General features: G+C 31.2%; 1 protein-coding gene across 1 annotated transcript; it reads right to left on the bottom strand.

Moving 5' to 3' along the window:
* Positions 1 to 29,835: 29,835 nt before the first annotated feature.
* Positions 29,836 to 56,269, bottom strand: Smp_162440 (SPFH domain / Band 7 family protein,putative; the record flags this gene model as incomplete). The annotated part of the gene is made up of 3 exons (XM_018799609.1): positions 29,836 to 30,330; positions 36,835 to 36,930; positions 55,229 to 56,269. 3 exons carry the CDS (start codon positions 56,267 to 56,269, stop codon positions 29,836 to 29,838), a joined length of 1,632 nt encoding a protein of 543 aa, XP_018646588.1.
* Between the last annotated feature and the right edge of the window lie 2,573 nt (positions 56,270 to 58,842).

Raw genomic sequence — 58,842 nt, forward strand, 5'->3', positions numbered from 1 at the left:
ATTATAAAAATAGGTCAACAACTATTACGTTTTGCAAAAAACAATACAATTTTTCCGGTTTGGTTTATAGTGATGGAACTTTACAATCTGTCAAACATCATTTATCTAGTTATTATATGAGTAAAACAACCAAACCATATTTAAATGATCAGTTCATCAAAAAAATTTAAAAGACCATTGAATATTTAATAAATCTCAAGTTTTCCTAGTAGATCTTATTTAAACTGGAATATTTCTGAACAATCTAACGTTTTGGTTAACATGATGCACATACTTTAAACAACTATTCAATTTAAAATCTAGGACAAGGGTTTCGTTCTATTTAAGACTTGTCAGCTGAGTGTACCTACATCTCAGAGTTGATGTTCATTCTGGGTCTCGAACCCAGTACCTTTCGCTTCAAACACCATCACGTTATCCACTTAGCTACTGCGTCCTGATAGCCCCATTGTACAAGCAAGTTTGAAGCGAAAGTTACTGAGTTCGAGTGGCAGAGTGAACATCAACTCTGAGATGTAGGTACATTCAGCTGACGAGTCACAAATAAAACGAAACGCGTGTCCTGGATTCCACTGCTAGCCACTATCCATCTCTGCTTACCATGTTTGTGACTTCAAGCAATATCGAGGCAATACGCACAGTATGCAAATATGCCAATTAGAGACTGACCAGTTGCAGTCCTAACACATCGATGGAAAGATTCAAACAAACAATACTAAATGAATTTAAAGAATTAAATCTTTTGCTAATTATCGACATTGTACATTTTATGATTAATTTTCTAGTAATATAGATCTTCAGATGGTCTCCATAAGCATGGCTTATAATTTTGTTCAGTAATTAAGACTATATAGTGAAACCATTTACATCTTACTCATTTTTGAAAATGTCGTATATTAGCCTTCCGATTTCGTATGAAAAAATAATTCGAAAAATAATGCTTGGTCACAATGTTCATTAGTAAGATAAACTGTATATAATAAATCACTGCCAATGTTTATCTCTTTCGTGTTTTTTGTTGTGAATAGATTATTAATTTAGACTTCATATTGTAACTATCCTAGAACGTGTCTTTTAATGTATAATACTGATTTTGTTTAAAATGAGTTCACTATTAGTTTTCAAATATTCATTCATAATGGAATCAATGTCAGATCAAATCTATCTTATTACAATTTCTAACTTACCAATTCAATCACTGAATTAATTGAATACACTTTAGAAAGATTATTGTTTTATCACATTAATTCTAGTTCAGATAGCAAAAACTAAACTTTCAAAATTTGAAAGTAATATGAGAAAAGAAAGTGTAGTGAACAACAGGTTGTTAAAATATATTTGAAAAGGAAGAAACTAATCCCTTAACTGTATGAATATAAAATATAAACTCATAATTTTCACAACTAAACTTACTCATTTTTCGTAAAATTTTTGTTTAATTTCATGGGATAATGAGTTATTAATAATCATATGTAGTTTTGACTATGGAATTTGTAAGAGAAATTTCCTTCATGGATGTATATGAAGCTATTTTGTAAGTAGTATAATTGAACTGTAACAGTTTATAAAGGAAAGCATAGTGTTATATTTTATTTTTAACACAGTAAATATTTTGAGTCCTTTACATTCTGTCCTATCTACCAAATTTTTTTCTGATTTTCAATGATACTTCAATTGATGTCAATTTAAGAAAATCTTTAACAAATTAAATTCAATAAAATCTGTTAACTGAAAATAAAAATTTTGTTTATTCACTAAAAACGATGGTAATGTCATGAAGATAAGATGAAATAATTCAAATATGCATCAAAACGCTTTCATTAATCAATTCATTTCTGATTGAAAATGACTGTCCAGAGTTTTTATATTACTACATTACCTAGGCAACAAATAATTGTCATTACTAAGTAGGTGTTTTAATTAACTTTCCGGGCGATAAATTTAAATATTTTGACATAACTGGTATTTTTTAATTTTTGCCTTTTAACAAAATCAAGAAGCATGAAAGGAATGATTCCTAAGTATTTGGAAATATTTATGTCCATGTTTGCAAACTCCCTTCTAATTTTACCTAAAGAAAAGTAACTGTCATGTACAGATTTCAATCAGACATTAAATGAAATGTCCCTTACAATGTAAAGCTGTTCTGAAATGAAATCACATGGTAGAGTTTACTTTCAAATACCTATTTTATGCTAATAAAATAATACAGTTAGTCAATATATTTGATCTTTTGAATGCTAACTACGGTTCACATTGTAGTCAGCTGAATTCAACATTCATAAGCGTTGAAGTGTTTAACAATCACTTGAAGTAAAACTCATAGTGCAATGATGAGTGTTTTGTTGTTCTCGCATGTTTTACTTTTTCCAGCAAACGGTTTGGACTCGATACAATCTCCACTATTTATTAAAACTCCCAATTAATTCATATGTGTCTATGGTGTTATAATTTCCATGCAGCATTATTTCACTTCAGTGAATTTGACAAATAATGTGTGTCATATTAATTTGTGACATTTTTTTAAAAAAAAGATCTAGTTTATACATTTAGGAACATCGACCGGAAAGATAAGAAAACAACTCAGTCGTAATATTAAACATTGAATCACCCGATGACCCGGTAAGGAAATGAATTAGGAAAGAATATTATCATGATGATGAAAAAGAAAAAAATGTTAATCTACTCTTTGTAAAATGTAGAGAGGAAAAAATATTAACATTGGTAAAAATGTTTCTTAAATGCTGAATAGAATTTATCACTGCCTTACAGGAAATATAGTTTGAACATTATACAATAGCTCAGTGGTGTATAACATAACATGAATAGATATTATGATTATTCTAAAAGTTCTAAGTAATTTGTTCATTCTTCAAGTTAATTAACTTGCTAGTCAAATAAATCATAGAAAAAGTTTAACGATGTGTAGTTCACAAAGTTACATTATTTATGACTTTAAATTTATGGATTTCTGGCAAAAATTGGATGAGAGAAGATTATAGAGTAAAAAATTCTCTCAATTAGTTAGGTAATATCATGATAGAAATTTCAGGTATAATGATGACACACATAGAGTAGAGTAGGAGATTATGTCATTTTAGATTGCTTGCAAATTCTACTAATGACAATCAGTACCAATTATCCATTCATTCAAGCAACGTATATCGTATTTTTGACTAACGTCAAGAGTTTCTGATATAAAATATCTGATATTCTAAGAAAACCTTAATATCATGTCATCATATTTGAATAATGAAACAAGATTTAAAGCAGATTCCTAACATAACAAAAAAAACAAATTTTTCGTGAACTTAAAATTTATCTTTAATTACTGTAACTTGTATAAAATTGTCTTGAATTAAAATTTTTTAATTAAACGTACACAATAATTGGAATATATTTCGATGAACTATTTCCTTGATAGAAGATCCCTTCGTATCAACTTCTAAAAATAGCCGAGCTCTTTACCATCCATGAGCTCAACCCAGAACTATGCGTACAAAAGAAGTACGTCTTATCATTATCGTTACCATGACCTTATTATTTTATTTTTGTTATTATTTTTAAAAAAATACAATTATATGAACGAAGAATATTTATTTTCAATAATTTCTCACCAGGTTCTACAATTATAAATCCACATTAATAATCCATAAAAAATTGGCCAAGTTTAAGGCAGAGTATACCATTTAAGAAACTGTAACATGTGAATCAAGGAGTGTTTGTGATATAAAATAAAATCGAATCGTTAATTTTGGGATGACTAATATGAAGTGTTAACTTGAATCAGTTTATAAAAGAAATGAAATTATAAGAGGTTTTTGTGGAGATTTAGTATTTGCATAGTCGAAAGCGTGAGTCGATCGAAGCTAGACCACCAAGGAAAACCTGGAAGCACTGGACGGTCGTTTCGTTCTATTGTGGGACTCTTCAGCAGTGCACATTCACGACCTCACCTCGCGAGATTCGAACACAGGACCTACCAGTCTCGAGCCGAAGCCCTTAACCGATAGACCACTGAGCTGGCATCCAACGGTGTTAATGTCTAACTTCAACTGATCCACGAAGTTGAGCAACCATTCACCAATTTTCTTCAGTGAGTTCCTATCTCACAACAGACGTGGTTTTGAACTCCACTGGTCACTGCTTCTCACTAGAGCTCCTAGATATATTTCTCGAAATCACTAGTGAGCATATGATTATATTAATTATCAGAAGGGGTTTTGTGGAGATTTAGTATTTTTCATAGTTGACAAAAATCTATCTAGTTTTTCATTATGTATAAGTTATGAAAAGTATCATGATCAAAGTATCCAACTTAAAAAGAAGATTAGCATGTCACTATACATGAAGATAACAAAACTCAAAATATTGATTCTATTTGAAAAAATAATGACACTTATACATATTTTTTTATCTCATTGTTGTGTTTACTACTAATAATAGTCATCAGCTTAATGTAAACAAAAAGTGAAATATTTATATTCGAAGATTTTATTTCTTATATACATATATATATATATATATCTTTAATACATTAAATCATTCTTCATGACATTATGATTCCATTTAATGCCAGTTGACATTCTTCTGTAATTCCATTTTTTAGATTCACTATATAGATAATTTGAATATCTAACTAATTTATTCATATAATAAATTTGAAAATTCATCTGGGCAACGTTTATTATTACAATAACAGATTAAAATTTTATAAAACATTATTGAAATTTGAAATGATTTAATGGGTATGTTAAATTAGAGTTTTGAAGTGAATACATAGATGTATACTTAAAATATCTCAGATACATGTTGTAATGCAATGTTTTGCGAATCTATCACCTCGATAACCGTTATAATACAAATCTTAACGGTGCATGAAATCAGAAGGCAAAGAGAAGCTGCAACTACATTTTATTATCAAATAACGCAAGCCACTAAACTACAAGCACATGAGAGCAAGCGCGAGCAGTTACATAAACAAATTTATAGTTAAATTATATAGGTGCGCAGCAAGACAAAGCAAAAACTAATAATAGGATGTGAATACAACATATATGGGAAGGGGGATGAGTCATCGAACGATATTTAAGCAATCACGTTTTGGCTAGATTCTGTCATGTGCTCTAGCGATCATAACAGCACAAAGATATATGCAAATTGTTACTAACCAAATGACAATGCCTGTCAAGTAAGTTAACAAAAGGGCTTAACCAAAGTTAACCATAATCGAAATTGGGTGTAGGATAGTTGCTATAATGTGTCCTTAAGTTAAATGAATATCAATTTTTTTGGAAAAGAAGTATTCCAACTTATTCTGTCTGTGAAAGAGAACTATACAGAAATTGTACTGGTGGGTTTCACAAGATAAAAAGTTTACGTTAGCAGATGAAATATCGACTATTGGGCCTCACATTGAAGTAGCATTTATTTATCAGATGCTTCTGACTGATCAATTATTGTCAAAGTCATATCTCACCAACGGATTATCTGATTTTGCACTATCTGAAAAATACGAAAATAAGCAAATACACAGTATAAATAAAACTCATAACAGGACTTACGTTGGGTAATCATGATGGATGGAGTTCAATCAAATTTCTAAAAAAATAAAGATAAGATAAATAATTCAGTAAAAAAGATATGAAAATATCGAATTCAGATTGATTGACATATGAAAATAAGAAAGGGAATTTCTATTTAACCACTTAAATTGAAAAGTGTTTTCATCATAACAAATATACAAATCATTTTATAATGAATCCAAAACACTATAGACCTTCGAAACACTGTATCTACTATATATTTTCTACAGATAAGTATATTGATAATTCTCCAACCATTAATACTTACTAGAGTATACTTTGGGGTCACATATTATATTATTGAAAGTGTTAAGTACCACTAAAAAATGAATCTCAAAACTATCATTCAAATGAATATTAATCTTACTTTTTACATAAGCGTGAATCAATGCGACGTTTTATACTCGCTTTAAGTTTCTTTTTTTTAAGGTAAAATTAAGATGATTTATGGGAAGTTACCAAACCAAAGTGTTGAATATAAAAGATTTATCATCTATTGCACATTCAGCAAAAATTTTCAACTCAGTGGAATGGTTAGAATGTTTTCTGACCATCAATTATAATAAGAATAAATTTCTTTTATGTGGGTAGGTCACATGTGCTATCAAACCAAATGTTTAAAGTAAAGTAATCTGAAGTTTTTAAACTAAGAAATTAGAAAGAACTTTATGATAAGTCAAGATACTACTTAACACTCCTTTCACTAATACATCGCAACAAATATTTACTCAAATATACGTAGAGAAGGCAGACGACCAGATATTCATGAAGCTTCGTAGGAAAAATTAATAACTGTCACAATTGACATAACTTCACCTCGAGCGCTTCTAGGCTTAATGCCGTGAAAACCCACACAAATGAGTAGGTGCCTACCAATGAACAGATGGTCTGGAAAACATCTTACCGTCCTAACTAGGAACCTGAACTTCAAGGTTGGGATGGACTACATTTTGTATAAAGACAACATGGACTGGTAGAAATGAAGGAAAATTGTGCGAGACCTACAAATACATGCGCCTTCAACAACATGGTTATGGGTGTGACGATTTTTTCCATAAATGTACAAGCAAAAGTATATAAGTTTCACCAGACCAAGCTACAGAGAACCAGATCAATAAAACCTGAATCAATAAAGAGTTCGTAAGATCCATGGAAGACGAGAGAAAAAAGAGAGGAGCTGACATAGCTTCAGATAATTCCTCGGGTGCGGCCAAGATAAAACCAAGGCTGATGAGGCACTGGATGAAGGGAGAAACAACATTACAAGGATTTAATATAACCCCCCTTTAATATACTGACGAATTCGATAGGTTCAATATACATCTCAGCAACTGCTCCCAAGCATTACAAGATCTACTCAAAGAAGAGGAAACTACCTTGGAGAACAGCTGGTAGAAAATTAAAGAAGCATCAACCTAGACGTTTTAGGACGTTCTTGGCTACGAGAAGTATCATCATAAAGAATGGAGCTCTAATGATAACCTGGGCCCCTTCTTTTTCTTCTGGTGGTTAAATGGATCATAAATACCACCAGATCTCAAAAGAAGCACAGAATACAATGGACATCTTGCATGAAACTAGATTATTCTGACTTCACAGACGACCTAGTCCTTCCATATCATACACATAAAGAAATTCAGGTCGAAACAAGCAGTGTAGCAGCAGCCTCTGCATCAGTAGGCCTCAACATATACATGGGATAAAGCGAGATCCTCAAATAAAACACGGTAATGAATTTCTATCAACATTAGAAGAAAATTCCATTTCGATCCATAATCTGTTTTTATCTAATCATCACAAGTTTTACTATTTTATAGATTCCTAATGAATAATTCTTAGAAACTATTTTGATTTCATGCTTTTAAATAGCGTACACACTTTATTAACTTTCGACTTATTTAAATTCAAAAAACCCTGCCTGCAAAATACTATGTTGTCATAGTTCTGTAAATGTCGATTAATGCTTTTTCTAGAAAACTTTTCTTTCTCATAAACATGAAACTACTATTTGTGAAAATTTATAAGTCTATGAAAGTGAATTGAAATGCCTCTATAAGTAGTTTCATTTTAACGTCACTTAATTTATATATTCTGATTACCTACTGAATCAGAATTATTAAATAGTTAGAAACAAAGTGATTTACAAATAAGACTTCAAAATATATATATCGCATACAACATTCAATTTAACTAAACAACGAAATAATCAATTTCTCTTTAACGAGATATGGATTTGTTTCTATTGCATATCATTTGTGACGATACCCAGTACAATGTGAAGAAGTCTTGCATTTTTAGACGGATACATTTATTTGAAATAATGTCATTAAGCCTTGGAAATTACCTAAGTAAATATCGTCACATGCTATTGTAATGACAGTTTAAATATTTCAAAACATTTATGTTATCAAACATAGCACAAAATGACAAAACGTCTATAGAAGGTCTTCACAGCTCTATTAAGTCACTTTTGTTTAAAATCATAAATTTTAAGGTAAACTTATACAATATGGGGTAATCACTAATGGTACATCAGATGAATCGTAAACAAATGCCATCTATTTAAAACAATAGATTTTTATATACCATTTAATAGTAACAATTTTATTATACTAAATAAGAACGTAAAGTTTTCTAAATCTAATTATTGATTCCATTGGAAAAAAATTAATTTTTTTTTCTGATTGGTGATTGAATATATTTCAAAAATTCAATTAAATAGGATAGCGTCATTTCCTAAAAAAGAAAAAAAACAGAAATTCATTTCATTTTAATTATTAGAAAAAAATAAATTGTTTAAACTTCCTTGTATGTCGAATTTATTAAAACAAAACTAAAATTCAGTGAATAAAATTAATTTATTATGTAACTTTATTGAAAAATATAAAATCTGATTTTTTTTAAAAAAAAATAAGAAAGAAAAACATCTGATCTAACAAACAACATTCTGTTTCCTCACAGAGACTTTTTGAGAATCCAACAAATTAAAATACAATAGATATTCAATATGAAAAGTTCTTGTGTTTTAAGTGATGACTAAAATTCAATTATAACGAAATGTAACTCTTTTATTTTTTTTCCTTTAAATTCCATTTATCCGTTGCTAAACTCATTATTTATTTTTACTAACCGTTAGATTTTACTTCGATATGATTCAGTTGATGCTAGACCACCATGGAAAACCTGGAAGCACTGGAGGTCCGTTTCGTCTTATAGTGGAATTCCTCAGCAGTGCGCATCCACGATCCCACCTCACGAGATTCGAACCCAGGACCTATCAGTCTCGCACACGAGAGCTGAACCATTAGACCACTGAGCTGGCATCCAACGGTATTAATGTCTAATCTCAACCAATCCACGAAATTGAGTAACCAATCACCAATGTCTTCAGTGAGTTGAAATCTCCCAACAGAACTGGTTGAATGAAACGGCCGTCTAGTGCTTAGAGGTTGTCCATGGTGGTCTAGCTTCAATCGACTCATGATTTCAACTATATAAAATTCTTAGTGTTTCCTATTTCAAATCTTTATTTAAGAATAATCTCATAAAAGTGTTGTTGAATTTTAAATTTTTTGGTTGTTGAAGAAGAAATTGTGGGATATCGTATAGTATAGTAGCAAACTGTCCATTATTTATTCAACATTTACCAAGTAAATAGTTATTTAAAAAATATCATTGTAAAAAAATGAACAGCATGAAACTCAATACTTGTGAACAAAAAGGTATTGGTAAAATATGAAGACAAATGTTACTCTAAAGCACGTTAAACCAAATTATTACATGAGTAGTTGTCCATATGTGGTTTTAAGTATTCGTCACTATTATATTAATCTATCTAAGTAATATGTTAAATTCCTTTAACATGGTTCAGTTGAGCTCCACAAACATTTCATGCAGCTTTATAATTGACAATGATCTATAGGTTAAACGTTCCTGCGCGAGACCGAAAGTCCTGGGTTCAAATTCCTTTTGCTGGATCGTGGATGTGCACTGCTGAGAGGCTCATACTAGAGCGAAACGGCCGTCCAGTTCACCCAGGTTTTCAATGGTGATCTAGTTTAGATAGTATCATGAATTTAACAGTTAAAATATCACAATCTCCACAAATCTCCATACTGAAAATATTTTATTAATAGAAACCACCTACATGTATACACGAGATATTAAAAAATAATTATTTTATTTTATTTTTTGGTTTACTGTCAATAAAATTTCTCATGAACAATGATTGAATAGTAAAGACGGAATCTATCAGCTTAGTTTCAAACCCAAAGAACATTATTACGAAAATGAAAAAAAACTAGTTTAGTTTGTAGAGAAAGTATGATACTGTCATTACATGATTCAAAAATAAATATCTCAAGGATAGTTTATTCTCCATATAAAGTGTTTTTGAATTATGCACGAATACATGACTATAATAATACGTTTGTCTTCAACTACTTATGTTTTAAATAATTAACAAAAATAATGATTTTTATGAAAATATTTACTGAAATTTCAGTGGTATTCTCTTATGTAATTGGAGTTTGTTAACATGGTATGCTTAAATGAGTATAACGGTTTAATATTTAGATAATAAGTTTGCAAAGTTATTTCACATATCAAAATTCGTTATTTTACGTAGATTAACATATACGTACTCCTCTAACAAATACTTTTTCATTAAAGCCGAAGGAAAAGTAAGTTCAAAATCAATGCACATCTATATATTATTGCATGCTCTAGAATAATTTTGATATGATGGGATGAAAAGGTAAAATGATGATCTTTTACTCATTGTCATTTTAATTTAACATCACTGTCATTCTTTAATTCAGTGTAATATTTGTTTTATTTTCTAATATGATATTTTATTTAGTATAGCATTAATTTATTTAGGTGTGATGTTTTCACAATTGATTGATCACTGGATGGTGATCAATGTCATATGTGTCAAGTCCTTTTAAATGCATATCGAGTGCTATCGACTAAGTTGCAATGTGGCCACTAGTCTAGGTGACTCGTTACTACGTGCACTATGTTGAGATAAGATGGTGGTTGGAGGTGGTCAACATGAAACCCTGGACTCGGGTTTCGTTTGATTTTTATTGAAGATACTATATCCCTTGTATTGAGTTGACATAAACTATGTTCTGCATAACAAGCAGCATGTGATTTGTTTTAACTCTAGGTATTCATCATGTGTGTGATATCATAAACTGAATGAAATTGCGACATCAGTAGATGATAATAAAGTACTAATAAAGTATATAAAGTTAACAGCATAAATCATTCTTAAAAGTCAACCACTGAAAACAGTTCACAATTAGAGGAAGGTTTTATTTGTTAACATTGCACCATCCAGAAATATTTATGACATTCAATCAGGCTTGTAGAATTTTTATTGGAATCATGAGCTAGCCAATGTTGGGACACCACTGAAGTCTGTAAGCAACGGACGCCCATTTCTTCCTAGTGTATGATTTCACATCAGTGCGCATTCACGATCCTGCATGTAGGAATCGAGCTCAGGACATTCGGTCTCCCTCGCAAACGCTTAACCTCTAGACCATTGAGTTGGCATCTAACGGTACGAATGTCTAAACTCAATCAATACACGATACCACACGACCATCTCCCATTGTCTTTGGTGGGCGATTTTCTCACACTTGACACCGTTAAATTCCACTAGTCACAGCTTTTTTCAACTAAAGTTTATTTAATAATCAGCTATGAGTCAATTACATTTTCTAATGAAAGTACTGAATCAGAAAGGTACTCAATAAGCTTTACAAAATAGGTTTAACTTTAGATTAGGTTACACAGAGATTTTTTTGAATAATATAAGAATTGACTGGACAAATTCAAATTAACATATGATTCGAAGAATTTAGTTTTCATTATGTGTGAGGTCAGTTTGAGAAGATTTTAGAAAGTATCAAATACAACAACTAACTCTTTCTGATCATATAAAAGATTTATTAGCTTATTCTATCTCCTTTTTGTTATACAGTAAAGAACTACTGACTACTTATGATTTAGAGTTTTTTTATATCGATAAAGGTTTTGAAATTCAAACACAAAATTCCATCATTTCATTATATTTTTCTATTGAACTTGGTTTGACAACATTGGCAAATTCTTATATCATAAATCATTTCAGTTTCATTGTTGTAAACTAGGAAAATAATAAGCAAAGATGGATAGTGGCTAGCAGTGGAATCCAGGACGCACGTTTCGTCCCCGTACCTTTCGCTTCAGGACTCAGTAGATGAGTGGATAACGCGATGGAGTTTGAAGCAAACGGTACTGTGTTCGAGTCCCAGAATGAACATCAACTCTGAGATGCAGGTACATCCAGCTGACGAGTCCCAAACAGGACGAAACGTGCGTCCTGGATTCCACTGCTACCCGCTATCCATCTTTGCTTACAATGCTTGTGAATTATGGCTATATGGAGGCAGTTCGCATAGGATGCACATATGCCAACAAGAGACTGATCAATTACTGTCCTAAAAATCAATGGGAAGTTTCAAACAAATAATACCAAGTGAACTTAGAAGAATAATAGTTTACTCATCAGTTGAGAAATAGTAATCGAGTTTATCAATTCATATAAATACTGATAATATCTATCTGAATTTCAAAACAGACGATGTTTAATAAATACAAAACTGATTTTTTGGTTAGAAGTCACTCATATAAGATTGCCCAAAACTAATCAATAACTCACGTGTATTCCGAAAAATTAATTAAAATTGATTGATTATTATTGACTTTAGCTAGAGATAAACAAAAAAAAGACGTTGAAATAGAATTTATGGAATATATTATTTATCAAATTAATTGTTCCAACATTGTTTTTTTGAGGGGAATAATAGTATTTTCATTATGGTCACTTTAGCCTAGGAAAAATCGTAGACAATGAGAAAAATCTTATTATATAATACAAAAGTACTTAACATTATTCAGTTTGAAAATAAAATAACATAATCGGTTATTATTTTTCTGAAAAAGGCATAAATATAAATGCCCTGTAATATATATATATATATATAATTTATAAGATGCACATTTCAAAAGTATGTTTACTAGTATAAGGCGTTTGATGAGATTGTTGAATTTCCCCTAGTTTACATTACGGACTGATCATTGAAAAACAGAAAGGACTGGAAAACGGTTTTCTTCCTTATATGAGACTCTTTAGGATAGTTTCGCTACGAACCCAAAACCTTTAGTTTAGGGTCGAGTACTTAACATCCTATACTAAGACGAATTAGTTGTATAACGCCTGTTAGTTTTCAAAAGTTACATAACTATGAACAGATCGCGATGTAAATACTAAAAGTTGTATAAGGTAGCTTTACTCGGAAACAGTTGACTGGAAACGCTTGTATCTCATGCAAATAAAAACGTTTGACCAGCTTAAAGTATGATTAAACTTCATGTGTGAAGTGATATCTCCTAACTTGAGACGCTAGTTTCAACAGTGAATACAAATAGTATTAACGTAATAATATAGAATATTGTTGTTACTTAGTAATTTAAGACAAATCGAATATCTTTTTACAAACTTATAACTCAAAATATTTTATGTAAACATATAATCCCTTTCTTTTTTTTTCCCGTAAATCGACATTTTTATTTTGATTTGAAGTAAACCAAACAGCTAGTATTGTTCAGTGACTTTTCATTTGCTCATATTTATAAAGCTTCTACAATATCCACAATGTTCATTAACGTCGTTTTTTATTCGTAAAACACTTAGGATTTTGAACATTTTCGTTTAGATTAGTTGCACACTTTAAGCTATACTGAAAAATTTTCTGTTATATCCTTATGGCCTGTTAATTATCACGTGATACGATCGCCAATTAGAACACCGACTTATTGATCAGACCAATGACTAATAAATCAGTACGAACAGCCTACAGTCAACTCTGAGATTTTGATTGATCCACTGAAATTGCAGCTTCTTGCTTAACGCAGATAGTTCAGTCCAAAACACCAATATCACCTTCCGTTACATGAATCATGTATTTCAGATCGCATCGTACCGTAAAATAGAAAATCAGGCTAAAAGGTGGCTGGGATTGTGAGATACCGTAACTTATAAACTGGGAATAACTTAAGAATGGTAAATTGTATATTAGTAGTCGACAGGACAAATGGAAGCTTATAATAAGAGGAATATGAATATGCATATTAGTTACCTAATAGTTATGAAATAAGAATATATATAATAACAGTCCGTAAATAGATTCTAGCAGTTACCACTCGTAATTCTTCACCCGGCTAATTGATTTACATTTTTTTTAGTTTATTCATATATTTTATTTAAGTATATCGTATTCAGTCATATATTTCTTAATATCTCCTGCTTCAGTTTGGCCTCCAGGGCAGTATTCCAGTCTTCCTATAAAATGAATGATGAAGTGTGGCCCGTGTATATTTAGTGCCTTATTGCACCAGTGTTTATGTGCTTAAATAAATAAATTCTTACTACTGGAAAAACACATGTATAAAAAGCTATTAATTAAACACTATTATTTGTAAATACTATGCACCTGCTGCTCACTTATTTCCAATCAAATCAATAGCCATGCTAAGACAGACAAGTAGATAGATAATAGGTAATGTATATTGTATACGTTTGATCTTGTTTAGTGCTCAATAATAAATGTTTTAAAATTATTATCTTAAGAAAAGCAATATTAGTTTAAGGTCTTTTTATTTTCACTGAAAACAAAAAAAGATATCGTGGTCTACCTTTAATTGACTCATGATCTCAACTATTAAAATTACTATAATACCCACAGAACCCCTTTTGACATTATTCAACATATGCTCACTAGTGATTGGTTTCAAGAGGTATTTCCTAAAGTTCTAATGAGAAGCAGTGACCAGTGGAGTTCAACCAGGTCTGTTGTGAGATAGTAACTCTGAAAAAAGGTGGATGTGTCTTTTAATTTCGTGTATTAGTTGAAGTTAGACATTAACAACGTTGGATGATGGCTGGCTCAGTGGTCTAGAGGTTAAGCGTTCGCGCACGAGATCGATAGGTCCTGGGTTCGAATCTCGTGAGGCGGGATCGTGGATGCGCACTGCTGAGGAATTCCACAATAAGACGAAACGGCCGTCCAGTGTTTCCAGGTTTTCCATGGTGCTCTAGCTTCAATTGACTCATGATCTGAAGTATTGAAAAATGACTTCATCTTAAATCCGATTTCCACACTGAAAATCAAGACGAAAACATCTATTAATGTATATGTGTTGTTTTGTTTAAGAATTATAGCAATTATCCTACAACCAATTTCGATTATGGTTAATTTTGGTTAAGCCCTTTTATTAACTTGCTTAACAGACAATTTTATTTGGACAGTCACAATTAGCATATTTCTTTTTACTGTTATGATCACTAGAGCACATGACAGACTCCAGCTAAAATCTTGATTGCTTAAATATCACTCGATGATTCATTCCCATCCTCATGTATATATACCTAAATCCTATTATTAGCTTTTGCTTCGCTGCGCCCTTATGCTATTTGACTATAAATTCGCCCATGTATTTGCTCATATATACATATTCGCCTTTCCGCTTTAAATTTACTTGACATGCCTATATCTTTGTAATCTGCTCTATCCGCTAATAAACTGTAATCGCCGTTTCTCATTGCCTTCTGATTTCAAATACTAATGAGATTTATATTATAACGATTAACGAGGTGAAAGATTAACGAAGCAAAACTACTACAAATTATTACTTTGAAAAACAAAATCATCATGAAACATCTGCTAATAGAAAGTTTTTATTGTATCCAAATGAAATGACCGTAAAATAATTTGACTTTTACAAAATTAGTTAAAACAAATATTATTAAATTTATTCTTAAGTTGACCTAATAATAAATATTCTCTTTCCTAACTCATTGTACAAAACAAAAACAAAAAAAAACTTCTTTACTATACATTTTAATTTTAAACTATATTATGTTTATAGTAAAAATTTAAAAAAAAATGTTCTTTTATTTTTTTATGATTGATAACTTTTTTTCCATATTTTTAGAATAAAAAAAATCTCAAAAAATAAAAAAAATTATTTGAAACTTCTAGAGTTTTAGTTCAAAGTCAAATTGTCATTTACATGAATTTATAACTAAAAGTACAAAGAGTATATTATGGATCTTTGAATGATCATATACAATAAATAAATCAATATATTTGTAATATCCCAATGAGTAGGAAAAATTAGATTTTCTGACGTTTCGTGATTTAGTGTAAGCCACTTCTTCAGAGAATAAATAACCAAATTATTATTAATCCAAGTTTAAATAATACAACGGAACAACACGAATATTAGGTGATCAATCACGTACAGACCTGTAGAAGGCACTTTCTAGCATTCGATCTGAATACAAGATAGAACATTCATCATTAGCATTTGAACAATGTCCAACACACTGAGGACATGGAGAGAGAGAGAGCATGCACTGTTTGAATGATCAGTATCAGTTAAATTTGAAGAGATTAAAAATGTTTATTGAACAATGTCCATCTGAGCAATCACGAGAGCTACTTTCATCACTCGGCATTCATGGAAGTTCAAATGATCCAGAAGAAGAAACTTCTTTGCTTGATGATCAATCACCTAATATTCGTGTTGTTCCGTTGTACTATTTAAACTTGGATAAGCGTTAATTTGGTTGTTTATTCTCTGAAGAAGTGGCTTACACTGAGTCACGAAACGTCAGAAAATCTATTTTTTCTATTCATTGGGATATTACAAATATATTTATTTATTTATAACAATCTATCCAATGCTTAATTTATTCAAAATTATCAAATCAAAACTTGGTAATGATATCATATACAACAGTTAGGTTGATTTAAAGATTTAAAGTTTTTATGTCTTCAAGACTCGTTGTTGTTGTTTTATCGACGTTACTATAAAGTGAAATTGTTTTTTTTGTACAATTTTTTTGAAACTAACACAAGTATAACAATATAGATGAAACATGATAATTAGTATAAATAAAACTTTAAAGATTAAATATTTGATAAGAGTTTAAACAAATTTCTTTTCCATATGTAGCTTAATTTTGTCAAGTATAAAGCAAAGTGATGTATTGGAGATAGAAATAAACTGGTTTTGATTTGTTCATGTTTGGATTAATTTGTTTTAATTGTTGCTAAGTAAACTATGTTTGATGGTAACTTTTGTAGTAAACTCATTGTTTCTCTTTCTTAGTAATGTGAATTTATTTTAATTTAATTTAATTAATTTTAAAATTTCGCAAATCAACGTTATTCTACTTACCATAGAATTGAACTCTCAACTCAAACAGATTTGTTGTCATTTCCATGACCTCATCTGCATTTTACTGAATTATCATAATGTATCCTACTGAGTCACCAGATTTATTTCTTTTGTGGGGATTCAGGGAATTCATCGAAAAAAGTCCTAAGAAGCTCTGAAAACCCTAGGAAACTTTTTATCTGATCAACAGTGAATAGAAGTCACTCAGAAACATCTAGAAAGTGAGGAATCACGTGTCAACTTTCTGATTTTGGTGGTTACCTATCCTGCTACTATTATGGTAGGATTCCAAAACCTTCCAGAAGCCCAAGACCATCTAAAATGCTGTGAATACCCTCAATTCTCTGTGTATAAATCAGCCTTAGAGTAAAGCTTCTTTTCCACATTTCGTAGTTCTCTCGCTATCAAGTTTTCGTATAGATTTAGCCTGGAGTCAGTCAGTCAGTCAGCTACAACGTAGGACCAGGCACATATATTCATCGGTCCAAGTTGCCATACCTCGTTAGCACAACAAGATCAACACCGGATTCATAGAAGTAATTAATTTAGTGGTGGTAGTATATAAAGAAAGGTTGTATATAAGGATATAGTACAGGAAGGAAGAGAGATATGAAGCAATTTTAATCTCATAGTTTAAGGGAAGATAAAGAGTGTATACACCTACTCCATTGTGATCGATTCTGAGCCATGTCACACAGAGTCTCCAACCATTGGTTACGATAGTCACGCGGACCCCAACCAGCTAGTCTGCATCTACCAACATGGCTCAGACTAGAAGTTAGTGACTTCAAGCACTGATGCCATGTTTTGGTTTGGCCGCCCCTAACTCTCTTCCAACCATCCCCAATACTAGTCATCATAGCGCGTCGTGGTAATCGGTGTTCAGGCATACGTAACACATGGCCCAACCATCTCAGTCGATGAAGATTCATGACCTCATCAACTGATTTACCATCGTTCCCTAATACCCTGCGTCTAACCTCACTATTACTTACCCGGTGATCCCAGCAGATGCGAGTAATATTTCTAAGACATCTGTGGTCAAATACTAGTAACTTACCAGTATCTTCTACTCTTAATGGCCATGTTTCACAGCCGTAAAGTAAAACAGAGCGAACTGCTGCGCAGTATACTCGTCCCTTAATTGATAGACGGATATCTCGTCTTCGCCATAGGTGATGTAAGTTGGCAAAGGCCAAACGAGCTTTTTGAATCCGTGCGGAGATCTCGTCAGGCACCAACCCATTAGGGCTGATCAGACTTCCAAGATAAGTGAAGTTGTCCACGCGTTCGACTACTTCACTCCCTATCCTTAGTTCAGGTGTTGATGCAGGCCAGTCCTGGAGTAACAATTTACATTTGGATGGGGAGAAACGCAACCCAAACATCCTGGCATTATTACTGAGTTCCAACAGAAGACTCTGCATTTTGTCAGCGTCTTCACCAAACAGGACCATGTCATCTGCGTATTCTAAGTCGCTTAGTGGAGCCCCTGGTAGGAGATCAATTCCTGTAAATTCAGTCGACGAGAGTGTTATTTCCAGCAACAGGTCTATAATGAAGTTAAACAAAAAAGGGGATAGTGGACAGCCTTGACGGACACCACTTGAGGTTGTAAAATCATATGACAGTTCGCCATAAGCTCTCACTCGACTGATAGTGTTCGAGTAAAGAGCCTTCACAAGGTTTTTGTACTTTTGAGGTACACCTTTCAATGACAGACACTGCCACAGAACCTCTCGGTCTACAGAGTCAAATGCTGCTTTCAAGTCAAGAAAAACTATCATTGTCGGACGCCGATAAACGTGTCTGTGCTCTAAAACTTGACGAATGGTGAATATGTGGTCTGGAGTAATTAGAACAAGTTAGGAAACCAATTCAAACGTTCATTCAGAAGATTTATCAAATTTCATAATAATCCTCTACTCATTTTCTGTGATATTTTAATTTATTTTTATTCAAACACGTAACTAAATATAAAAAACAACTGTCTAAGGTCGTAAATTTTTGTTGCCATATGCGACTAAACGTTATTAACGTTGACCGAAGTTTTATGAATATATATATATATATGCTATGAGAATGAATGTCTTAAAACACTCTGTTTGATTAGTCATATTCTTGTTTTGTCTTTGTCGTTAATTGATACAACCATTCAGTTTGTTCCTGATGTAATTATCTATGTGATAATCCTTCCTGAATTACTTGTTAAGCGGTTGTGTCAATAATAGTTTACGCTCTCATACCAAGACATAAACAATTGCCAAACATTTATTTGATGAACGATATACAACAGAAATGTAATTCAATATACTTTCAATAAATATGAGTGGAAATGACTGCCTAATTCGTGTGCGTGACACTGAAAATTGAGTCAAACTTGCTGAACTTGAAAAACAAAATTCAGTTCAAAAGATATGCTCTTCTCAAGTAGTTACTTTGACATCGTTAAAAGTCTATAAACTTCCTTTGAAAAAAATGTGGGTCAAATATCCTTTTCCACTAAAAAATAAAATTGAACTATGTGTTAAAGCAAAATTTTTCTTTCTTTACTGCCCATTTATGATTGATTTGAATTTTTTAGTTTCTGATTACTTTCAAATACTAATAAAGAAAAGTATATGACAACATAAGAAATGGATATCATGGGTGATAATCTATTTACTTAGTGACCGACAAATATGTTAGTCATACAAACAGATTCATTATATCTGACCTCTGTTCTTGTATATGAAAAAGAATATTTACATAAATGCTCATCTAATTTAATATTAAGTTAATGTTCATCTATACAATCTTCGAATATTCAATTATTCGACACTCCTCTATATCCAATCGATTAGTATTACTCAGTATTTCCTTTGAAAATTGGATAGATTTAAAAAAAAGATTTCTGTATGATTAACTATAAGCGCAGAAAATCATTGAGTCCGGTTATATGATGTTTTATTCGAAACATAAACATCTAAAAGAATTGAGTTATTCTTAGAATAACTGTATGCTAAGAGGTTTACTAGTACATTATACCACTGAAATGTCAACTAATCAAAATAGAGACTCCATGTATTAAAAAAGGTAACATTAACTATCATCGCTATTATATGTTCATGACACATTTCAGGTAAATATTCTAGACGATCACAAACAAGGTCTCATATAGTTCATAAAATTTCTAAATGATTTCTGGTCTTCGTTTTTAATGTGCTTGAAGTATTTGGCTTAATAGTAATAGACGCCATTTGTTTTATCTTCTGTGATTTTGATTCATTGAAAAAAACATTCCTGGGACGTTGCCACTATAAAATTCCGACCGCTGTTAATTGATCGATTATAAACAATTTTTTATAGATATAGATGTTTATCAATTTAATCCAATAAGATAGTTTTCTTGATTGAAAAGTGTACATTTTCCTACAAGTACAATTAACAGTTCCGATGTATTCTTTGATTATTTACAATCTTAAGCATCAATAAGTGTGGATTTTGATCAGTAGCTTGTTATCACTATCTACTTTAATTAATCAGGATACTTCACTTCAAATTCATTGTATATTTTATTAATACTTTAGTGGTAATCAAGGAAGAAGTCTATAAAAGTTAGGTCATGTAATCATGGAAATTCGCGGTAAAAATACTTTCAAACTGTTTAAACATTCACACGTTTTATTAGTTAATAATTTATTTGTTACATGTAGTTTGATAAAGATTCCATTATTATGATAAAACAAAATGTCGATTTAGACTTCAAGGAAAATCATCATTTAATAATCAGACTTATTTCAAAGGAATACCATTTAACCTGTTTGTATAAAATAGATGGAATGTAGTTAGCAACTGAATCCAGTGTGCGTGTTTCAACTTATTTGAGACCCGTCAGCTGGTTATACCTGCGTCCCAGAGTTGATATTTTCTCTAGAACTACGACCCAATACCATTCTACGAACGTCATCTCATTATCCTTTCAGATACTACATCTAGATAGCCACTCACTTGTGCAACGGGTATAAGTTTTGATTCAGTTTGAAACGGCTCAGATTATACCGTTGTTAATATCATGACTGAAATTCGATCAGTCGTGGTTGGTATATGTCCATCTGATGAGTATTGTGTCTACAAAGCTATTATGACACACGTTAACGTACGATATATGGAATGTGGCTATCAGCCGATGAGTCTAAAAAAATGAACCCCGCATCCTGGACTACATTTCTAGCTCAATTAAATCTATTCTACACTAACTTGTGTCATAATTTCTTTGTCGAAATAATTCGCATAAAACCTACATTTTCCCACCAAGACTCATCAAGTTTTAGTCAAAATATCAACAACGGGATGACCAAGTGCATTTAACTTATTGTATGAATAAATTTGTTATCGATCATCGCCTTAAACTACTTAGTACATATTATTCATACATGAAGAACTAATTGTCAATGATTTAAGATGAGAAACTGACTTGTTTATTGTAGTGGAAGCTTCTGTCTATCAATATTATTTCACATAGAAATAAGATGTTAATTACTGTACACTAAAATTACTGAAAAATAAATCTACTGAACTGTCTCATATATTATATGACAGAAGTGATCTACTTATTGGTCAGCTAAATGAACAGTGCATAATCAGGGTCCGAAGGATCTAAAAATTTTTATTAAGCGTCAATAAATAATGTTAGTAATATCCTGCGAATACCAAGATTTATTACATCCAATAAAATATGAAGCGGTTAAGAACATTTTTTATCTGCTAGTGACAAATATAGACTAACAATAACATACTATAAAATTATTTTAATTATCAGTTATTTTTTGTCATACGAGATCAGTAATTTCATAGATCTTTATTGTTGAAGTAATCACATCTTTTTAAAATAAAGTAGACCAATTTTTCAGAACGACCCTAGATTTAACACAGATTTCTAATTTATATCAAACTAATTAACTCGCGTGGATTCATTTATTTTATATCGGTTGCTGAGAGTAGATATATTCTCGAAACTTACTAAAGTCAGTTATGTTTCTGAACAAGATTTGTAGCAAAAAACTTTCTGAAACTTGTACATACTCTAATGACAATAGCAGTATACAGAGACTAAATTTTATCTGTGTACTTATGCGATCACTGAGGTCATTTGACTCGACATGGATATTTTAGTAAAATCATACCACATTCTTAAATGCCAAGTGAAAAGTTCGGTTACAGTTGAAACAAGAATCCTACTGTTTCAAAACATAGAAAACGAAATGAATTTAAAAGTCTCTCAAAAAGCTGATATTCACAAACAATAAGTACAGCGGTAACACATGTAATTAATCTTCAAGAGCCTTGCTAATAAATTATTGACTTTATCATTCTTGATCTATGAATACTACCTAATTTGTTTGATAAAAATTTGGTTTGTGCTACTAATATTCTGCTCAATGTCATTGTAAGTAAAACTATATTTTACCTGAAAAAGACTCAGCTGGATCTGGTTTATTTTAATTACTCCAAACAGCTTACAGATCGGTAATCAGTTAAATATTGAAGGACATATTTTCTATCTATCTTAAGCATTTCTATACACAGGGTTTATAAATCATAGACTCTCCAAATAATAGATAAGTAAGTTTCAGTGATTTCATAAGACAAATATAATGAAGGCAAATAAGATACTTCATAAACCAAAAATATGCATGGAAGTAACTAAATCACCAGGATTTTAATATTTATGTCAATGGTGTTTTACATTTACTACAACTAAAGAATATCCTTCCTGTTTAACCTGGAAGGCTGATATTACTTCCTAATACAACGCTATTCTCTCAAATATCTGTAATATTTTAAAAATTTTATTTTATTTCAAAAAAATAAACTGTTATCACTTCTATATCAAGAAAAATAACACCAACAATCATGTCATCAAATGAATCTCTCCCTAGAAAACCACTTCTTCAGACATTACGTGATTTGAGTTCACAACAGATACCAATGAAATATTCAAATTTATTTGTCGTTAATTTTGTTTCTATTCAAAATATCAGTTAGATATTAAGCATAGAAGTAAGGAAGAGAGATTAGTTAGAAAATTTCGTGTCAGTTAATGTTTAAATCATTTTCTTCTATGAGAACATTGTATCTGAGTTAAATTTAAAAATCAGAGTTGTATATTCGTTGTTTGCTATTTTGACACCAAACTATCAACATTTTTCTGAGTTTTAGAAACCATGCCAAAATTCTTCTTTACCTATTGATGGTAAACTGTCAATATGAACTAATCTAAAGACTCATACATTTATCATTGTTTAAATTATTTATTTAAAATTCGAATGTGTTAGATTCTCACTAACGATTATTAAGCAATTTTACAAGACACTGTTACATATTTGAGTTGATTAGTGAATCGTAAATCATCAATTTCAGTAATGATAAGCCATAAAACTAGGAATCTAGTCTTTGATACAAGTATTTTGAATCGTTGAATAATACGAAAGAAATCTTTTGCATGGATGTCTCATTAACATATTCCTATTTAATATGTTACATCATCTCGACGCCCAAATACTGTGAAACTATTCGCCCTAATTTAGACGAAAGTTCTTATACAAATTTTCTGCCGTTTGTGAATAAAGAACCTTGAATTCTTATCAAGAAGTTTTGTATCTTACAGTACAAAATTTATACAGAAAAGAATCACATCATCTTCATAAGAACTTGTTAAGTTACTTGTTAAATAAGAAAACAATATCTTTACATAAACTCTAATATAATGAGAATAATTCTGTTAGAATAATCAAAAAGTGATTAAATGTACAATATTTAGAACGTGTATACAATACGTCATGTTTAATAAAATATCTACAAGTTTCTAACTAAACTACAAATCCGTGGTTAACTAGACTCATGATCGTTAAATAATATAGATACTTTCTAATAATTCTTAATATCGGAAAGGGGTTTTGTGGAGATTTGAGTAATTTTTTTATAAAGTTGAGATCATGAGTCAATTGAAGCTAGACCACCATGGAAAACCTAGAAGCACTGGACGACCGTTTCGTCCTATTGTGGGACTCCACAGTAGTGCGCATCCACGATCTCGAATAGCGAGATTCGAACCCAGGAGCTACCAGTCTCGCGCCAGAGCACCTAACCGATAGACCACTGAGCCGGCATCCAACGGTGTTGATGTCTAACGTCAATCAATTCCCAATATTCCCATTTTATTTCTCATCATGTGTCTTAGAAATTTCGAATATAAATTTGTTTGTCTCGTATATATAACAGGCACCTATGGATAACTTTGTATCAGTGTTCGTAGAAATTGATTGTTTTAATCTTGGTGAATTATATATATTACTTAAAGTGGACTAGATTTAGTTATCGAAATTCGCGAATTTACAAACTTTTAAAGATAAGTAAATGAATAAAAAAATTATATTCTGATAGTATAGAAGCTCATCCTACCCAACAATGTAGTTCACTTTGTCAAAGAAACAGTTTATCTTTCAAAAAATGATGTTTCATTACCATGAAAGAATGTGATTCAGAGATTTCTAACAGTTGGACGTGAAGAGATATTCGATTATCCACTTAGTCCTACGTTCGTTAGTTTATAACTTTTTCAACCTCGTATTTGAAAAACGGAAGATAAGTTAATATGATATTATTAGTGGTGACCTGGACTTTCAAATTACATGGGTATGCAAATAGAAAATAAGTATTTTAGGGCTTTTCATGCATTCATATATCACTTTCTCTGAGTTCCTTGAATCTTCACTAATCAACTAAAACCTGGAAAGTCAGTCGTACTAGAATTTACCAAAACCTCCAATTTCGAATCTTTCTAATATGTTCATAAATTATTACTTTGCTCGTTTTATTTTTCCCCACTGAAACATTGACCTAAACAGTCAGTTCAGTTGTTTATAAACATGCATGTTAAATCGATTAGATCATCCTACACAAACCTATCTACCAGAATTAGTAATTGTTCTATGTCTCTTTAAAAAAACAATGGAGAAACAATCATTTTGATATAATGGGACGAATTTCCATGCTGTTCCCTATGATATCAATGAAAACTTTGTAATTAAGCCATCTAGCTTAGACAATGTAACAACTTTTCAAGAGTCCACCTTATCAGTAAATCTCGTCTACCATTTCATCTAAAATCATGTAATGAACGTTGCAATAAGACTTACTTTACGATTTTTTCTCATTTTCTTGATGAAACATCGCTGTGTCATATATTTATCAGTTTCATTTAAAATATTGTTCCAATAATTATGAATCATCAAACAATACATTAAATCTCTTGTATAAGCTAACACCATGTTTACTTCTGATAACTAAACAATTAGAGTATTGTGTTTTATTTTCAACTGAATATCTCAGTGTAGTTCTTATTAATAAGTAAATGACTTGATAGTTACATAACAAGTACACATTAACCGTCTAATATTCATATTCCTTCATTACAATTTATCGTCTGGCGATTAATACAATTGCACTGTACAAACTGATGGATGACAATTTATGACACGATAAAGAAACAATAGAAATGTTACCCATAATGTTGACTATCACCTATTCTATTGAATATGCAGTAAATGAAACATTAACTGATTATATGTCAATTGTGTCTAAATTTTGATATTTTCGCTAAATACTTTAATTATTGAGAATTTCATACACATAGTTTCCTTTACTAACTTAAAGAGAGCAAGAACGAAGAGTGTAGCAGAATAATATGAATTCATTTGATTTTGTTAGGTTCTCATCAGCTGCTTACATCCTATAATATACAGATAATGACAATACTTATGAATACGAGGATGATTAAAGATGAATATACGTATCATGATGTAGCAAGTATTCGAATAGAGTTAATAAGGTAATAAAATTCGTTTGTTTCGGATAAATAAATTCCTTTTGAAAGGGAAAGTTCCAGAACATCAAACTAGTGACTAGAATTCATAGAGTTAAATAACATTAGATGATTGTGTAATGAGGTAGCTGAAAACAGATTATTGGTAAATTTCGGAAGACTGGAGTTCGATTGTTTATTAATCGCATTGAAAGACTTCATTTTATCCACTTGATGTCCTGTATTAAGGCGATATATTGAGATGGCACTACTGAATACTTTTAATCCACCTAACCTTAGACTTTTTGGAGTATGTTCTTTGAATCGGTCGTAGCCTCTGCCTTCTGTTCTACCAATGTGAATGCTTTGGCAGATACATGTGAATTTGTATGCACAGTTGGTGGTAACATAAAAGGGATTCCTATTAATCTTTGATTGTGTTAAAGAAAATGTTTTGGACAAGATAATCAGTTTAGTTGCAGAATAAGTTCTATTCAATGAGGCTTTTAGTCTCATACTGATTGACCATGTGACATCATCACCTTCGGATTTTAGTTGAATAAAAATAGATTTTTTGTCTACTGTAGTTTCTCTTTTTTATCTTCGCATTTTACATATTTATCAATGTGTCCGTTATTCATTAAACATTTTTCAACATTCTATACTTCCTCTTCTAGTGTATCGGCAGTACATATACTTTTTATTCTATGCAAGAGTGTTTCAAAACTGAGTGGATAAAAGCTATTGAAATTGAGATAAATCCCATTATACGTGTCTTTTCTATGAATTGAACGTTGAACTGTCCCATGCTTCACTTATTTTATTGCGACATCGAGAAATGGAACTTGTTTTCATTCTCATGTTCCATAGTAAACTGGATATTTGGATGGAATTCGTCTAAACGTTTTAGCAGGTTTGTTGCATGTTGTTGATTATTACATACGATGAATGTATCATCAACATACCTCGAATAATGCATCATTTCTCCAGTCGCTCCTTTGAGCTTGGTTATTTCGAGATTAGTCATGAAAATATCTGCTAGGGCAGGAAGCTAACGGACTTCCCATTGTTACACCATCGGTTTTTCCGCATATGGTGTTGTTGATTTGAAACTGAATATCTTTTCTAAATATGATTTGTAAGCACATGCATAGTAATGTAGATTTACTCTTTATTTGTTTTATCTATAAAACGATAGCAGATCGCATTCCTATTTTCCAGACTCGATGAAATTAAACAGGAAATCTACATCATGATGTTAAAATCCTATGCATTTTTGAGCAAGAAAAACGTTTCATGATAAATTTCGGTTTGATTATAAAGAAAACCCCCTCATTCAATGCATTAGGCTTAAGTAGCAGTGCAATATAAAATCAACTCGAAAAACCATCACAAATGTTAATGAAAAAACAGCCTTTAAATTTCGGAAATAAGATACGATAATTCCGAAAATTTTGATGTTGCTGAAATCTAGACGAAAATGACTCTGGCTTCTTCTCAGTGGTCTGGTGTTACAAACAGTGGATTTTATGACGAAAATCCTTAGATATTTGAGTGGTCTATCACTTATTAATGTTTAATTATCAGCCTCATATCCCTGGAGCAATATTTTCTTCCAAATAAAAGTGGTAAGAACTTTGACAATTTTTCCAATCTTCAATACTATGTAAATTTCCTACCCACAACTTTTGAAAAAGTGAAAAGAGAAAGTACTTGTCTTGGGACATTTGTGCAGCTTTTTTGGTTAACATTTGAATAAGGTAATGAACACGATTGGATCACTCTTTGTAATATTGCTAGGCCGAACACGTATTAATTGATTTGTTATAACCTGAAAAGGATACAAAGGCCAATCTTGACAAACTACATTGTGTATATTTAAATTATTTATTTATTTGGGAATCAAACTAACTTGAAAACGTTTGGTGAAAATGTTTGATCTACTTCTTTGTAATCTAAATGACTATATAACACTTTACCAGAATATTTATTATCATAGAAGAGCATTATGATATGTTCATTATGACTGCTAGCGATTATTTTGTTTCAAGTATTGTGGGAACATTTTATCTGAAGTGTTTATTTTATTTATAATCACATATGTTTCAGTGATTTATATGTTTTGTGCTGAGATATCTACATCACACTAAGTATGAAATATTAAATGAAGAGATTGTTATGAATCCATCTGTCTATGACTGACATCAGGACAAATCATAATGTGTCAAAATTCATACTGAAAAAATTGCGGAAAGGAAATATCCTAATAAAGTTTTGATCAAACTACGATTTATAATTTGATACTAAGTTTAGAATACAGTTTAACTTAACTGAGTACAATGAAGAAATCCATAGTAATACAATCAAATTATTGCATTTTGTAAACTGTTCCATTTATTAATTTCAAAAAGCTAATTGAATCCACTGTTATATATGTGACATATTCAGTAATCTGCATTGAGTATACAAATATTGGTATTCTTCTAAATATTGATGCCATACTGTTAGCATTAGTTGTAAAAAGAACAAAGATCAATTTACTAAAAGCTGTCGAATATCGCTTCATTGAATCAGTCATCTAAAATATATTTAGATCATGGTTACTGTCTTATTCGATGTTATACAATGTTATCATTTATCGTTGTAAGTTTCACTGTCAACAAAAGTCAATAAAGACAGTTAACATATGTGGTAATGGTCACTTAGTGTTCCATCCTACAACTTTTCAACGTCAATGTAAACATACGATATCTCACTTAATTTCACCTCAAGTGAAATCAGTGTACTTTACCTGAAGAAGACCATTTGGGTGTTTAATAAGTTTTCTTATGTTGATAAATTCTCATTCAAAAGAAGATGCTATTTAAATTACCATTCTTTTTTCTTATTTCTCAACTGATTTTTGCCGCAGTACTTTACTGAATAATCTCAGTGATCTTATTCCTTTTTAGTATAATTACAAAAACATGGCTCACATGATTTATGACATTCTATTACCTCCATAAAAAAACATCTCCATTTAGTACTATGGTACCTTTATTTCAATAATAAAACATCTTGAACAAACAAACGAATAGTTTATCTCTTCAAACTACTTTATGGACTAATTTCAGCAATACGTTCTATGTATTGACATTGTTGACACTGAAATGTAATCTACTTTTATTCAAGGTTATTTTATTATTAGTGTAATAGTAATTCAAAACATTCCTGCATCTCTTTTTCTGTTATAACGTTAATGAAGTTTTCGACAAAGTTATCTTCAAGTGTTTTTTGTAAAATATGGTTAGCCTTGAAAATTTAGTTTAATATGGCTTATATTTAGCCTATATATAATCCATAATTTATACACACTAAGGTCAAATTTTTTTGGGACGGTAATTACTATTCGTTTCTAATATATTTTGAGTTGAAAATGATTACGGCTTGACATTTAGCTACTTGAAATCTATAAAAGTACATCTATTCAGAGTTAAAGTGTATTATGAAAATTCCCCTACTTCAGATAGAGGGGATATATATATATATATAACCTACCGTGTTGAAATGATACTTGTTTCTCATAACTGACCAACATAACCATTTATCCAAAGCTTTATGTATCAGTTATGTTTATCTATTATATTGTCAACAAATCATTAGAGTTCACCTGCAACTTATCTATCATTCGACATCTAGTTTAATCAAAACCATCTGATATAATTGACCTTAAAAATAAAGGAGAATAGTAGATACTACTTGTAACACATTTTAAGTGACATTTTGTTATTCATTTACATTTTTATTTATTTGTATATAATCAGATTTATTCACAATAATATCTAGACAACCAGGTTTTATGAAGGAAATAACAATATTTAGAAATAAGATATATATATATATATATCCTGCATGTTCATCAGTTTAATATGGAATATATGTTCTAAAGTGTGATTATATGAAATAGTTTAAATATAAGTCAAGTATATACTAAGATCTTTAAAACTTGTCAAATTGATATAGAATAAGAAAAAGAAATTTCAATTGTGTATATAATATACTTAAGAAATAGTTGAATATATTCTTTATAAACATTAAAAGATTACAAAGTTATTGTTCATTAATTTAAACTGTATCACTATGTGTATCACCACTTTCATATGCCCAACTAGTTTCTTGAATTTGACGATTTATATTGTTTGATTGAGGCCATGGTTGTTCAGCAATATAATTTACAGAATGTAATGTATTTGTTGGTTTGTCAATTTTTGATTTATTTTCATTACAGACACAATTTTTATGATTAGACATTGAATCACAACAATCATGTGATTTTGTTTCAATTTCCTTAGAACTTTGAATTTTATTGGTTGAATATTTTGTTTGTAATTTTTGATTATTTTTACTTAATAATTGTTCAAATGTTGACCCGGATAGATTTCCTATATTCTGCATGATATCTATTGGTACCGGGAAGAAAATAGTTGATTTCTTTTCAGCTGATATTGCACATAATGTTTGTAAATATCGTAATTGGAATGCCATCGGTGAAGTAGATATAACTTTTGCAGCTTCTTTTAACGATCTAGCTGCCTCTTGTTCTCCTTTAGCAGCAATTACCTAAAGGTGTGAAATAAATAAAATAAAAGTTATGAGAATTAAAATTAGCTAGGTAGGCAATCCCATCAACATTGATGAAAGACATCAATTTTCTGTATATTTAATTTATTCCTGACTTGAATTCAGTCAACAATATGGAACTTATCTTCAGTCATTCTCTTTACACTGATAAAGTATTCTCCGTAATGAAAATCGATCACAAGACTTTGTTTTCCAGACCTGGTCTAAATTCTTTTATAGCACTTCAGGATACATTACATCCTCCTGAACGTATAGGTTTTCATCAATCTAGACTATGTAGGTTCTCAGACTTTTTATTTACATTACGATGTGATATTAACTAGTCATTTATCTAAATCCTGAAAGCCGAATAAGCGAAAGTCAAGTCCTTGCAATTAAGCCTATAGGTCCTAGATTAGTGAACGATAACTGTTGTGGAATCCTCTACTAGAACATAATAACTGGTTATTGTTTCCTGGTTTCCAGCGATTGTTGTGAAGTCCAGATTGTAGATTTAAAAACCTTTCACTTTCATTTGTAAGGGATTGAATTTTTTTGTACTTGATATCAAAGACAAATTTTCAGGTGTCTGTGAATTTCAAAGCTTGAGACAGACAAATATATATGAATATACTTGTGCTAAGTATGTTTCATTTTTACAGTATTGTGACTACTGATGTACATTAGTGAAGGGAAGTAATTCACTTTCATTTTAAATACAGTATAATTTAAAACTAAATTGATAATCAATTGGATAAATGAAGTTTCAATTTAGTCCAATTATCTCTCAAAAAGTGTGAACAATTACACAGTTGATAGAAGATAATTCTTTGATGAGAATCATGAGTCATCAAACAGTTTGTAAGATTTTAAGGCGACAATTCTCAGTTACAAAAGGACAAGCAGAGTAAGGAAATATCTTTTTCTTATTAATTCCTCTTCACTGATCAACATTAACACGCATATTTTACAATAATAATAGCATAATCAGGACCTCTTTTCGTGAATAATATTGGACGTAGTATTATATTTTCACAGAACCATGACGAGAAACTGGCAGTGTCATTTTAGTTTAAAGACGAACTAATCGGAATAAAGATAATAAGATTTGAACTTCGAGCAAAGTACGTTCATCAATATGGTTGCAATGAATTCCTGGATCGTAACTGTTGTCAGGTCGTGCTGAAAACCTTAAATCTAATTTCTTATCTTAACCGCCAGCTCAAGCTCCTATTACTATTTCCCAGCCCGTCTTAGAACAGAATAAGTAATTAAAAGCTGATGATCGCTTTTAGAGTCCATTAGGTTGGTTCATAAGTGTAGTGTTACAAGTTTATGCTCTTGGTCAGTGCATGATCTTTGATTTTTTTCCATCCACTGAACACTAATGGTAAACGTGAAATTAAAGGAGTAACATGAATACCAGGTAAAAAACATTTTTTAGAATTAACACAGTTTTTCACAGAGTACGTTTTAATATCTTGCTTGTTAGAAATGGGGAGATTTGAAAAGTAAAGTCTCACGTTAACTCTTACATTCAAAACATACTCAGAAGATTATAAAATCCAATCAATTTCTTTAAATATGTTTCAGCTCAAATAAACTAAACCAATGTAGTAAGTAGTATATAATTCAACGCATCTTACTTCACGATACATTTTTTTAACTCAAAAATAATAAAACCTTATTTATTTCCCACACAATCCATATACACACACACTCAATTTCAGTCCCACTACATTATATTACTAATGCATACATTTCTCATACCCATCTTCAGACACATAAATTAATTCAGTGACAGGCCATACAAATTCATCTTAATCAAGAATAACTTGACTTCGGCATATTCAGACCTCCTACGATTTGGTTGTATTAAAAAAGTATTCTTCATTGTTTCCTTCATACTATTTAGACCTGTGTTAATGTAGTTCAGTTATTTACTAACTCTGATGAACTGGCTTACATTAAGTTACGATACGTCAGAAATACAATGTATTACTCATTGCAGTATATTAAAAAATATACATTTATTGTTAACTTTTTACCCAAAGCTCAGTTTATTTGAAAATATCAAATACAACCCTGGCATTGATATCAATAAACCTTTCTATACGTAAACTGAGTAGTATTATAAATAACAACCACGGTTTACTCAATGCTTAGCTATAAATAAAGATCTTGTTAACAGTATAGTACATTAGTCTGATCGTGTATAATACAAGCACAAACATATAGCTACGTAACTTTGTCCTCAAACAAAATTGCCATAATATGTAAGATAAAAAAACTTTTGTAAACAGATAAACAATAGAGTATTAATTCGATAAATATGTACAAAAATATGCTCAGAATTGAGTAGAAAGGTGAAATTCATCAGTTTACTTGCAATAATATTCATGTTGGTATAAAATTGATTTTTGTATAGTTTAAAAGTTTCACATGTAATCGTATTACATACACCTTTTATTCAGTGTTTATTTATTTGTGACAAATACATGCATCTGTTTGTTACTAGTTGGATAAACATTATCTTATATCTCTACTTTCAAGAAAGAAATATATTTGCGTCAATCAAATCGTTAGTTTGTTGGTTTGATATGCCTTTTAGAAAGTCAGATTTATAATGATCATTAAATATAACTGAGATAATTATATTTCCGAAAACTAGGAAAAAATGAGTATCTAGTGTGTGAATTATGTAAATTATAATGTTATCACTTATAAATGTAACGCATATAAACATACTATCGGACGTCTGTTCAAAGTTCAGCTGGTTTTACGTTTTTTATAGAGGACACTTTCTTACAAATGCCAAAGAAATACTTTATAGATTAGAAAGATTCAGCTCATTAAAGAAGTAAAGATAAAATATCATAGAAATGTAGGGGAATTAAGAACAACATTTAGCATCCAGACTTCTGAATATGTGCTGCAAACAGGTGGCTTAATAAAACGACGAGCATCAATTTAGTGGATTCAATGCTTAAAGAGAATCTGAATTATTTTAGCTGCCGAGCATGAAGTTTAAAAATAAGTTCGTTGACCTAATACCATTCAGAAAAATGCCTGTGGTTTAGTTCTTGTGTGTTATGTGATTCCCATAGTGGTTGATAACCACATAACAAAACTAATATTTATCTAAAAGAATAGTCACACCTTGAAAACATCAGATGAAGTACATCAAGTTACTATACGGTGGCTACAAACAGACAAACTTATATCAAACCAGTCTTGTATTAATTATATAATTAATATGGTTTGTAGCATTTGTATTACTTTTTTAATGTATTCGACAAATATTGAAATAATGATCAAAAACCTCATTATTCGTTTATTCATATCATGAATTCTATACATTTTATCTTGGTTTATCAGATTGCAGAATTAACAAAGTCGGTTTTCATCTCAAGTTGTCATGCATTCCTATTTTAGCAATACATATGTACATATATTTTGCTACATCCAAAATTAAAATCTAACACCTCGTTACCATTATAGTAAATTTTATCAAAAGATGGGTAAAACTCTAGTATCAATTTATATCACTTTTTGTGAGAAACTTATCAACCGATGTCGTAATAAAATGAAAGTAGCATGTAAGGTGGTTTTAGGTAGTCTACAGGAAAGTCTGGACCTAGGTTTCTTGCTCACTCACCAACGAGGTCTGACTTTAAAATTGAGAGGACCGATGTCGAGTCACCTCGATTAATGACTCCATCGAAAATTCATCGACAGAATTCGGTTACCAGTAAGATTAATCTGAGATACATGATATTGATCACCACTCAGTGTTCAATCAGCTGTAAATTATGGTATTACATATAATATACTCTCACTTTTCATTGGATTTAAAATTTGATTGTTTTTTGTATTGAAACGATTATCTGAAGTTGTGTTTACGAATTAAAAGTCACTTTTATTGAGAAGTGATATCAGATGAAGAAATATTAGAAGAACAACTGCAAAGTCGCATCCCAGATTAACTGAAGTGAAAACATTTGACAGTCGGTAATCAGCTTTTTATTTCAAGTATAGTACACTAACCCTGATATCTGAATATTTCATAAGAAGTGATGACGGGTTTGGAAATAAAATTGATAAGTTGTTCAGTTCACGCCGGATTTCTTATCTGATGTAATTTAATATCTTAAATAGCCTAAAGCATGCTCACTATTGTTCATTAAAAAAGCCTTGTCTTTATTCAAGCTGATAATCTGAAGTTGTATTTGTTCACTGTTACCATATTATTTATTTACATCAATTAACATGAGAGTACAATATATTTCACAAAACTGTACTCTTGGCTTTAGACAGTAATTATTCTACAGATGTTAGACTTAACGTTGAGGAGAATAATTAATTCTTCATAACACTTCAAATTTTAATTATAACCTAAACAAAATGATTTTATGGGACAATAATTACATTATATAAGAACGTGTTATAAAATGTAGTGAAGCACTAATAGTTTATATACATCCATACACAAACATAGTAATAAAGATGGATATTCAACCAGATTTTATTACTATTTGTTTATTTGATGGATATATATTTTTTGAAATCCATCTCTTACCTATAATTTTGTATTTAAAGTCGAGACTGAAAATTTTAATCCATTATAGTATCAATATTTGCATTCCCTAGGTACTTACGTATATGACAAAAGAGCAAATATTTAACGCAAATTTTAGATTTCAATATTGTAGTAATGACTCAATTGAATGAGGAAATATTAAAGTGATTAAAATGAATAAATAGGTAGATCAGACATTATATCCAATTAAAAGACTGTGTTTTCCTTTGATTCAGCGTCGATTCCTTGCTGAAAGTATAGATGTATTGACTATCAGAACAATTTTAAATCATCTAATTTTATTGATGTGTTCTAATAATGAATCCTCATGCCAATTTACATCTTTCACAATTAAAACTTCATACACTGGAGTATTCTGTACACAATCAAAATGGTAAGCTATGTCTGATACATTGTTTATGATCTAATTGGCTACCTTATCAATATTGCAAATGATGCCATGACTCAATCTGTTCACAAAATTGGAAACAACTGAAGTGATCGATCACCTAATTTAAATCTGTGGAAAACATTTACTTTTGTGACGTTCTGTATTTATCACGAACGATTACAAGTAACTGAGTTTAATGGTTTGCCAGTGAATTTTCCAAAACGTTGGCTTGAAACGTCGACTTCATTTAGATGATTAGGATTGCACATCGATGTGTTTCTAACTCGTACTTCCTGAGTCATAGTACATGGGTTTATAGAATTTACAATGACAAACTACGCTGAAGTTCTTTTATATGAAATAATCCTTTACCTTACAACTTAATTTGAACCCGATTACTCTGCTGTTGATTTAGTTATATATATATGACTAGGATAATCAAGTTCTCAAGTTCTTACAATTGAATATGAAGTAACATTCTGTTCATCCATAACTTCTTTTCCTGTAAAATATTTGACAAACGACTGAATTTTTTCCTAAATCAATTATACTTCACTGGTTTTTTAAGCGCACTGGTTCTGTTAATACAATTTAAGATAAGGTTAAGAGCTCGCGCGCGAGATCGATAGGTCCTGGGTTTGAATCTCGCGAGGTGGGGTCGTGGATTAGCACTGCTGAAGAGTCCCACACTAGGACGAAACGGCAGTCTAGTGCTTCCAGGTTTCCATGGTGGTCTAGCATCAATCGGCTCATGATCTCAACTATTAAAATTACTATAATATGCATGAAAACCACTTCTGATAATAATTTAAGATATATTACAAAAATATCTGGTAATATTCTCAACAAAATGTTTGTTGAAAATGTGTTCATTCCTTTACACAATCAAAGTCAAAGATATAAATGATATAATAAATATTAAATAAAAACAATTAATAGCGATAACGTAATCAGCTGTTTGACTCGGTCTATTCGCCTTATTGATGTTAAACCAAAATTTGACTTTTAATTAAATTAGAAATGACCTAGAAACTTTTTAGATTCAGAATCCAATTATTGGAAATGTGTTACCTTTAAATAAAATAATTTTCAAAAGCAAATTTGATGCCACTTAATGAATAATTCAACTGAAAAATATCCGAAGTTATTTAAGGTCAACAAAGAAGCGTAATATGTTTTCACAGAAGCTAGGAGTCATATTTACTGTTTCTGATCTGGTTTTAAATTCAATAGTTGTATATTTATTGGGATTTAGAAATGAGTTAGCAAGTCAGTGTCACTAGTAGTCAATGGATCAAAGTTAAGACATACCTGAAACACTAGAATATTAAAGTAACATCTGATTCTGTTTGAATGCTCCTTACTAGTATAAAATGTCTTGTATATATTTTAAAACAACTGTATTTCATATTAATTCGTAATACTCAATATTTGACCATATGACGTCAATGATTTCACACCCATATCATCACCATGTCACAAAATATCATGTTTCTCAACAAAAACAAGTGATGTTAAATAAATAATAACTTACTTTAGCACGAGCTTCACGAGCAGCTTCAGCTTCTGCTGCCATTGCACGTTGTAGTTGTATAGGAAGGCGGACATCTTTGATTTCAATTCTTTCAACCTACAAATTGTTTAAAAGACAGAAAAAAACTTAAATTAGTTTATTACAATAACATTAAAACTTTACTACCGGAAGAACAGCATATATGTGTGAAACTAACCCAAATAACATATACATGAGTCATGGCTCGACTTATCGACTTGTACACTTGTATTTCCGCTATTTGCAAGTAAAAAATTCAGTATAAATTTATTATTTAATTTGAAAAGATTTTAGTCGTTCTGATAGTTCCAAATCAAATTATTTACATGTAGTTTACGTTTTTGATATCGTTCAACGTTCAAGATGAAGTTACTTTGAACCATATGACACAAAAGCTGTAATAAGGTTCTTCAAAATTTAAAAGAAAATGATATATAGAAGTCATGGCGAACAGGTATTTTCAGTCAGTCATATCATGATCAACAAATCATCACTTTGTAATGACTTAGCATAATAAGTTGATAGCCACCAAATGTTTTTACTTCGTAACATGTGTACCAAATATGAAGTTCAGTGAAAAGTTGGTCACTGAACTATTTTTTAAGAATCTTCCGATCACTTTCCTGTTTTTTCTTGCTTTATGATTGAGTTCTATCAATAAATTTAGTTATATGACTGAATGGAACAAAAACATAATTAAAAATCTTTTCAATGCTTTCAAACCTAATACATATCTAAACTAAATATGTTTCAAATGAGTGTCTACAGAGTTGTTGTATATTTTTGTAACCATCTGTGCAATTATTATATTTCATTGGTTCATATGATGAAAATCAGTCAACAAAATAATATATAGGATCGAAACTGAGCATTTTTAATGTGTTTTATGACATCTCTCAATTGAGCGAATAAATAACATGGAATATGTAATATGTGTCAAGCTCCAACGGAACCTGTGTACAATGCAAAGAAATGAAGTGAAGATCACTTTAGAGTGCTTCATAGAGTTCTTTAACTTGATACATACCATTCACCCATATCAACAGGCAATCATAGAGCTAGAGAAAAGTAGCATTTTCAATTAATCCAACGTTACTTTTATACAACATAATACAATACTCTAATCCAAAATCAAAATCTTCGGATGCTAATAAACTCAGATATATACAATGAATAATATACTTTTTACAATATGATAAACTTTCATTACCAACCATCTGGTAAGACTTTCTAAACAAAAAATTTTGTAGGTTTAAGACGTATGACAGTAAAATAATTTCAATCCAGTATTCTTTGTAATGTGACACGATATTTAGCTGATAGAGATAAATTAATTAAACATTAGTTTTATGATCCGAACTGATGATTATGCACTTTGTATTCACTCATTAATAAATCCCTGTCAGCATAAGCTACTTACTTTGAAAATAATTAAGGTTTGTAAAAAGAGATCTTCCACTTTACTTATAATTAATAATAATGGTAAAGAAATCTATAATGAAGATTTTGAAATTGTCTATTATTGTGCCTATTATTTCGTCTTACCAGTAATAATATAAAACTGAAACAATTTTGAGTCATATAGGCTGACTAATCTAAGAACTTTCGTTTAAATTAGAGCGAATAGTTTCATAGTATTTTGGTGCCGAGTTGATGTAAGACATTAAATAGGAATAATATATTTGTAAAATCTCAGAGAATGAATTTGAAGTAAATCCAACATTCCGCCTGGCAATCTGGTCCAAGCTTTTTCAAGGAAATATAATCACACTAATACATATACCTAGTTTAGACAATTTTAACGCTGATTAGATGACCTATCCAGTAAACAATGAATCGGAGAAACATGTACCTATTTATATTCGATAATTTTGATGTTTGATTATATTTCCTTGAAAAGCTTGGACCACATTGCCAGGTGAAACGTTGGATTTACTTTAAATTCATTCGCTGAGATTTTACAAATATATAGTTCCTATTTAATATAGGCTGATTGTTATTTTTCAAATTATAAGTAAAGAGTTCTTGTTTCAAACCGATGTGTACTACTCAGTAAATTAGGCTTACTATTTGATAAAATCTAAATGATTAGAATATTTTATTTAAATAGAAACTTTATTGTTTCCAATATCTAATGATACTCTAACATCAATGCCAGTTAATTTGATCAACACAAATTTATGGTTTAAAGATCCCCATCATATTAAAAGACTAATATTTGAACGGAAAATATTCTTTTCGATAAATTCTCTTCAGGTCCTACAATTATATATCTAAATTGATAATCCGAATAAATGGTCAGGTTAAAGGAAAAGTACATCGTTTAAAGCACGTAGATTTAGGATTGTCAAACCAAATAGAATAAAATTGTTAATGTTGAAATGACTCAAATTTATAGGCAAAATCACTTCACAATCACATCATATCAGCTAAACAACCTTTTAGGTATAAAAACAAATCAAAGATTGTATTTCATTATATAAATTACTTTAGTTCTCTTTTCTATTCAATTTATTTCATCCTCTTTATTGATTAACTTTATTCAATGTTTTCTCCATCTAAAAAATCAATAATTGTTCATAAATTTATGCAAGCAAATTAAAACGTCATTATGTCTACAGTGATTAAAGTTTTACCTGTCCGATAGGAAATAAAAATTAAGGTCATATAGCCTAGTTTATAGTGACTTACTGAAAGTAACATTTAATGAATTTTTTAAGTTCTATAAAACATAATTATTTGCTAAATAAGTAGTTTCTAAGTTGCAGAAACTTGAAGTTTACTCAGTAGATAAGATGTATAATTGATAAAATATTATCTTAAATGTATAACCAAAGTTGAATTCAATGAAATATTTGTAAATGTTTTGACTAAGTCATTCATTAATTAGTAAAAGAGTCTCTAAAGATAAAGAGTGAAAATGGGTTTAATAGGAAAATGATGAAAAATTAAGCTTCCGACAACTAAAGGTATATACATTATTTTTTGAATTAAAACAATAGTTCATTAAAATGGATTCAATTAGTTCTTGTTATGCATTACGTTTATTGAATTCAATGAATAATATAATGAAATAATTCTAATCAAAACAATTAATCATTTATCCAGAAACTAATTAAGAAAGTTATAATTTAAATTGATCTATTAAAACTTGGATAATTAATTAAAAATAATAATATCATGGTAAACTACTATATAGATTTTCAAAACAAAAAACTGAATCCTCCCATTGAAGTTTAGGACCTCCATTGATCAGTCTCTTATTGACATATGTGCATACTGTGCGTATTGCCTCGATGTAGCCTTAATTCACGAGCATTATAAGCAAAAATGGACTCAGGACTCAGGAGCTGAGTGGATAATGCGACGGTGTTTGAAGCGAATGGGACTGGGTCCGGCTCCCAGAGTGAACATCAACTCTGAGATGCAGGTACATCCAGCTGACGAGTCCCAAATGGGACGAAACGCGCGTCCTTGATTCCACTGCTGGCCACTATTTATCTTTGCTCATAATGTTTGTGGATTAAGGCAATATCGATGCAATACGCACAGTAAGCACATATGCCAATAAGAGAATGATCATTTGCAGTCTTCAACATCAATGGGAAGATTCAAACAAGCAATACCAAGTGAATTTAAACTTAACCCAATTGCACAAGCATGTGGCTATCAGGACTCAGTAGCTGAGTGGATAACGCGATGGCGTTTGATGCGAACAGTACTTGGTCCATGTCTCAGAGTGAAAACATCAACTCTGAGATGCAGGTACATCCAGCTAACGAGTCCCAAATAGGACGAAACGCGCGTCCTGGATTCCACTATTAGCCACTATCCATCTTTGCGTATAAAAAAATGATTTACAAAAATAAATCCCTCCATCTACTCATTATAATTAAGATGAAATAAGTCTAGTTCATATCCACCTATCTAATATATAAACTTTTATTTTGTTTTGTTTGTTTGTTTATAGTTAAGTCCATCATAATAATAGTTTTTATAGGCTTCAATGATTATTCCTATCATTAACGAAATGACGTTGTATACAATATCAACGTCTTCATTAGTAAATTATTTTGATAATTAATTATTATTTATAATTTGATTTTAAGGGAAAAATAATAATTAAAATTTTATAACAGTAAAGTGACTATTATTTTCGTTCTTTAGTTTACATTTGGATTTAATATGAAAGATAATAAAACTATAAAACTATCCATGGTTACTTGAATAAAACATTCTTTCAATTGCGAATAGTGATTTCTATAGAGATAATTTTCATAGTTGAAAGCATGAGTCAATTGAAGCTAAAACACCAAGGAAAACCTGGAAGCACTGGAAGGCCGTTTCGTCTTATGGTGGGACTCCTCAGCAGTGCGCATCCACGATCTCGCCTCGCGAGATTTAAGCCCAGCACCTACCAGTCTCGCGCCACAGCGCTCAACTGATAGACCACTAAACCAGCATCCGATCGTGGTAATGTCTAACTTCAACCAAGCCACGAAATTGAGCAACTATTCATCAATGTCTTCAGTGAGTTCCTATCTCACAACAGATGTGGTCTGAACTCCACTGGTCACTGCTTCTCACTAGAACTCCAGGAATTGTCACTTGAAGTAAGTCACTAGTGAGCATATGATTATAATCAGAAGGTGGTCTAGCTCCAATTACTCATGCTTTCAACTATGAAAATACTGAAATTTCCAAAAAAACCCTTTCTGATAATTTTTATACTCCTTTATATTCTTAAAACGGAAATATTTTGTTATATTTAATTATTGATTGGTTAATGACTCAAGTTTACTTCATATTTAAAAGTATTAAACTGCTCTAATGTTCAGAAACAGGATTCTTGTAGTGTTGATTAACTTTGAGTGAAATGATTTAATCTTGGGGCTTTAACTGTCTCTCTAGATTTCATCAGTAGATTGTAATTATTAGAATTTGCATATAGTTAACTAACAGCTCGTTCTGTTAAAATGAGATTTGGTAAATTGATGTCTATAACTCCTACTTCTGTCTACATATACTATCGTAAGACTAATCAAAACGAATTAGCAAAAAATGACGTTGGCATTATCAGTGTTTTGAAAATTCAAAGAAACTGACAACTGCATATCAGAAACTAATTAAATACATAACAAGACCATATACTGCATTGTTATATACTGCATTAGTCATATGTGATGATTGTTATAGTAGAATATGGGAGAATATCAAAAGTTCGTGAATTTTCTGTTGCTTAGTAACAGTGATAACACAGATACTTGACAAAACTGGTTAACTATTTAATGATAGTCATCATCATATTAACTTCATGGCTCCAGTTAGACAATAAATATGGAAGTTTATATAGTCATGATATGAAGAAAAGATTTTTATGTATTTAGAAGGAAAGTAAATTCATTGAATAAAACTGGTAAGCATATACAAAATCTCTATAAAATATGCTTTAGAACCTGTATATTTACGGTATTTATTTCGCAATTTTCATACAATATACTTATACTCTTTTAGGACTAAAAAATTCTAATCACGAGAGTAAATCATATGCATACTCACAAAAAATAAACTATTCATTTCAGTATAATCATAGTTGCTACAGTGATAATATTTTATTCGTGAATTTCTCAGGTCTCAATTTTAAATGTCAATGGTTAGAACAGTCCACTTAGATATGTCTATCATATTTCAATATATATAAATTATATAGAAACCACTAGGTTACTTCAAGTAAATATCTGTTCAAAAGTAAAAAAAGAAGAAAATTTATCATTTTTTTATTGCCAAATAAATGAGTTTTTTGTCTGAGTGTAGATTAATTAGATTTTAAAATAAAAAAGTAGATCAAAATAGGATGATAATTTTCTTGTTTAGAAAGTTTTCCTTAAGATTAGAAACGGTCATTCATCTCAAAGAAAAAAATAGAAAAACATACTTAATCAAGGTAACCTACAAATGAGTCATCAAGTCTGCATAACTGACTACTTTTCACATTTGAGAATGATACTGATATAAAAATCACAAATATACTGGCACTTAAAGTTAATTATAAATTCACTCCATGCGGTAGTTCGAAATAGAATTTAGATATGCTAAGAAACATATTCGATTGATGGCTTATCTGTCAGAGAGAGGTTAATAAGGATATGGATGATGTTATATTAGATTTCTAAATTTTATGGCCTAAATTACATATATTACATTAGATAGATAATAAGTTATGCCTTGGAAAGTGTAGTTATGTCAATTTATATAAAAATGATCTTTTAAAATTATCTACGAAGTTCAGCATTTGTTTATTTGTTTTATAAATGAGTAATAAGTAACTTATTTCTGCATTTAGGTTTAGAGTTCTTAAGAATAAAAATTTCTCATAAAATTGATCGGTATTTGTATGTTTCATCTTATTCCATGAAATTATTGAATTATTTAGTGAATAAAATAAAAATGGAGATCAATGATTTCCACTGAATGGTTTGAATGTAACGTGCTCATTGTTGGAACTTAATGTTGTTGTAGAACTGGTGAACAGAAAATACTGGAGAGATTCATATAGTAACTAAACAGCTATCCAGTGATCCTTTCTTTTTACTCATTCCTTAATGTCTCATCCCATAATGATAACAAGTTACAGTTGAAATGTAGCACAGTTTTGTGTTTTTGGAAATATAAATTTTCCACAACGCTTTTCATCAAGTTTATTTCCTTGATACTATTCGGAGCTGCATTTCATCCAGCATGTGTGGATTATAAATACATAATGAAATATTTACTCACATTTACGGGAAATTTCAGCTTCATTAGTCTTATCGAGTCTATAGATTTATCCTTCATAATGAACTTGAAAAAAAACCTTACCTACTCACACTTCAACGCACTGTTTTATAAAATTATATTAAAACATTTTGAGCATCTAATGATAAACTAAGGCTTTGCCTATGATTTATTGCAAAGCAATTAAAAGGTTAACCGTGTGACTATGTTTGTAAAATCTTATTTCAATATCTTTAAATAACACGAAGCTACAAGTTTTAATTAAAAATGATAAATTATGCGAATATTTATGTTATTCAGTTATTGGCATTTGCACTAAATATGATCAGCCTTCATTGAAACACTGATGCTTTTTTCAGGTATTATCTAAAGTTACATGCTGATTTTATTTTTGAATAGTGATCATTTGGCTTATAGGTTTCTTCTGAGCTGGGCTTCTTAACTGCGTGTTCCTGCATCTCACGTTAATAGTAGCTCTGAGACTTGAACCGAATACTTATTCCATCTAACTGTAACATTCTATTCATACACATGTTTGGTAGCCAGGATATATCCTAATATTTGTAGTCGTTCGGATAAATTTATTATGAACTGGGATTTGAAGCAGATGCTTCATAGCATTCAAGCTTAAGAGTAACTGTTAAAGGTTTTAAGACGTTAGCGCTTCCATTGGATGACAAGAATCACATTCCAAGCTATTTGAGAAATATTAATATGTCAACCTTATTTTTAAACATTTAAAGTCATTTTTTCAGATTAACTACTTTGCCATGCAGTATGACACAAAAAGCCATTAGGAAAGTCATTATTTATTACTAAAACGTTGCTTCAAAGATCTACTGCACAAGCAGTTTTTTTAAAATAAATATCATGTATGTGATAGTTTCTTGTAGATTCTATGGTAACTGAAAGACTTCGTAAAGATCATTAACATTGATGACATTCAATACACAAACTACTTCTACACTGGTTGGCCATTATTCTGATATTGAAAGTTACTTAAAAATATTCCAAGATTACCGATGATTATGCATATATTTATTACAGAATGTCATCACATAACTTAATTGTAATAATTTCAGTAGAAACTTGCTAATCTCGAACTATGTTATATGCTATGTGCACTAGCATACTTGTGAACGAAAATCCGAAACATCAGAAATAAGGTCATGTTAAAATATTACGGATTATTCAATATGTCCATCGACTTGAAATGTTAGTACAATGTAGGAAACTGGGAGAGTCTTTCAAAGTGCTGCAGAAATGAAAAGATACAACCTAGAGGTACCTGGGATCAGTGAAACACATTGGACGCAGGTTGGACAACAACGACTAGCTTCAAGGGAGCAGCTGTTACACTCGGGTCATGAAGAATAAAGTGCCCCATATGCACAAGGAGTTGCATTGATGATGTCCAAACAAGCACAAAATGCACTTATAAGATAGGAATCTCATCGACCAAGGATCATCAAAGCCTCGTTCAAAACAAAGAAACAGTGCATTATAATGAACGTCATCCAATACTATGCGCCTACCAACGATTACAATGAAGACGTTAAAGTTCAATTCTGCGATAGGCTGCAATCAATCGTCGAGAAGTGCCCAACAAAGGACCTGACCATTCTGATGGGAGATTTCAATGCCAAGGTTGGAATGGACAACACTGGATACGAAGACGTCATGGGACGACGTGAGCTGGGAGAAAGAAACGAAAATGGTGAGAGATTTGCAAACCTATGTGCCTTCAATGAACTGTTCACAGGCGGCACTAAATTCCTACACAAACGCATTCACAAAACCACATGGATTTCACCGGATCATATAACGCAGAACCAAATTTACCATATCTGCATCAACAAAAAATCAGGAGGACGATGGAGGATGTGAGAACCAGAAGAGGAGCTGATATAGCATCCGATCATCATATGCTGGTCGCCAAGATGAAACTAAAACTTAAGAAGCACTGGAAATCGGGGCGGACAACGTCACAAAAGTTTTATACTGCGTTTCTTCAGGATACTGACAAACTCAACAAATTCAGGATAACCCCCAACAATAAGTTCCAGGCCTTTAATGATCTATTCATTGGATAGGGATCTACTATGAAGAGCAACTGGAAAGGTATCAAGGAGGCAATCGTTTCAACATGTCATCAGGTTCTGGGCCAAAAGAAGCACCATCACAAGGAACGGATCACTGTTGATACACTGGATAAGATTGAAGGAAGGAGGAACAAGAAGGCAGCAATCAATATCAGCCGAACCAGAGAGGAAAAAGCCAAGGCACAAGCTGAATGCGTAGAAGTAAACAAACAAGTGAAGTGAAGCATCAGAACCGACAAACGTAAATATGTGGAAGACTTAGCGATGACAGCGGAAAAGGCTGCAAGAGAAGGAAACATGAGACAACTGTATGATACAACAAAGAAGCTCTCTGAAAATTACAGTAAACCAAAAGGACCAGTGAAAAGCAAGGGTGGCAAGGTAATCACCAACATTGAAGAACAACGAGACAGGTGATTAGAACATTCCAAACAACTCTTGAATCGACCAGCTCCACTGAACCCACCCAACATCGAAGCAGCACCCACAGACCTCCCAATCGATGTTGGCCCACCAACAATTGAAGAGAACAGCATGGCCATCGGACAAATCAAGAGCGGCAAAGCAGCGGGACCAGACAACATCCCGGCAGAGGCACTGAAAGCAAATGTAGCAGCAACTGCAGAGATACTCCACATTCTCTTTAGTAACATTTGGGATGAAGAACAAGTACCAACAGACTGGAAAGAAGGACTTCTGATCACAATGCCAAAGAAAGGAGATCTCAGCAAGTGCAATAACTACAGGGGCATCACTCTTCTCTCAATACCATGAAAAGTCTTCAACAGGGTATTGTTAAGCAGAATGAGGCACTCCGTAGACGCCCAACTTCGAGACCAACAGGCTGGATTTCGTAAAGATAGATCGTGCACAGATCAAATCGCAACTCTACAGATCATTGTGGAACAATCAATTGAATGAAATTCACCATTCTACATCAACTTCATTGACTACGAGAAAACATTTGATAGCGTGGACAGGACAACACTATGGACGCTTCTTGGACACTACGGCGTGCCTGAGAAGATAGTCAATATCATACGGAATTCCTATAATGGATTAAACTACGAAATCGTGCATGGAGGACTACTCACTGACTCGTTTGAGGTAAAGACCAGTGTCGGGCAAGGTCGTTTGCTCTCATCCTTTCTCTTTCTCCTGGTGATCAACTGGATCATGAAGATATCAACATCTGAAAGGAAGAACGGGATACAGTGGACAGATAGGATACATCTGGACGATCTACACTTCGAGGATGATCTGGCTCTTCTATCACACACGCAACAACAAATGCAGGAGAAGACGACCAGTGTAGTAGCAATCTCAGCAGCAGCACGTCTCAATATGCACAAAGAAAAAAGCAAGATTCTCCGGTAAAATACAGCATGCACCAATCGAATTACACTTGATGGACAAGCTGTGGAGGATGTGAAAACCTTTACATATCTGGGCAGCGTCATCGATGAACACGGTGGATATGATGAATATGTGAATACGTGGATCGGCAAAGCAAGAACAACACATTTACAACTGAAGAACATCTAAAACTCAAAACAACTGTCAACCAACACCAAGATCAGAATTTTCAATACAAATGTCAAGACAGTTTTACTCTATGGGGCGGAGACGTGGAGAACTATGAAAGCCATCATCCGGAAGATACAGAAGTCTATTAACAGTTGTCTACGCAAGATACTTCGGATCCGTTGGCCAAACACTATCAGCAACAATATACTGTGTGAGAGAACAAACCAGATTCCAGTGGAGGGAGAAATCAGGAGAAAGCGCTGGATTTGGATAGGACACATATTGAGGAAATCACCCAATTTCGTTGCAAGACAAGCCCTCGCCTGGGATCCTTAAGGCCTAAGGAGGGGAGGAAGACCAAAGAACACATTACGCCAAGATATGGAGACAGACATGACCAAAAATATACAACAACTGGATAGAACTAGAAAGGAAGTTGCAGGACAGAGTGGGTTGGAGAATGCTGGTTGGCAGCCTGTGCTCCATTGGGGGTAACAGTCGTAAGCAAGTAAGAAAGTAGTCATCGACCTTCTTAGATCATAACTAACTCATGAAACATTTCATCAAATAACCCATTGTTGTGATGTAAAAGTATGAAAAAAATCTGCTCGGAAATACTTAAAGAATTAAACATGATTTTCCATATTTTTCAGAATTACAGTTTTTTTCAAAGTACAATTTCTTTCGTTTAACTTTATAATTGATAGTAAACTTTCCAAATTGTTGAAAGTGGTATTGTCTATTTTCTTTTGTTTAGCGATGTTAATAGGTTACAATCATATTATAGCTTTAAATAAAAACAGATATTTAATTACTTGGTTTTTACTCCTAATGTAGACAAAAAATTGATTTCCTGATTGAATTTTGCCTTCCCATAATAAGTACCTTCCGTTTCAGTTGTTTTTCGTGAATTTATGAAAAAAGTTTAGGTCAACAATCTGTTTCCATGAAGTGGTAATTAATAAATGTTTTGTTTTTCGAAAGCAACTAATTAATGGAAAGCTAGTAGAATATATATATATATGTTTTTTACATATCATTACATGTTTAAGTGCTTCTATTAAAAACCATTGAAGATGACCCTCTTCACATGCAAGTTGAATGAATATCCTCAATTCAGAGGCTTTTATGGGTGACTGTCAATGAATCATTGTGAAATGAAATGATGAAAATATCATCTATATTTCATATGATTCTAATTGTTTTAATTTTGTTAAGAACTGCTTTTTCGTGATAACAGTTTTTCCACTGAAAGTTCATCGGATACAAAACTTCACATGTGAATAAGTCAATAAAGAAAAGAGTTCAATTAAATGACATTGAACTGAATCAACTCATTTATTGAATCAAAATTTAATGATCTATCGAAAAAGTGTTTAGCTGGTCTTTAAGATTCGTAAAGGCACCAACGAAAATAAACTGATACACAAAATAGGACATTTCCATAATTATGAACACGTACTTTGTGTAGATAGTTTTCTTCACAATTTGAAACCAACTATAAAATCATTGTTGACCAGGAATACGAGACTGTCAACTAAAACTCACCCGAAATAATAAGCCTTGTTTAATACCATATGTTTGACTGTAGTAAAGATTATTCAGAATAGATTATACAATATTTCAGAAACTGCAATTTATATGCATTCAACCCGTTAATATTGTAGTTTGTTAACATTCATACAAGGTTCTCTAAAGTTAATTAGTCAATAATTATCTCCCACAAGCATTTACGACTATGTTTGTTCCCTTCCTATCTCATGATAAACTTAAAGCATGAGTTCCATTGTATTCACTTCTCATTTACCAAAAGGAAAGACTAGGAGGATAACATATGTAGGCATCATTGTTAAGGTTTACCTTGATAATTTCAAATGAATTGATCACTGGGTAGATTGTTATCAATAGAAGTAATATGTTTGTATTATCCCAATGAATAGAAAAATTACGTTTTCAAATTTTCTGACGTTTCGTGACTCAATGTAAGCCATTTGCAAATATATTATTTTTATTAATAAGAGGAAAATGTATTTCTTAGTATGAGGCTTTAGATAAATTAAGAAAAAAATGACATTAACGCACATATTCCTAACTAAGAAAATACCCAACAAGGATATATATAGACATAATTTCACACTTGAAAAATGTATGGTCAACATTTGGAAATATAACATCACTATAATCTAGCTTTTCCCCTCAACTGTTGAATAAACAAACCTATCTACATAATATATTGGTAAACAAAATTAAACATTAAGTTTCGCGACGCATGATTTTGATTTTCCACAATCAAAGTAAGAAAAGTAAAGTCTTCCACAAAAAATGCCTGATTTACTTCATCACTTTACAAGTAAGTGCATTTATTTATCGGGAGCTCTTTTTCCACAGTTTTGTTTGCCATTGAATTCATTCTATCCTATGAAAGTCTACATTGACTTGATCATCGGGTGTACAGTGTTTTCGTTTGTGATTATCAATTTAAAGAAAGATATATAACCAAAGCAAAAAGATAAAGTATGGAGTTTTCATCTTTTGACATATATACGTGAATTGTTTCTAAATAATGGTCAATCATGTTTTGTATTTAAAGTATACCATTCAGTCGAAATGTAAATTAGCGTAATTAAGGAAGTTCGCCAACAATAGTCATTATCTTCATTGATTTCATACAGATATATTTTATAAAGTGTGCAAATAATTTTTGCCAGTTTTTCAAAAATTATTTATAGTTAAAAACGAAAATGAACCTTTCACTAAGTTAGTGAGTTATTCAATATGAGATAATAACTTTGTCATATTAACGCATTCAGAATTTATACTTAAGAATACTTAAGAATAATATATAAATTGCACAAACTTTGTACTTTATTTCAGGTCATATAAAGCAACTCAAAGCCAGTAGCCTCCAGTGGTAAAACCTTTTTTTACGTTTACGAATTTACTACAATGTTTGAACGCTTTTAGTGAAGATTAATAACTATAAGCGTGATATAGAACCGTTTATTCAAATATCTATCCCCAGATTTCGATTTTATAGAATTAGTCCCAGCAGACGACTACTTGGTTATGTACAACCACAAATTTTGTTGTGTCAGTATGATAATATTTATGTTATTGGCTAAGCATTGATCATTTGCTTTGTGCGTGACAGGATAATGGAATGTGCCAAAATTTATTAATTGGTTCGACATTTGGTACTAAATTCTTCTTATCCCACCCAACTTTCACAGTCTTTGTGAAAAGTCGCATATACACTGTTGAGAAACTAAACACAAATACACATACTAATAAAACATTGCATTCAGATAACCAACATTGAATTTTTTATGCCCATCGAGGTAAAAAACGGGCTACAAATCATCCTCGACCTGGATGACATCAGTGCGACCATACCTTATCTTATTTATTGGACGTTTTTCTGATTTCTATGTACTGTATAAACTTGTGTCAGTTGAAATAACGTTTTCACTTTCTGAACAGCTGACACACATTAATCTGTAAAACGTCAAATATCCGATTCTTTGCACTTTCAAACATGACAAATAGTGATATAGGTGTTTTATGGTATTCGTCACATATTGATCACACTTCTCACTAGTACTCCAACAAATGTCAGCCAATGAAGAATTCCACCTGAAAGTCAAACCGATTTAGGCATTACCCCTCTATCAGTGCCGTAATCACGTGTCACCTATGACTTACTTTGAGTTGAGCATTTCTCATGAAAAGTTATGACTCCTAGAATTTAGCCATGTTATAAGAATACTAGTAGTAACCGATGTCATTGGATGGTAATTGCACTATATTTCCAGTTCATTTAAGTTGGAAACATGTATTGGCAACCAACCATGCGACTCAATGTCGAAAGGTCAACTTCAAGATATGTAGCACCTCATTTTTGCTCTCTAATCCGAGTTTTACAGAGGAGACGAAACAACAGTTTGATACTTCTCATCTCTCAATGGTACCACAATTAAAGTGAATCTGTGACGAATACAATGTACAATGGTAGTTATAAACAATTTATTATGTTGATAATTATATAATAATTCTATTCACTGGATGAAAATTTCAATAAACTATTAATAACGATAAGCTATCTGAATAGGTATTATAGATACATCACATTATAGAAAAAATCTTCATCCCTGGTTGAGTATATAATAAAACCTATAACTTGAAATTTCGCATTTTTATATACTATACCTCTGAAGCTATAATTGTTATAGAGCTTAAAACGCCAAATAGATATCCATTATTATTATTATTACTATTATTATTATTATTAAGAGATTATTTTATTGATTCCATACATTAATTACTTTAAATGTTCAATATTAAAACAGATTACGTTTTAGAACAACATATATAAGCGAACGATATTGTTTTCCATTAGACCATCATCAGGCTTTACTCTATTATACAATAATATTTATATGCATATACGAAATTATTAAACCAATCAAGGCAGTTTATGAGTCAGTGACAACAGTGGAATAGATTACATAACTAAACATAATAAGTAAAAAGTACAAATTGGTAGTGTGATGACAGGTGTACTAGTTGTGATAAGAATAATAAAAGCTTTTCATTCACTTGGTGTTGCTGACTTGTATCTTCTCATTGTTATTTAGGACTGTAATTGATCAGTCTCTTGTCGGCAAATATTTGCATCCTGTGCGGAATGCCTCGATATTGCCTTAGGTCACAGACTATACGACATTTTATAACTAATATGTAAAGTTATCTATTTAATAAAATACATTTACAGCTATTCCGTTTGTATTGCCTTGATATAGCGTTAATTCACAAGCATTGTAAGCTAAGATGGATAGTGGCTAGCAATGGAATCCAGGACGCTATACTCACAGTATACACATATGCCAATTAGAGACTGACCAGTTGCAGTCCTAACAAATCGATGGGAAGATTCAAACAAACAATACTAAGTGAATTTAAACTTAACCCCATTGCACAAGCAAGTGACTATCAGGACTCAGTAGCTGAGTGGATAACGCGATGGCGTTTGAAGCGAACGGTACTGGGTTCGAGTCCAAGAGTGAACATCAACTCTGAGATGCAGGTACATCCAGCTGACGAGTCCCAAATAGGACGAAACGCGTGTCCTGGATTCCACTGCTAGCCACTATCCATCTTTACTTATATATACTGTTTAAAAAATTGCTGAACATCATTTATGAGAGATTATATATCAGTCACATTGTTATAATCCTAAAATGATTATTAATCATTCCCAAGTGATCATTTCAATATTTTTTTTCCATAGTATAAAAATATTTCTATGCATCATCAATAGAGTAAAGTGGCAACCATTTACTCATTAATGATAATCTTATTGAAAGTATCCATTAATGATCAAAAATAAAAGTTTTATTTAATAATGGAAAATAAATCAAAGGTTATACCAAATATAAGATAATTCATCGACAGAATTTTTTTATTATTTAAATGTTAGATTAATACTAAAATATATCGGCGGTCTTTAGTACACTGATAATAGTATTTTAATGATTGACGTAACAGCATAGTTCCTCAGTATTATTCATCATTATCGTAGTATTTATATGAGCCAGAACAGACAACATAGTTATATCTGAATGCTCACTCACTTTAATTAGGTCAATTTTGTATTTGTTTAGGCTGAATCTCAACGTCACTAACGCGTGTTTATGAAAAAGTTTTATGTAAATTTGAAACTAATAATGCTTATTCCTGATATTTGTACAATTATTTATACATCAGTGACATTATGTTGTAGTTTTGAATTATGTAGTTCAACGGATGACTAATAGATTAAAAAAACGATGCCTTTATTACAACTAAACTAATTCATTTTTAGAGTTGAATTCATGAGTCGATCTAAGCTAGACAACCACTGGAAACGTGGAAGCAGCAGACGGCCGTTTCGCTCTAGTATACGGCTCTTCGGCAGCGCGCGTCCACGATCCGGCACCTGGGATTGAAACCCAGGAGCTTCTATCTCGCGGGCAAACTCTTAACTTCTAGATAGTGCTTCCAGGTCTTCAGTGGTGGTCTAGCTTACTTCGACTCATGAATTCCACTAATAAAATTACTACAATCTCAATAAACACCATTCTGATCATAATTCATTTTCATCATCACAACATTATCACTTTATTTACTTTTATTGAATAAGACTGAGTCTTTTTTGTTTTGTTTTTTTATCTAAAATGCTTACAAATTGATAAAAGTTTATCATCAACTACAATTCAAATAACAGTTGATTATGGTTTTATCTTTTGGTTAGACAGAATTTAATTACTTTCAATACATACATTTATCTGCATAGGAAAGTGTATTTAATTAACCATGACTCATTTTTATTTGTTTATTTATTTATTTACCCATTTACGATGAATCACACCATAAAACTTATCAGTACACTGATAAATAATCTGTTTATTTGACACAGAAAAGTAAATAGATATGCAAATGTAGGCTACATCATAATTACAAAATGGATACAGTCTCATTGGTAACTAAAAGCTGTATACACTAATAATCAATCTCCCATTATTTTTAAAGTATCAGTAACCTTTTAGAATTTCAGATAAAATACTATAAGGAAATGTTCTGACTAAATATCAAGAAGATTTTGTTTCAAGATCTATTTGTCTAATATGCATCTGATATAGAAGAATAAAAAAGAGTAAAACATTCGGTATATAGTATATATATATATATATATATATATACAACCTTTGCTCGTGTTTTAAAGAGTTATCTGGGTCATATCAAAATATCAAATCTGTTTGTGTTAGGGGCGGCCAAACCAAAACGTGGCATCAGTGCTAGAAGTCACTAACTGCTAGTCTGAGCCATGTTGGTAGATGCACACTACATGGTTGGGGTCCGCGTGACGTTCGTAACTAGTGATTGGAGACTCTGTGTGACATGGTTCAGTATCGATCACAATGGTTAGGTGTATACACTCTCTGTCTTCCCTTAAACTTTGAGATTAAAATTACTTCATATCTTTCTTCCTGTACTATATCATTATATACAATTTTTCTTTTATAAATTACCACTATTAAATCAACTACTTCTATGAATTCGGTGTTCATCTTGTTGTGCATATGTGCCTGGTCCTACGTTGTAGCTGACTGACTGACTGATATTTAAAACACTAATGAAAGCACCTACATAATGTCAGTGAAATCACCCTATATATCTATCGTATATGCGTACACAAATACACATTTTCTAAAATAAATTACAAAACTTTAGTGATGTTAATTATCCTAAAATATAACAAACAATAAAAATTTCAAATGTCGTTTAAAAAGTGTAAAGTCTAATAGAAAGTTTTGAAAAATAAATTTACTTAAAGAGTATATAAGAATTTTTGTCTAAATTTGGTCGAATAGTTTCACCGTATTCGGGCGCCGAGTTGATTTGAGATATTAAAGAGGAAGAATGTATTTGTAAATTAGATCTTTGATTCTTACTAGTTTTGTTCTTTGAGTACATCCTTCCTCTTTAATCACATAAAGAATGGTTATGAATGTCTTTTAGAAAAAACGTAAACGTTTATTGACTACTTATCTGCACTACATTACATGTAATGGTATTTAAATATATAAAAAAACCTGGTCAAGAATCAAACCGATCAGTGTAATGCTTACAACAGTCACACTCAAGTGACTTGTTATTTATTCATTTTTTAAATAAAAATTATAACATTTACATTTTCTAAATGATCATTATTATCTGTCTACAAGCTTCAGAGGTAGATATATTTATGTATTCCAAAAATAATAAACGCCTATGGTTTAAATGAGAATATAGGATCATTAGCAATATTTTTATCAATTAAACATCAGTTCGAAATATGCAGAATTTTTAACTTTCAATAATGGTGCAGCATGAAATAACATTCTAAAATAATTCTAAGAACTCAAAATATAAAATCATCTAAAGTATAAACCTACTTTAACTCCCCAAGCATCTGTTGTTGCATCTAAGCTAGACTGCATAGCTGTAGATATTTCTTCTCTATCCATCAGAATTTGTGCCAAATCTTTAGTTCCTAAAACATTTCTTATGGTTGTCTGTGCTAATAGTCTAGTAGAACGTGCAGCATCTTCAATATTTAACACAGATGCAACTGGATTTAACACACGATAATATACAACTGCATCCACTGAAACAGTTACTGAATCACGTGTTAATAATTCTTGTGGTGGGATCGCAAATGTCACCGTACGTAAATCCACTTTTCGTACACTATCAATACATGGTAAAATAAAAAATAATCCCGGCCCTTTTGTACCTTTACCTTTTGGTATTAAATTGCCCATTCTTAAAACAACAGCTCGTTCATATTCAGCGACAATACGTATACAATAGACAAGTGAAAATGGAAACGTGATTAAAATCAAAAATATACTTAACGCTGCTAAAAAAGTTGTTGTCCAACGCATACTTTTCCCTACAACCTCAGAATCATTTGGTGTATCATTAGTTTCTTGTGGAATTTCAGTTTGTTTTACATTTTTCATATCATCAGATGTCATCATTATATCAACTTCATTTTCATAAAGTGAATTCAAATGATTACCATTATGAATACGGTTAGATAAGGGTTTAGATTGTTTCTTCATTATACCTTCTTGAGTTTTATGTGAAGTGTTTAAACGTATTTTACGTGTTATAAACTCAAAACAATGACATTTATCATATTTGATTAAATTGTAGGAATGTTTCTTTTGCCATAAATTTTCGTTTAATTGTGGAACATGTAGAGTTAGGACATCATCATAATTCAAATTGTGTTCATTTGATGTTTGAGATAATTCTTGATTATACGATTCAGATGTTACGGTTTTATCGGACGTTTTACAAGTATATGGACTTAAATTTGATTCAGTATCTTGCTGTTGTGATCGTGGTTCAACACCTTGATTGAAATCAAGATTTGATGTCTCTTTGTACAATGATGTAGAATAAGACGTATTCCCTGTTGAAGACATAAATCACCAAAAGATCAGTTTTCTGTCTACTATATTCATACTGTATTAAAACGTGCGGAGAATTTTATTTATGTAAAATATATAACTAGTGTTTTGGTGATATCATTATCAAGCTATAGATCACCAACCAATCTATTCAGTGTAATTCATCAAAGTTAGTGTCGAATAAATGACAATAGCATTTTTGCATCTTTTTAAAACAATCATTATGAATCCAAGACTAAAAAGCCAATAAATTATATTAAAAAGTATATTTATTCGGAGTTATACAAATACATACAATCATTAAATTTAAACACAAACACATACATAAGTTATAGGAGGAAAAACCACTTTTTTCCCTACGATTAATTTCCTCATTACAGACATATTTCTGTCAGTCTCTCTTTCTAAATTCTAATTGGTTAGTTTCTTCATGATCAACCACGTAATCATTGATGTTATGATAAACTGCATTAAAATAAAGATGTCTATGCTGATGAGGGTACCAGAAGACTTGCAATCAAGGAACTGATAACAATAGAAAATCGATATGTTAATTTTTGAAATATATGTTTTAATGTTCAAACAGTGTGGATAAAGGAATTATCCAAGAAATGTGAGAAGTACAGAAATGAGCAATTTTATTTATAAGCAAAATAAATAAGTTGTAAGAATATAATCAGATTAGAAAACATTCGTTATCTAACTACTAATTGTTTGTATGTACAGTATGACGAAAATGTTTACATAAAGTTATGTTTGAACGTGAGATTTCTCCGAAACCCGGTTTGTGAATGTCTATGTTTTTATACTTTATAGTAAAATGAAATTTACATAACTTTTTTTATGGTTGGATGTATCATGGAAGTTTCTCAGGTGTTATTGTACACGTTCCTGTTAGAAATGTTGAGGAATTATTATTATTATTATTAAATTCGTAGGTAAACAAAGAGTAAGAATGGTTTGGAAGTTAAAATAGTTACATAGAATTAAATGCATAGTGAAGTAATCATATAAGCAATACTAGAACGAGTATTCTTTTGTTAATATTCTCACTCAAATTAAATTACTGTTAAATAGCATTTACAAGAGGTCAAACTGTAAATATACAACTTTATTGGACATAATGTTAATTAGATTTATACAAGCTACATATTGACTGAACAAATAGTTAGGAAATATATTGAAAGTGATTTAATTTCGGTTTTGGTTAAATCGTCAGCTAACTCTAATATTCTGTTCCATTATTGCGTTGATAACACAATACACTTACGATTACATACGATCTCAGAAAGATTTAGTGTGGAACACTTTGTACATATTCCATGTTCATGTAGGTAATGGTGGTATGTATAAATGTTTATTTCCAAGAATTCATAACGTAATGGTTAATCAGGATATCACTATCAACATATACGATAGTATATTCAGAGTTCTATGCTCTAAATTTAATTAAAAGAGAATTAATGCAAAAGTGAAGAAGGAATTATCCTTTTCTGACCTGTTTATTTGACACTGGAATCCATAATCAATTATATATATATATATATATAACCACTACCTGGCTCAAATTCAGGTCGCCATAAACTTATTGACAGATTGATAGGTCACTATAAGCACTAACAGAAAATCAAACTGTTTTAGCTATAGAAATGTTGACGCTAGTCTCAAATATACTTTATTTATTATGATTGAATTAAAAGAGAAATACAGTGCTAAATTTTACTATCAATAAATGTACTTTGCTTCATTGATTTTCTTTTCAACAACATAAAACTGAATTTAAAAAGTTCAAAACTTGTTCATAAAAAGCATTTCATCGATTAGGTAAACATTTGAACTATGATTAGAAAACTCTCTTTTGCTTCATAATCCAAGTAGTTCAATCAAAGAAAAATTTAAAATATAATGTCTCCAGCAAAGTTATATATATGGCAATGCTTTCTTATAAGTAGAGCCATCGATTTTTTTTAAATTTATTCCGTTTTAACAGAATTTCTGTTATATGTATCGTATTATTTCCTCTTATATTCATTTCTAAATTTTCAGCGATTGGTTTTATATTTAAAAATATAAAGTCATATGTTGTTTTTTGAACGTTTGTCAATGGCTTAGAGAGAAACACTTCACAAAATAACTTATCAGTAGTTATCTATTCGGTTTTTCATTATACTGAAATTCATCAAATATTTAAGCAGAGATGGATAGTGGCTAGCAGTGGAATCCAGGACACGCGTTTCGTCCTATTTGGGACTCGTCAGCTGGATGTACCTGCATCTCAGAGTTGATGTTCACTCTTGGACTCGAACCCAGTACCGTTCGCTTCAAACGCCATCGCGTTATCCACTCAGCTACTGAGTCCTGATAGTCACTTGCTTGTGCAATGGGGTTAAGTTTAAATTCACTTAGTATTGTTTGTTTGAATCTTCCCATCGATTTGTTAGGACTGCAACTGGTCAGTCTCTAATTGGCATATGTGCATACTGTGCGTATTGCCTCAATATAGCCTTAATTCACAAGCATGGTAAGCAGAGATGGACTCAGTGGCCAAGTGGATATCGCGATGGCGTTTAAGCGAGGGTATAGGGTCG

Source organism: Schistosoma mansoni, assembly GCF_000237925.1.
Source record: "Schistosoma mansoni, WGS project CABG00000000 data, supercontig 0144, strain Puerto Rico, whole genome shotgun sequence".
NCBI lineage: Eukaryota > Metazoa > Platyhelminthes > Trematoda > Strigeidida > Schistosomatidae > Schistosoma > Schistosoma mansoni.